Source organism: Canis aureus, chromosome 12 (genome assembly GCF_053574225.1).
Source record: "Canis aureus isolate CA01 chromosome 12, VMU_Caureus_v.1.0, whole genome shotgun sequence".
Taxonomy (NCBI): Eukaryota; Metazoa; Chordata; class Mammalia; order Carnivora; family Canidae; genus Canis; species Canis aureus.
Genome location: NC_135622.1, coordinates 53337788 through 53409876, shown reverse-complemented (window position 1 = coordinate 53409876; position 72089 = coordinate 53337788). Strand labels below are relative to the sequence as shown.

At 47.3% G+C, this 72089-nt stretch overlaps 1 long non-coding RNA gene and 1 pseudogene across 1 annotated transcript; one reads left to right on the top strand and one right to left on the bottom strand.

Annotated features, from left to right (window-relative positions):
- Nucleotides 1-36056: 36056 nt before the first annotated feature.
- Nucleotides 36057-37628, bottom strand: LOC144281214 (syntenin-1 pseudogene; annotated as a pseudogene).
- An 18621-nt stretch (nt 37629-56249) lies between these two features.
- On the top strand, nt 56250-67186 carry LOC144281213 (uncharacterized). Its single transcript, XR_013349720.1, has 4 exons — nt 56250-57368; nt 58945-59076; nt 61554-61918; nt 66819-67186. It is a non-coding gene; the product is annotated as an uncharacterized LOC144281213 (long non-coding RNA).
- The last annotated feature ends 4903 nt before the right edge of the window (nt 67187-72089 follow it).

Sequence of the window (72089 nt, the reverse complement as noted above, 5' to 3'; positions counted from 1 at the left end):
TAAGAACACTGAGGCCAAAAGAAAGTTTGCCTATGTTCACTTGGCCCATTCTAAGACGTATTTTGAGATGGGGTTGGATATGGAGAGGAGAGCCTCAACTCCGCCATTAACCTCCTGTGTGACCTTGAGCTGGGCACCCTCCATCTCTGGGCCTTAGTTTTCCATCTGTAAAATAGGAGGTGGTCACTATAATCCTAAAAGGTAAGTGAATCTAGATGTTATGCTTCACATGCAAAGATTAGGTCGTATGCAATATTATGCATCCATTTAATGAGCCATGATAATCCCCAGGAGGATGAATGGCCTTTTCTCTGATTATGTGATCTGGAAAGAGGAAAAGCTCTCCTTGTAATGGTGAGTTGAGTTCATGTAGGCTTTTCAAGGAGTCTATCGAAACACCTTGGGACACCACCGCGCCTGGTCAATGCAGGGCTCTCCATAAACGAGTGTTGAACGAATGAAAGGGAGCTTCACGTGTACGTTTTGCTGAGGCCTGTGTACAGATGGACATTGGCCACACATGTTGGATCAGCAGGAGCTGGTGAGTGAAGAAATGAGTGTTGGATGAGTGAGTGAATGAGTAGGTGTAATGTACGGGGGACACCCTGACTTCGGAGGCCCCTTTGGTGGTGTTCTCTCCAAGGAATACCTGGGGGCCACGCTCAGGGCAGCCCAAGGTAGACCAGCAAGCCAAGCCCTCTTGTCGCCCAAAGGGCCCCCTTTGCCTTCACCTGCTTCAGACCAGCCTCTGCCGCTGTGGTCCTTGGTCCTCGGAGAGCTCCCAGGGGACGTGCCCATCAGGGAATCCTGCTGGAACGTGAAGGTGGAACTTGAGCTGCCCAAACCCCCTGGTCCTCAGAGGGCATACTCACCTGGCCCCACTCCACCTTGTGCTTCTCTGGGCTCCCACAAAAAATCCTCCCATCCCTCTGCTGGATCCTCATCTTATTCTGCATGTGTGTGAATGGTGGTCTCCCTTGCCCCCCCACCCCCCCCTCCCCCCGGGGAGGCTGTGCGTCCTCTTCATCCCAGCACCTTCCCAGGCTTGGGGCCGGGCTGGGCTCGCAGTCATGCAAGGAGTGGACGAATGGACAATTCACTCTACCATGCCCGGCCGGTGGGTCCCTGAACCTCAGGGGACACGGAGAAAACGTGTGTGGCCCCTCCACTGTGGTTGACAATGTTTTTGCAAATGGGAATCATGGTGTATACGTTACACCACTGTTAGGACACAGGGTTTTTTTTTAAGATTTAATTAATTTATTTATTCATGACAGATACACAGGGAGAGGCAGAGAGAAAGACAGAGGGACGAGGGAGAAATAGGCTCCTCGCAGAGAGCCCGATGCGGGACTCAATCCCTGGACTGGGATCATGCCCTGAGCTGAAGGCAGGCACCCAACCACTGAGCCACCCAGGCGCCCCAGGACACAGGTTTTATATTTGAGTAGTAATACTTTCCTTGGCCAAAAAAACCTCCCTCTTCTTTGCATAATCCTTCTGGTTTTTAATGTTCTATCTCGATGTGCTCATTTTCATCCTCATAGTGTCTCTGGCAGGGAGCTGGGATGGGGATCACCATCTCACATTTGGGGAGGGAACTGAGGCTCATGGAAGTCAAGTGACTCGTCTAGGATTGCGCTGAGGGTCAGACTACACTAGGATCAGACCCAGCTTTCCTGGTTCCCAGCCCCGGGCTCTCCTCAAGTCACGATCTTCTATTTCTGCATGCCCCCGTGGCCATGTGTAAAAGCAACTAGGAGGCCAAAAAAAAAAAAAAAAAAAAAAAGGTTTGACCAAAGAATGTCTTAAAAGAATGATGTTCTTAATTAATAACAAAAGTAAACGCACGCTCTTAGTGGGTTCATAAACAGCAAGCTTTCACCTAATTGATGAAAATGCCCTGGCACCAAAATAACAATGACTTCAAAAACAGTGAAATCCAGCCAAGGCCGCAATAAAACCGTTTTACCCCTTTCTAATTATCTTTGTTGTTTTCAAATTTGCCCGAAACTCTTCCGTGTGTCTGGGCAGGTCACACCTGCCACTGTGACGAGAGCGGGAAGGCAGTGTGGAGGGGTGGAAGGAAGCCCACAGACACGGAGTTTCACCTCGACGCGTGCCAGCTCCGTGACCTGGAGCAAGTCACCCAACGACTGTAGCTGTCAGCTCCTACTCCTCTAACATGGGGAGGGCAACACCTGTCTTCTCCATTCAATGTGGAAAACGTAGGTCAAACAGCCAGCCTCGTGTGTGGCACATAGTAGGTGAACAATAAATGGATGTCCGCTTCCCCTTTCTGCGTACAGTCCAGGACGAGAGGTCACGCTGCCCAGCGGTAGAAGCCTGATGGCCACACTCCTACGGCCCATGTTACCCGTCTCCTGCAGGACGCTTGCAATCGGATCCTCTGTATGTGGTGTGACATGAGGCATGTCATGCAAGCTCTCCGAGCCTCAGTTTCTTCGTCTGCTAAACGGCCATCCTAATACCGAGGTCGGTGTGAAGGACCGAACGAGAATGTGTGCCCAGCCCTGCGGCCCCGTGGATGGTGCTGCGTGGACTACAAGGAAGGCTTGGGGGAAGGTGTCAGACAGCCAGGTTCAATCCCAACTCTCACTTAGCAAGCTTGCTGTGTCTGCTCCAGGGCCGTGTTTTCCTCGTCTCTAGAATAAGGAGGATGATTCCTGGCCCCGCCGACCCGCAGGGGCAGCTTCAGGGACCCGGGAGCCGATGGACGGTGTTGACCTTGGCTGCACGTTACAACCACCCAAGGAGCTTAAAAGCTGCTCAGCGCCAGGGACCCAACTACGTCTGGTCAACTCGGTCAGGAATTGGGAGGCTGGCACCCAGGCGGGTGTGTTTCTCCAATGTTCCGAAAGGTGAGTGTGATGTGGTGCCAGGTTGCGAGTCACTGGAATAAAGAAGCATCCCTGCGCACAGGTGGGCGTCAGGCAGGAGGGCTCCCCTCCAGGTCCTGCTCCTGGTGCCACGGAGAATTCTCGGGGTTGCCAGTCCTTCCTCCGCTGGGGTCGGGAGGCATGAGCTTCTTTGATTCCCTTTCAACACTTCCCAGGATCCTGTCCCATCTGAAGAGGAAAGCAGGGTGCTGGCGGTAACCGGGGCGTGCTGACTTTAACCTTTAAAAAAACAAGCTTTATTGTGAAGACCAAAAGGTCTTATAAACCTTAATGAGCGGCATATGTGAAACACATACGTGAATTGCTTGTTTGAAAAATATTTCCCAGCTAGACTTCAATAGCATAGCCTTATTATTCTAAACGGGGAGCTTGTCTTACCAGAGGACTGAACAAAACCCCAGTTGGAGATAATTATCTTAGCAGAATTCCCCGTGGGTCCCTGGAGAGGGGATGGGGGTGGAAGCCTCTGGAACACATGTGCTAACTTAGGCTGCCTTTGTATACACAACAAACACAAAAGCTGGGCTTTCGGCAGCGAGGAGAATTCAGGCTCTGAAATGATGACCTCAACGTTCGTTCCGAGGATGGCAACTGGGTTTGTTTCAAAGTTGGGGGGCTCGGGGGGAAGGCTGGAGGAGGGAAGGTGGGGAGGGAGGACACGTGCATGGCCAAACTCATGTTCCAGGGCAGGAGTGGGGAGGCGCAGAGAAAGAGATAATGGAGCCGGAACTTGAATGATCCAGGCCCTTCCAGCTAATTCAAGTTTGGGGATGTGACCTTGAGCAAGTGGCCACCCCCCTGTCTAGGTCTCAGTTTCTCCATGTGTAAAATGGGGTCACTGTGGTCATTCAGCAGGGGGACCACAGTGATTAGAATCTCTGTAATCCGATGGCCTGTGAAGGAAAGCCACCTCCCCATCAGCAAATCGAGGAGCCACAGCCTCACACACAACTGCCTTCACCCCAGCACAGCCGAGGCAGGGGACCCCGCCTGAAGCAAGAATTTCAGGTTCCCAGGGCTCCCCGCTTCGGGAGGCTGCTCAGCTGCCATTACCTGGAGGTTTGGGCTGTGGGCCTTCTGAGCCTGGCACCCAGATGTTCAGGGAAAGTGGGCCACTGGGCCTCAATTAGCTGGGTAATTGTTTCAATTCCCTACGGCTCCCTACCCCTTAATTATCTCCCTGCTGCCTCCCATTCCTGAGCCCAGGAATGCCACAATCCTGCCCCGTTCCCAGCCGGGAAGCCGCAAGAGGAAGCCACTTCAGTGGGGCTTGTCCCACGACTGCGGGCAGCCTGAGGAGAGGCAGGCAGGCCCCATCAGGCCCGAAGTCCCCTTTGATCCCCGTCTTCCCACCCCACACCTCCTCCAGTGGTTTAGGATAAACCTGGTTGTGTAGGTGTAAGTGGGGCAAGAGGTTGACTGAGCTGGACGACCTCTCAGGCCGTAGGGTGAAACGGACCAAACCGGAGACTTGGAGGAGCTACCCTGGGTGAATGATTTCGCTTTCTCCGCCCTCAGTGTTCTCATCTGTTAAATGGGGCTGAGATCTCTCCTGAAAAGTTGCAGTCATTAGGGTTGAGTGAATTCTGTAGCGGGCACGTGCAATGAACTCTGTGCCTGGTACATAGACACGCTCTCTTAAAAAGCCCCCTCTCCCTACTACTTGTTGACCCCTTCCATGGATGACAGCAGCTCTTTATGGCAGTGAGGCCACTAAGTGATGTGGGAAATGTGGCAGTGGGGAGGACCATGGGCAGGGATGCTTTGAGGCTTTGTGACCCATGTGACTCACATGTACCATGCTGCTCTCTAAGGGCGCTTGCACCTTGCAATGTTCTAGAAGGAGAGAGGAGAGAACCTCCTCCAGTCCCCCCAGATTCCACATCCCAGGTGCAGCCCTGCGTTGGCCTCCTCTCCTGGCCTCCAGCACACGCCCCCTGCATGTTTTCCCACCAGGGTAAACAGAGTCATTAACACTTGATCTTAATTGCCACTAATGATGGTAAATTTGCTTGATTACGTAAAACGGGGCTTTTCTGGTCTAATTTGTTTCCTAAGCTGAACTGGAACATTTAAAATTTCAACTAATTCCAGCTTTGCAGCTGAACCTAATTGGTCAATTGTGGGTTATTAATGGAGGATTTGACTTCTCCTAGGATAGGCTGCTGGGGACAAACACGGGGCAGCAGCAGGAAAGAACCAGCACCCAGATGAGGGCCGGCCTAGCGAGGCAAGAACTGCAGAATGCATTTTTCCTCCACAACTCCATGTGGTTCCTGCATCAGCCATGTTCATGGGTTTTATTTGGTGTTCGTGTCGTTTTTGTGTTCTTTTTTTCACATTTCATAAAGTGCTTTAAATCCATCAAATTGGCACTTTTATGGAATTTACTCAGTTCCGTATTGGTTTTACCATCTCTTCATCTTCTCACGTTCTATGTACAGATAGATAGATTGATTTTATATTAAATATTTCTTCCTCTGTTTTGTTAAACTGGAATTGTGTTTCGGGTTTTTGGATAATGCTCTCTGATTGTAATGCTTAACTTTTCCCATTTAAATCACTTCCTTAAAAAAAAAATAGCTTCCTTAAAAAAATTTTTTTCAATAAATTGCTTTGAGGCCCATGGCAGTGTCTGAATGACAAATGCATACATATGTCTGTTTTCTTCGACAGTCTAAAAGTTCACTTATCAGAACTTTAGAATCATTTATTCTGTGGTTGGGAACTTTAACTTAAAAAATTGTGACCATCCAGCTCCACTGCGAATTATGTAGCCACAGTGGAAGGACTGAAACAGTGTCCCAAACTTTCTGCTCCCCAGCGTACCCCTCCTTATGGAATTCTGGGAGCAGGGCTCCCTAAACATGTAAAGTCATTGCTAAAGGGTATTACTGTATATGCTCTTGACCAAGTGAATCTGATCCCTGTGAGTACGTTTGTAACCTACATTCACCTTTTCCTTCTCACTCTTTACGACTTTTCAGTTTATAAAACACTCTCAAGTCCATTTTTCCAGATGGTCCTACAACAGCTTTATGAGGTTGAGGCAGGTCACTGGTGGAAAACCCACTTTATAGATGAGTCCACTGAGGTTCACACTGATTTCCTGATGCCTTCACTCCTATAGACACAAATCCAGCTCTTTTGAGTCAGAATCATCATCAACTACTCTGCCACAGAGGAGGCTGTTAGGTTCGAGAAGACCAGAAAAGGAAGGCAGTAGTGGAGGGAAGGGCTCAGGTTGTCACCCCCTCCCCTTTAGGTCCCTGGTATCACTCCCTCAGTCTCTGGTTGCCCTTTGGAAAACGATGACCATGAGTTTATCCATGTGGGGCCTGTGATGGATTGAATTGTGTCCCACCTCAAATTCATGTGTGGAAGCCCTCACCCCTATGTGACTGTGTTTGGAGACAGGGCCTTTATTTTATTTTATTTTATTTTTTTTAAGATTTTATCTATTTATTCATGAGAGACACAGAGAGGCAGAGACATAGGCAGAAGGAGAAGCATGCTTCCTAGGGGGAGCCTGATGCAGGACTTGATCCCAGGACCCTGGAATCATGACCTGAGCCAAAGGCAGATGCTCAACCACTAGGCCACCCAGGCGCCCAAGACAGGGCCTTTAAAGAGGTGATTCAATGAGGCTGTAAAGGTGACCCTGATCCAATATGGTTGGTGTCCTTGTAAATATAGGAAGGGATACCAGGGACCCCAGCTCAGAGAGAAAAGGCCATGTGAGGACACAACAGGAAGACAACCTGTCTGCAAGCCAAGGAGAGAGGCCTCAGGAGAAACCAACCCTGCCCACACCTTGATCTTGAACTTCCAGCCTCTAGAACTTGTGAGAAATCAATTTCTATTGTTTAAACTCTCATCTGTGATATTTTGTTACAGTAGTCTGAGCAGACTGATACAGAGCCCACTAGAGTCACTTTGCTGGATAATGGAGGAAGGCGGAAGGTTCAGGTGGCTTAAGATGCTAAAAGCTTGCCATCCTTAGTGTGTTGTTTGTTGCTGCTGCCGAGAGCCTTCCCACTGCAGGAAATGGGGCTGCCCCTGGGGACCCTCTGCAAACAATTTTTGCTGGAGTCCTGTCTATATGAACAATTCTACTAAATAGTGAATTATGAAATTCATGGGTCCACCTGAGGTACAGTTGGGTCTTATACGCATGATAGTTATGTTTTACAATGTGACTGCAAACACCAAATTAGTGGACACTGAACTATTGCTCCTCGAGGAAACATGAGGATAGGTTCCCAAGAGTCTCTGGTCACATTTTTGTGACTTGATCAACACATAACCTTGTCTTACATGTTTCTGTTTAAAGACAACTTATTGGGGCGCCTGGGTGGTTCAGTGGTTGAGCATCTGGCTTTGGCTCAGGTCATGATCCTGGGATCCTAGGGTTGGGTCCTGCACCAGGCTCTCCATAGGGAACCCGCTTTTCCCTCTGCCTATGTCTCTGCCTCTCTCTCTGTGTCTCTCATGAATATATACAACGTATTTAATACATATTGTGGATTCATCAACATTGAACTTGTAGACAATGGCACTACAACTCAGGCCGGAACATGTGTCTTCTCTGTTAGGCACATCACAGCCTTCTCACATTCAGGAACATGAAGACATTTCAGCACCATGCTTGGGGCGGGGGTGGGGGTGGGGCATCTTAAATGGTGACATCACAAAGAAAAAGCAGAAGAAAATTTTTAAAAAGTGACACCGAGTGTCATTGAGAAAGACACTTTTTTACAGCACAAGAACCGAGACAAAGCAGAGCATTGTCTTTTCCAGCCTCAGCTGGGAATGTGCACATTGGGCCCAAGTTTGGGACCCAAGTTTTTACCACTCTGCACACACAAAAGACTGCAAGGACACCTGGAGTATTCCTTTGGAGGTTACCCTTAAATTCAGTGAAGCAGCAGATTTGCAATGATAGGATGTGTAAAATAATGAGGATCAACTGTGTAGTGGCTTCTTGGTGAAGATTTAGAATACACCAGGATCCCTGCGTGGAGCCTGCTTCTCCCTCTGCCTGTGTCTCTGCCTCTCTCTCTCTGTCTCTCATGAATAAATAAATAAAAAAAATCTTAAAATATTTAGAATGATGGTGAAAAAAAGGTTCTATGTTTGCTTATTGTCTAATCAGTGTCTCTGAGATTTCCTAATCAGTGTCCAAGCACCATCTCCGACTGCGCACATCAGGGGACCATTTTATTGGGGTCTTTATTGTCAGATGCTTGGTTCCTGGTCAGTTTCCTATCTTCCTCTTAGAGAAAAAAAGAAGAAATGCTATCAGTGCTCACAATGCCATGGCTCTTCAGAATCTGCTTGTATGGAAATAATATGGACCCTCTTGTCTCTGTGGTTCCCTGATACCATTTATTGAAGGCTGGTTCCATCACTCTCAATATAAGTCTCATGCAGGAAGATATGATTGATAATTCATTTTCTGGTCACGTTAAATTTACTGTTCAGAAATCTGGACCACAAATGTATGATGACACATGTTGAGCTCTGTAGGCCGTCATCACTGCATTCATAGAATGTAATCTCTTTCATTGTGACCTTGTCTTTCACACACAGCTAGCACTGGAGAAGATAGGCAAAGGACCTGTGGGCACAGGAAAAGAGCTTTGCACGAGAAACATCTGTTCTCATCTTTCACAGCTTAAGATTGCCTGGGGAGAACAACACATCTCCACACCAAGTGGAAGCAAGAAAGGACATTAATTGGAAGGTCCCATGTAGTCTGGGTAGCGACTGTCTCAGAAGCCCCAGGAGAAGACAAGAGCAGCCACCCACAGAGGATGGCATGGTGAATTGTGTGGAGCCTGTGGAGGCAGTGGACTGTTTCTTGGGGTCCCAATAGTTGAGGCACACGGAGTAAAGGTTGCCTGCTGCCCTCCACTGATACTTTTCTTAGATAGGGTAGATTGCAGGAGGCCCTGTGATGGGAATATGAGTGGGCAAGAGTGCGTGGTGCATGGTGCATGGACCGGTATGTGCAGTTCAAGCCCAAGGGTCAGGAAGGATAGCTCAAAATCCTGAAGTTGTCCTATGTCTACAGTGAGTCAGGATTACCCCAAATCAACATGTTGCCTCCATGTTGGCAGCCCATTCTCATGTGATTCCAGAAAAAAAATACCATGTTGGCAACAAGTATGATCTGGTCACCAGGCTGCCCTTTGGGGACTGGCAATAATCATAGGAATCCAAAACATCTCCATAGGTGCAAGATCTAGATTTCCTCAAGGCATCTGGTCAACCCCATGGGTAAGGTAGGGGGAAAAGAAGGATTAGAAGGTCTGAAAGCATTCCAAAGGGGAGAAATGAGCCCCAGTGCCCTATCTAGATGGCTTTGCCAGCCTCCAGCATCCCAGGCATGAAAGAGGGTAGGGCTCCGATAATTCTGAGAAGGCATTCCAAGTGCAAAAAGAGTGATCAGGGTGTAGCAGTAGTCCAGGCAAGAGCTTATGGAGGCCACGCATTTCTGGTAAGAGTGTAAATCCGTAGACCTCCTTTTGGAAAGCATGTCATAGTAACTACCAAAGCTACATATACATACCCTGTGGCCAGCAATTCCTCTCCTGGTTGTATATTCAATAAAAATAAGTGCTTGTGTTCTCTAAAGGACTTGTGCAAAAATATTCACAGCAGCACTATTTATAGTGGTGAAACCCGGAAAGGACTCGAATGCCCATCAACAGTGGATTGGGTAAATAAATTGTGGCATATTCACACAACGGTACACTATGTAACAGTGAAAAAAACCTACACGCAACAACATGGATTAATTTTCCAGACATTATGTCGAGCAAAGAACCCAGCACAAAAGAATACATACCGTATTGTTCCATTTATGTTCAAAACAGGCAAAACTAATATATTATGCTAGAGGTCAGATACAGGTTACCTTGGGGAGGTATGAATTGGGAAAGGGCACGAGGGAGTATTCTGAAAGTATTGGAAATGTTCTAAATCTTGATTTGTGTGGTGGTTTCATGGGGGTATTCGTACATTAAAGCTTATGGAGCTGTGCATTTCAGACTTTTACACCTTCTGTATGTAAGACATATGTCAATTAAAAATCCCAAAATGAGTGGGTATGTCTGTGTGTGTGAAGGGGAAAGGGGGATGGATCACATTAGTGGCAATGGGGATGGTGAGCCATGGACTAATTAATTGGAGAGATGTTTAGGTGCTAGAGCTTAATTTTAATCGTACAAAGTGTGTCTCACTATCCTCATAAAGGAGGAAATGAGGCTCAGACAAAGCAGGCAGCAAAGCAGGGATTTGAACTCCACTCTGCTTAATTCCAAGTCTGGGAGCATTCGCTCCTCCCTGTGGCCACATGCTCAGGGAATGTGATCCCATCTTCTGCTCTTGGGTGGCCACTGATCCCTGTAGGCTGGTCATGACAATCCTATCCTCCTTGCCAGAGAGTAGTTTAGGGGTTGGCAGGGGACCAAGATCTTCTCAATTAGATGTGAAGAGAAGTCCGCTGGGGGTTTCCAAGAAAGTTGTCCTTGTTCTTAAAAGGAGACACAAGGAATATGCACTTCTTTTCTATTTATGGGCATTGTTGTGTCTGGATGTGTTGGCTGGAAGTGCAGCTGACGTTTCTAGAGCACAAGGGGACTAGCTGAAGCCAAGGCTGATACCCTGAAGGGACCGAGTAAAGAGAGGGAACAAATTTGAGCACTCATGATACTTTTAGCTGCTACAGCAGCCATTCTCAACAACTCTATCTTAGGACCTTTCTAAGCCCTTTGGACTACAGTGAGCACTATGAAGAGTGCTCCTTGCCCCCTTGGGATCTAACATCCTGGCTGTTCCTGATGACATTTGTGCAAACCCTGAAGCAAGCCCCTGTGAAGGGTGGGCAAGGAGGATTTCAGGGTGTGGGTGTGGCTAGAGGGTGGCTATGAAGGATGCACATGATTGGGACAGGGGAGAGTGGCAGAGGGAAGGCCAGGAGGAAAAGGATTTTGCAGCATGGGACGTAGATAGGTGCTATGAGGGCCTTTTATTACATCCCCTTGATCTACTGTCAGTTCTGCTGCTGGAAAATTCCTGTGGTTACTGACTGCTTCCTATCTCAAGTACCTACTGCATCTGCTAGCTCTGCAACTATGAGCTCATTCATCTCAGGAGTAGGTACAGCCTAGAGGGGTGTGTGTGTGTGTGTGTGTGTGTGTGTGTGTGTGTGTTTGGAGGGGGTTAATGTGTAAAGACCAACCCTCATAGTAGGCAGCAGCCTCTAATATAGCTCCCAGGGACCTCTGCCTCCTTGTGTTGTGCCCCATGTTGTACCAGAGTTGATCAAGTGGCCAAAAGTGAGCCACCAAAGTAATAGTATGTCACTTTCAAGACTAGATGAAACAGCTGCAGATTCCATCTTCGGTGCTCATTCTCTCTTCCTCTCTCTTAGATCACTCTGGATGAAGCTGTGTTGTGAGCAGCCCTATGGAGAGGCCCAGAAGGCAAGGACCTGAGGTCTCCTGCCCACAGCTGTGTGAGGGTACCATCTTGGAAGTGGACCCTTCAGCCTCAGCCAAGCTTTCAGGGTCAGCAGCCCCAGCAGACAGCCTGACTGTGACCTCACGAGAGACCCAGAGCTGGAACCACCCAGCTGGGCCGCTCTCAGATTTCTCACCCAGAGACACTGCGAGATAATAAACGTATGTTGTCTTAAGTCAGTAAATTCTGGGATGCATAGCTATTACTCAGGAATAGATAATAAATATAATTCTTTTTTTTAAGGTTTTATTTATTTATTCATGAGAGACACAGAGAGAGAGAGAGGCAGAGACACAGGCAGAGGGAGAAGCAGGCTCCATGCAGGGAGCCCAACGTGGGACTCATTCCCGGATCTCCAGGATCACACCCTGGGCCGAAGGCAGGTGCCAAACTGCTGAGCCACCCTGGGATCCCCATAAATACAATTCTTAATCAATGTGAGACAGAAATACATGCCTTGGCCTTCCATCCTTTGGAGGAATAGTTCTGTATCATGATTCAGAGGGTTCCCGATGGGATTGGTCCCCAGTTGCCATGGTGAAACAACAACACACCTCTTTCTGACTTTCCCTCTGGTCCCATCTCTTCCTTACTCCAGCTTGCCCGGATCATTTCCCAAAGGAGCAAACTGCACGCAAATACTTGTCTCAGGCTCTGCGTCAAAAGGAACTCAAACTAAGACAAGGGAGTCCGTGTTCAAAGGCTTGGGGGCTAGAATCTGAAAACTCCATGAGGGGAGGGGGATGACAGGACTGGTTGGCATGAAAGTTCTGAGGAATATTAGTTCACAGCCAGAAGTTCAGGCTCATTCACTCTCCCGTGAAGACTAGACCAATTGTCTTCGCCTACTGGAAGGGGCTGCCTGCTGTGCCCCCACATCTTTGGCAGCAGGGTGGGAGAAGACTGGGAGGTGCATCTTGGTTCCCCTACCAGCTTGCTCTATTCAGAAGTTTGCTTGGTCTCCCTGGGACTTGTTCCCTAATCTTAAATAGGGCTGGTACAGCTCAGGGCTCTAGACACTGGGGAAGACCCAGGAGAGAAGGACCGTAGGCGGTGAGGGCGCCCGAGGTGGTCTAGAAGTCCCTGCCCTCAGATCCCCCAGGACCAGCATGTTCTCCCCACACCACGGGTTGCCTCCCCAGGGAGGTTGACCTGGTTTCTGAACCACATCAAAATCGTGGGGACTGGGAACGGGGCCGGCTGCGAACATTAAGATCTATCTGCTCATCCTTCTGCCATGTTTCTCAGAGATGGGACGGGAGGGGCAGATTTCTCACGTTGGGAAGTGACAGCATCATTTCCTAATTATCACATTTGGGGGAACAGATGGGGAAGCATGTGGAGGAATTATGGGCTTCTTTAAAAAGGGGGGGGCATGTTTTCTAAAGAAAGTTGCCACAGAACATTTCCACCCAGTCGTCCTGAAAGCATTTGGGGTTTACAAGGCACTTAGTAAATAGGATGCTTTTTTACAGATGAGGAAACAGAAGTGGGTGAGGGGAGGCAGGGCAAGCATTTATTGAACACCTGTGGTGTGCCGAGCATCGTGTGCTATGAATAGACTTAAGGTTTACAGCAACCCTGTGAGTGGAAGTCTTATGAGCTGCTTCAAGAACAGGAGAACAGAGGCTTAGCTATTGAGAAGCAGAGCTGGGATTTGAACCCCGGGGTTGTCTGACCCCCCCAAAGACCCCTTTAGGGTTTGCTGTGTGGAAATGAATGCAGCATGGGCTCCGCTGTCCTCATACTCATGGGTCGGTGAGCGGGTGGGCAGAAAAGGCCGTGGCACGGATCCTCAGAAAGGTAGACATAAAATTACCATAGGGCCCAGCAATTGCACATCTAGGGAGACGTGCCAGACAAGGACTCAAACGGATACTTGCACACCGATGCTCACAGCAGCATTGTTCACGAGAGCCAAAAGGAGGAAACAACCCAGGTGTCTGTCCATCAGCAGACGAATGGACAAACCAAATGTGGCATATGCCTACAATGAGGACTATCCAGCCGTGGAGAGGGGGCATCCTCACACCTGCCACAGCCCAGATGAACCTTGAAAAACTTATGCTAAGGAAAATAAGCCAGATGCAAAGGTACAAATATTGTACGGTTCCACTTATACATGGTACCTAGACCAGGCAAAGACATACAGACAGAAAAAAGGGGCTGGGTCGGGGGTGGGGGTGTTGAGGGGTTATTGTTTAACAGGTGCAGATTTTCTGTTTGGAATGAGGAAAATGTTCTGGGGCTAGATAGTGGACATGGTTGTACACATTGCGAATGTACTTAATGTTACGTTACTGAATTTACATTTAAAAAATGGTCAAGAGGGTAAAATGGATGTGATGTGTATTTTACCGCAGTTAGAAAACAAAAGCCCTGGAACAGGGCAGGGTTCTGCTCAGAGGCTCTTGGGAGCCCAGGCAGTGGGAGACGAACTCTGACAGGAATCATGTGAGATCTGGGAGGCCTCCTGGAAGAAGCAAGATTCGGCTGGGTCTTGACGGATATTGGATTTCATGAGACAGCAAGGCATGAGGATGGGCGAGAAGGATCGATGGGAGACGGGAGACTGGACGCAGTCCTGCGTGGCTGGAGAGATGCCTACGTGATGGATATGATGGGGACAAGGCTGGGAAGAGACAAGCTGGGGGACTTGGGAGGGCTCTGAAGGCCAAGAGGTGCCCACCTCCACCTGAGGCCGAGCCTGAGGGGTGATGGCAGCATTGTGTTACACAGACACCCCCTCCCCCCAGTGCAAACAGACGCCAAGAATGGCAGCCCAGAGCAATGCCATGTGACAGCTTGAACCTCCCACCATCTGTCACCACCACTGCCTGAGATAGGCTGGTCGTGCCTCTTCCTCCACGTCCTGTGGCCCCTGCTGCTGAGACCCGTCACGGTCCAACCACAAAGATACACGGGATGTTGGATTTTTCAGGTTTAGATTCACTGCCGTGGGCTGCACCCCTGAAAAGCACTAATAAACACATGGATTAGGGGAGAAGGATTTGCTCCTAATTGTGTAGGAGGGATATTTATTGGGGTTCTGGTCTGACAGTTTGTGTCTCTCCAAAGTTCAAATGTTGAAACCGATTCCCAAGGTGATGCTATCAGCAGGTGGGGGGCCCTTGGGGAGTGACCAGGGCGCGAAGGCAGGATCGTCACGGATGGCATTAGTGCCCTTAAGAAAATGGCTCGAGGGACGCCTGGGTGGCTCAGCAGTTGAGCATCTGCCTTTGGCTCGGGGCGTGATCCCTGTCCCGAGATTGAGTCCCACATCGGGCTCCCTGCAGGGAGCCTGCTTCTCCCTCTACCTATGTCTCTGCCTCTCTCTGTGTCTCTCATGAACACATAAATAAAATCTTAAAAAAAAAAAAAAGGAAGAAAACATCTTGAGAAAGCTCTCGAGCCTCTTTGGCCGTGTGAGGACACAACGAGAAGTCCTCGACCCAGAATAGGGCCCACCTGACTCTGCTGGCGCCTTGATCTCGTCGGACTTGCAGATTCCAGCGCTGGGAGAAGAACTTTCTGTTGTTTATAAGTTACCCGGCCTGTGGTGCTGTGTTCAAGCATCCCAGAGGGACCACGACAAGGGGCATGCAGGAATCCCTTCATTTAACTAGCTGTGGAAGGTTCCAGGGTGCAGGCACCGCACCCATGGCACCGCTCCTCGCATCTCCGTGGTACGTCGCGGTCACAGAGCTTTCACACCTTCCATCCTTGGATCCCATGACTACACGGCGAAGGACCTACTATTGTTCCTTGCTATGGATGTACAAAGTGGGGTCTTGAGCTTGTGTGACCCAACTGTCCTGATGTTCTACTTCCCTGCTCTTTCCACCATACAGACCCTCCGGACCTGGACCCAGCTCATGTCTCCAGCCTGGTGTCCTTCCGGGGCTCTAGGGGACAAGTGCATCCCCGGGCACAGCTCGTCTTTCTCACCTACACACCGTTGCTCCTGCCTTTCCAGCTGTCCCTGTCCCCATCCTGTCTTTCCACACTCGAGCTCAGCTCCCACCTGCACAGGGACTCAGCTGAGTAGTCCCCAAAGGAACAGGGCTTTGCCTTGCTGGTCACTTCCATGCTCCTCTTGTATGTCTCTGGCAGTTGCTGTGGCTTGGGGGGGAATGTTCTCCCCTCGCCCTGGTCCCGGTCAGAACTCCGCTGGGGTCTTGATTCCGACAGTCCCTGAGTGTGATCACGCTGAGCCACCTGCGTGATCGGAACCTCTCGTTTCCCCTCCGTGAAATGCAGCTGGGGACGATGCCTGGCCATCCTATGGTGAGTGTCAAGTCAAAATTAAATAATATATCGTGAATAAATAATATACCTACTAGAATGGCTAAAGAGAGAGAAAAAAAGCAGAGCTGACAAAGCCAAGTGCTGACAAGGATACAGAACAGCTCTCATGACACTTTGCTGGGGGGACGCAAAATGGTGCAGCCACTTTCAGCAAACAGCTGGACTGTTGCTTAGAAAGTGAAACCTATGCTTACTGTCTGACCCAATAATCCCCCTCCTAGGCTCTTACCCAAGGAGCTATTCATATCGCCATAAAAATGTATATGGGAATATTTATATGGGGTTTTATCTGTAATCTCCAAATATTAGAAGCCACTTAATGACCTCTGGCAGGTGAGAAGATAAACTGTCATAGATCCGTACAATGGGACATATGACATTCTGGAAGAGGTAAAACTGTAGGAACGGGGGACAGATCAGTGGAAGCCAGGGGCTGGAAGTGGGGAGAGTTATTGACAACAAAGCGACCCAGGAGAGACGGGGAGATGGAGCTGTTCTGTGTCTTGATTGTCAGGGGGTGTTTCATGACTGTGCATTTGCCAGAACTCATAGCTGTGTACGCAAAATAATATATATCATTTTTAAACTATATCGCGATTTCAAAAATGAATGAAAATTAACTAGAGGATGGACGGAACCACTGGGCAGACAGGAGTGATCCAGATCTGTCACCTTCCAGCCTCAGGACGTTATCAGCATACGTGGTACCATGATCTTAAACAGGGGTTAGGGCCTCTGTCTAAAAAGCAAAATTTCATCAATTGCCACCTGCTAACACTTTATCAATGGCTCCCCCACGGAAGCTTTTGTTTTTGTTCTAACACCCTCAGAGATTCCTGCCCGAGTCCTGGGTGGAGCCTAGGAGGCTCTCTGGGTGACCCCAAAGCATATCCAGGCTTGGGCATCATTAGCCTCTAGATTCCATGCTTGCTGTCCAGCCCCTGCCCCGAGTTCCCGGTCCAGAGCATTCCACCGACGTGGACTCCTACCAGGCATGGCCTCCCGAGCACACCGTGTGCTCCCACATCTGTGGAACTGGGGCGTGCTGCCCTGGGCTGGGCAACCCTCCCTGTTCCTTGACTCCCACAAGAGCGTCAAGATAGGGAGACCGGGCCTGGCTTGGTCTCTCTCCAGAACCCGGGTTACGCTGCCCTGTCTCCCTACTGTGGCCCTGAGCTCCTCCTGGTTAAGAACACAGCCTTTTTCTCTGCGCCCCAGCAAAGAGCCAGAACAGGGCAGGTATTCAGTAAATGTTTCTGTAAAAATACAGACTCCCCCAGCTTTCGGAGTTTTAAGCCTTTTTATTGGAGCATACCACACGCGGAGACACAACCCCTGAGTAAGGCCTGACCGACCAGCGCAGGAAGCAAGACCTCCCAGGCCCGCAGCCAGGCTCCACGTGCTCACTCCCCGTGGATGGTGACTGCCTCGGACTTCTAGAACCATCGTTGACTCTCACCTTGGATCCTTGCATGAATGGAATCATATGGTGTGTCCTCTTTGGTGCTCGCTTTTTCCCATCTTTATGGTTTTGAGACTCATCTGTGTTGTGAGGCTCAGCGACGGTGTGGGAAGTGCTGTTCATCCTCATTTCAACCTTCAGGTTGGAGAGCAGAGTGGGAAAAAGAGTTCTTGGTCTGAGTGGTCCTTCCTGGGGTCCTTCTGCTCCCCACTCTGCAGGGGTCCACCCGCCATGACCATTGCATGGTGAGCCCACCCCTCTCTGGCCTCACCCCCCACCCCTGAGTGTCTGTGGACGTGAGCTCGCAGTGACTTCTTGGGTCCCTTCTGCCCCCAGCTCCTCCTGCCTTATGCAGTGCTCCCCAACACCCCCCGCCCCCCCCCCCAGAGATGACCTCAGGCCAGGGGAATGCCAGGCTGGAGGCTGATTCGATTAAGGGGGAAAGAAGAGCCTTATGAAGCCACAGGGCAGGCGTGCCACCACACTGACCCCTCAGAGGCTGGTGGTAATGCGGCGCGGTGCCGGGAGGAGGCTGGGCCTGGCCCCAGCAAACCTGATTATGGGGTCTTCTGGCTGTATCCTGCCTGCATGTCTCAGAGAGAGCAGTTTTTATTCCCCCAGGCAGGACCCGGACAGGCAGGTTTAAATTGAATCAGGCCCTGGTCCCTGGCTCAGAATGGGCCATTCACTGGCCCTGCCGTCCCCTAGCAAAACAGACCCTGGGACCATATGGCGGTGTGGGGAAGCCGGGTGGCCGGGTGGCCGGCGGCCAGGCCTTGCAGCAGTCTGCACAGGCCAGCTCAGAAGGGCTGGCTCCAGGGTCCCTGGGCCCAAGTGGGGCTGGGGGACAGATGCCGGGCTGACAGCCATCGGGGATAGGGCAAGCCCAGAGAACAGGAGCCGAGGGAGAGGCAGGAGCCCTGGCTTGTTGTCCAGCATGCAACAGCGAGCAGAGGACCCACAGAAAGTGGCTCAGCCCCTAGTGTGTGGCCCCACGTGTGCTATGAGAACAGTGCTCAGGCTGCGGTGAGGACGACATGACATGAGGAACCTGCCCGGAAGACTGGGCCTATGCCAGGGCATCATGTTAATCTGAGGCCCCGTGAGCAACAGAGACCTGAGGCCCAGGCAGTCTGTCCTCTTTGCCAGCCCAGTGGGCACTCAGCCTGACATCGAGCTGTCTGTGTGGCTGGCCCATGGCCGGTCAGGTACTGGCTCCTGTGACATCTTCCTAGAGAGACCCAAGACACCGAGCCCAGCCTTATGGGTGGAGAAATAGCCCTTCAGAGAGGTTAAGTGATCTGCCCTGTGTTAGAGCCAAAGGAGAACTAGAATTCAGATCTCAGCCCCAAATATAAGAGCTTTGCGCTAATCGTCCTTTTATTTATTTATTTTTTTAGAGATTTTATTTACTCATGAGAGACAGATGAGAGAGAGAGAGAGGCAGAGACACAGGCAGAGGGAGAAGCAGGCTCCATGCAGGAAGCCTGACGTGGGACTCGATCCCAGGACCCCAAGATCAGGCCCTGGGCCAAAGGCAGGCACTAAACCACTGAGCCACCCAGGGATCCCCTAATCGTCCTTTTAGAGACAAGGAACTGGTGGCCAGAGAGGGAAAATGATTCCCTGAGTGCACTGTGAGCATCCATTGTAAGACCTGACCCAAGCCTGGCTGCCTGGCCCCCAGCATCCCCGGGACGGAGGGGTGCCCAGGCCTGTAGTAGCCAGATCAGCGCTCAGTGACTAGTTGCTTTAGGGGAGCCTCAGAGCCAAAGCATTGAAGGCCCAGGAAAAAAACGTAAAATTAAATCCCTAAATACAGGTTTGGCTGCCACAGCAAGTGTGCTAATCTCAGACCTGAAGGCTCAGCTCCCAGGCAGGCCGAGGAAGCTCTGACCCCCACCCCCTCCCCCACCCTCACCCCCACCCACACTGGGTCTGGCTTCGGGTCTCTCTCCCTTGGTGGAGCTGATTGAGGTCCCACCAGTGAGCACCCCAGAGCATCACCTTGCTGTGCTCAGCTTCAGATCAGACCTGCCTCCCTCCTCCTGTTTCCATGGGAACACCTCGGGACCCATTGATCAACTCTCACTTGAGGCTTTCATTAGCCCGAACGTTGGAATAAGTTTTGATTCAAACATGACACTTTTTAACGCAGTGAAAAACTCGTTTTGTACAAAACCCCATTATGTGGAACAGACACGCGGGTTGATGGCCAATTTAGTTAATAGAGCTTTGCTGCTGACATTGAATTAAATCTGCAGGAAGCAGCCTCCGTCTTCCCGGGCGGAGTCACGTGCAGATCTGCAGAGGGCTGTGGATGCGGAGGGAAGGCTTCCCCCCGCGCCCCCCCACCCCTGACTGCCCCCAGCACCACCCGGCTTCGGCCATTCCCTCCTCCCCAGCTCAGAAGGTGCAGAGGCTCCCTGCCCCAGCACCTCTTGGGCCTCTGTCACTCAAGGGGGAGCCCAGGATCTCTCATTGGGGTGGGGGTGGGGGACTCATGCCTTCCCCCAGAGGGTCAAAGCTTTCCACGCTCTCACCCTTCACCCCACACTGCTTGCCGGTGCTCGAAGACACAGTGCTGGGTCCAGCCTCCTGTATCTGCAGGTGCCGAGTGGTGTGCCCCCCAATATGAAGACACATTTCACATAAAGCGAACTATCTGTGCTTCTGTCTCTTCATTTTTAATTGTCTCAAGGCATTGCTAATTATTTCTGAGCCTCAGTCTTCTCCTCTGTAAAATGGGGATAGTAATACCTATTGTAAAAATATCTAGTGAACATCATGCTGCAAGACCGCACGAGTCTCTGTGCCCACTTTTTCTCATCTGTAAAAGGCGGGTAACAACAACGCTTCCCTCCCCGGATTGCCGGGAGGATTAGATGAGGTAATCCACAGAGTGTTCCTGGGCTAGTGACTCCATGTGGTGAGCACGCCATGGAGTGTGACCATCTGCTCCTTGGAATGGTGCCCCCAGCCCCGGGCCCTCATTCTTGATAACGAGAAGACCGTCTGCAGTGTTGGCCTGGGAGCAGCATCTGAGATACCCCGGCGGTCCCCCGGTGCGCGTGCCTGCACAAGCCAGAGCCCTTCCCTCCCCGGTGGGGGTCCCTGGGGGTCCGTGCGGCAGGCTGCGACAGGTCACCTCTGACTTGTGTTTATCATAAATGCCACCGCTGTCCCGACACCTGGGAGCAGGATGTCCAGGAAGGGGGCGCGCTCTGCTGAGGGCGATGCTGGAGGACAGCCACCCTGGCTCCCCACCCCCTGCCCATCCTGCGTTCTTGGGCCTCATCCCAGGGTCCTCACCTGCACCATAAGACACGCAGGAATGCATCCAGAGCCTTCCACCAATTTACTGCGCCACCTCAGATAGCCACGTCCCCCTTGGCAGCCTGTTTCTCCTCTTAGGCTTTTAGCTGGGGGGAAGGTGGGGGGTGCAGGAGCGCGCAGCCCACACGAGAGAAGCATGAACGGGATGATGACCTAAGGGCCTGAAGTGGGTGCTGTGGGCTGGCGTGGCCCCATCGTCCCTCTGGGTGTGGGGTGTTGAAGGCTGACAGCTCCGTGCTTGGCGACTGTGGGGTCCCATCCTCTTCCCAGGGCAGCCCTCCCCCGATGACTGGTCCTCCTTACCCAGATCTGCTCCCTTTGCCCCCTTATAAGTCCCCTGCATACTAATCTCTGAATCAGAGTCCACTTCCCAGAACCTGACCCGCAACGGTGCCTGTCCAGGCCTCCTACAACCGTCACGGTGCTTCGTAAGGGCCTCTGCACAGAGGGCGTGTGCCCGGCGCTGGGGATGCACAGATGTACGGGAAAGGGACACACAGGACAGAGGCCTCCATCCGGCTGGGGGCGGGCGACCCTTGGAGCATTCGTGTCCAGGAGAGGAGGCCGTGCTGAGCCTGGCTTGGAGGGGCCACGGGATGTGCTGGGCCCGGGGAGCAGGTGGCAGGAGTGGACAAGGCGGGCTTGCCCGTCACCCTGGACGGTTCTCTCCTCTGGGAAGCCAGAGGCTCTGCAAGGCCGAGGGGCGAGATGGGGTGCAGAGATGAGCACTCTCTGCCAGAAAGCATTTGCTGTTGTTTTCCACCCAAGCTCAGCCGTGGGGGAGAGCTGGTGCGGTGGCAGCCGGCCAGCCCGGGCGGGGGAAGCACGCCAGGCCTGCCACGCGGCGCGCTCCTCCAGCGCAGCCTGGACGGTAATTAGCCAACAGTTGTCCTGCTATAAAACGCTCTGGATCCCGAGGCGTTTACAACAAAACAGTGTGTCTGGGAGCCTCAGGCCCCGTCCCTCACCCGGGGGTGGGGGGGAGGCTCAGCCGGGCCCCGAAGCCGGGCCCCTGTCCCCCGGACCACGGCCGCACCCAGAGGCAGGCCGGCCCCACCCGCTGCCAGCACTGCCTGGGGTGTCAGGGTCCCCTGGAGCCTCCCGCCTCCGTCGAGGACTTGAGAGCAGCTCACGGGCCAGGACCGTGTGTACACAGCCGGCACTAGTGAGTCTACCACAAAAGCTGCCGCTGGTCCCCCCACCCGAGTCTGCTGTTCCGGGCTCTGCTCTGGGTCTCCAGTCCCTGCCCTGGAAACGGAGCCCATTCTGGTGGGAGAGAGAGTGATCAGCAGCAGCAGCAGGGACGAGGGCAGCGACAGAGGTCTCGAGGGGGTCCCAGCCACTCTTGGGAGTGCAGCAGAGAGCACGAACCCACTAATGGCAACCACTGGGGACGGTGTCTCAGAGGCCTTGAAGGTAGCATAGGAGTTCGCCGCTCAAGTTCCTGAGAGAAAGGAGCACCTGCAGATCTGGTGTCAGATGGGCTCCTGGGAGGTGACAGAGTCCAGGCAGCCAGAGCCCTGTGGGATGTGGCCTGGGAAGCCACAGAAGGGTTTTTAAGGCAGCCATCAAAATGCCTTCTCATGAAGATCACTTGAGTTTCCAGAGTGACGGTGGCTTTCACAGCTCGAAGCCCAAGCTGAGGAGCCTTGATCCGACCTAAAGAGAGCAAGGAACGATTCTTGAATCACTTAATGCCAAGTTCATGGTCTGATGTTATCATTCCTTCCTCCTGATCCATGGCTGAGCAGCACCTGGGGGGGCCTGAAATGCCAGGGAAATCCTTGAAGGGGGCCTCCGTGCATCCTGCCCCGCAGGAGAGCGATGGTGGGCCCGAGGAACAGAAGGTCCCCTCTCCAGGGAGAGCATGGCACCTGATTCCACGGAGTCCCAGGCATGGCTGTGACCCCAGCTCCTGATGCCAGAAATAATTTCTTCCCTTTTATTTTTGTTATTTCCTGTTAGAAATAGAAAAATCCTAGAGTGGCATTCTTCGTGAAGTTGAGGGGAGTCCTCAAGCATTTAAAAGGTGTTTTATCCTTTCTCTGACTAGATGAGTGGAACAGGAAAGAATGAGAGAGGAGAGAGAGAGAAGGATGGAGGGATGGGGAAGACAGGGAGGGATGGAGAAGACAGGGAGGGATGGAGGCATGAGGGAGTCAGGGAGGGATGAGGGGACAGGGAGGGATGGGGAGGGGGAGGGCAGGGAGGGACGGAGGAGACAGGGAGGGATGGAGGGATGGGGGAGACAGGGAGGGAGGAAGGGATGGGGGAAGAGGGAGAGAGGAAGTTCGAGCACCAGAAGAAAAGGTAAGATACTTATTTCTCTTAGAAGAAAGATTTAGCTCCCAAAGCTATGGGGTGGGGATGGGGGTGGGGGTGGGGGCATCTCAGACGCTGGGGCATCCCTAGCCACTGGCTGGGGGCATTTTTCACTGGGTTGAGACAAGCCGCAATCAGGGTCCAATCAAGAGACACAAATCATGCCAGTTTGTGACCCAGACAAGTTCATACAAAGAGTCATTAACTGGGTATAAAGCTGTGGACCAGGCGACGGGAGGAAGGAAAAAGAGCCCTGAGGCATCGCGGAGGCCGCAGTGGAAGAGGCGGCCTAGCACCCTGAGGGCCACGGCAGGAAGTGGAGAGTCTGGGTGCTTAAAGCATCCGAGGTCAGGTGGCGTCCTGCAGAGCTGAGCCCAGACGTCAGGTGGAGCGTGTTTGGCTGGGGTGTGTGTGTGCGTGTGTGTGCGTGTGTTCCGGAGGGTCTCTGAGCTAGAGGCAGGTTCTGGGAGCCTGAGGAAAGGGCCTGGATACTGGTGCTGGGGTCTCTGGGGTCTCGGGGGTGGACGGCAACGTCAGGCTGGTCCGCGGGGTTAGAGAAAAGGAAAACTGGAGTGGCTGGGACGGCAGGTGCAGAGGCAGGGGCGAATGTCGCTGGAGGAAGGGTGGGTCCGCGGGTCCGCAGGCCCTGCGGCTGCCCTGGGTCCCTATGGTAGGGACCCCTAAGGAGCCAGCTGGCAGTGCAGAGGGTCTGCAGAGCCCATCCCCAGGCCTGGGGGCTGACTCCAGTAGTGGGTCTGGAGCGCGAGGCAGTGTGGCTCACGGGGCTGTAGCTTAGCACCGGGAAGCAAGTGTGTGCGCGGGAGGACGGGCAAGGCCTGGGTTGGGAGGAGGAGCGCGAAGGGTCTCAGGACAGAACGTGGGGAAAATACAAGGGAAGAAAAGAAAGGAAATCATCCATAATTCTGCTCCCCCAAATGACCTCTGCGGACATTTTGCTGTGTTGCTTTCTAGTAATTTTTTCTGCATAGTCTTAAAACTACATATACAATTTTACATCCTAATTTTTTTATATATCGCATCACAATACGTTATGGGTTGAACCGAGTTGACCTCCCGTCCCCAACACACAAAAGATGTCAGAGTCCTAACCCCCAGTACCTGTGAACATAACCTATTTTGGGAATAAGGTGTTTGTGGAGGGTGCTGTTGGGATGAGGTGATGGGGAGTACGGTGGGCTCCTCATCCAGTATGACTGGTGTCCTTACAAAAAAAAAGGGATTTGGGGGCACAGATACACACATAGGGAGAATGCTGGGTGGAGATTGCCATTATGCTACTACAAACCAAGAACTGCCAGCAGCCACCTGCCCCTGGGACAGAGGCCTGGGACAGACTCTCCCTCCCAGCCCTTGGGAGGAACCAACCCAGCCTACGCCTCAACCTCAGACTCCTAGCCTCCCCAGCAGGAGACGAGCCACTCCTGTTGTTTAAACCACCAAGGGGCAGCCCGGGTGGCTCAGTGGTTTAGCACTGCCTTCAGCCCAGGACCTGATCCTGGAGACCCCGGATTGAGTCCCACGTCAGGCTCCATGCATGCAGCCTGCTTGTCCCTCTGCCTGTGTCTCTGCCTCTGTCTCTCATGAATAAATAAATAAAATCTTAAAAAATAAAAAAATAAACCATCAAGGGGTTTAAACTTTGTTACGTCCCCTCCTCTCCACCTGCAAACTAATAACAAAAGGAAAAGTACAAGCGAGTTCCCATGTTACTGGAAACACTTCCTAAACATGATTTTAATTACATATACTATGCCAGCAGGTGGATATTGCCTACTTACCAGGCTTCGGACATCTTCTGGCAGTTGTAAATAGCATAATGCATTATCTTTCTGGTCATCATTATCATCATCATTTCTTATTATTTCCTTTACATGGATTTCCTGATGTGGAATGATTGGGTCAAAAACTATATATTTCTTTAAGGTCTCAAACAAAACCTTTTTGGTAGCCATAGCATTAACACACTTATAGATAATTTGCAAAATAAAGGAAAAAAAACAATTATGACAAATCACATCACACCAGCCAGAGATGTTCCATACGATCTTAGCCTATTTTCTCACAATTATTTTTCAGGATCTCAGGACTTACTTCCAAATTGCTTTTCGTTCACTTATATTTCCACCAACACATGGTATACGATGAGAACGTCTGTCTTAACGTGTCCTCATCGGTAATGACTATTATTACCTTTTAAAACCTTTTTGGGGGCACCTGGCTGGTCGGTCGATGGAGCATGTGACTCTTGATCTCAGGGTTGTAAGCTCAAGCTCCACGTTGGGTGTAGAAATTGCTTAAAAATGAAATACTTAAAAAAAATGTTTTTTGAATTTGCTTGGTGAAAATCATGTCATAGTTTTGCTGGAGAATTTGGTTTTTAGGGGATTTAACATCATAAAGTGTTTTTCAGCCATTGTTTGCCCTCAGGTATATTGTCTAATAAAGTCCATTTTCCATTTTTTTAAAGATTTTATTTATTTATTCATGAGAGACACACAGAGAGAGGCAGAGACATAGGCAGAGGGAGAAGCAGGCTCCCTGTGGGGAGCCCGATGCAGGACTAGATCCCAGGACCCCAGGATCACTACCTGAGCTGAAGGCAGACACTCAAACACTGAGCCACTCAGGTGTCTCAATTTTCCAGTTTTTTCTCTTTAAATCAAAGTCTTAAGATGGTTTTCTTATGTATAACCTCCTTTTACACTACATCTTAACCTTTTATTACATTGGTTATGGGTTTTTCCTTTTTTTTAACCTTTCAATATTCATCATCTTTAATGCATACTTGATGTATTCCAATCTACTGATTTTTCTTTTTTTGTAATTTCTCCCACTACATTTAGCTGAGATCCTCATTCATAATGTAAAGCTATTTATATGTCCTACATTTCTTATGGTTTTGTATTTTTACATCTAATTCTTTAGCCCATCTGAAATTTATTTTGGAAATGAGAATCTAAAGTCTTAAGATTTTTTTTTTTTAACAACTTCACACTGTCCCCAAGTAATCTGCTGAATGGCCTTCCCCTTTGTGAGGCCCACTGCCCCAGACATTAAGTTCTTACGTATCCCGGAGCTGGTTTTGGCCCAACTCTTCTGTGTCATTGCTTCATATGTTCATATTGATGCTAGTACCTTGACTTTTAGCATTATGTTTTTGAAAGCAGTAGGGCTAGTTTTTCCTTTTCTGTCTCTGTCTCATTTGTTTGTTTTGTTTTTCCCTCAGCTACTTGCATCCCATGTGGCATCTGGGGTGGAGAGGCTTCCCCTTGGGCCCCATCTCCCAAAGTAGAGTTAGTTCCTCCTTCTGATAGAGAAGAAGCAGTGAGATTGTGAGGACTGAACCTCTGCTCATTTCAGCAGTGGAGAAATCTGAGTCCCTTGAGGCTTGAAAAACACAGCAAGGGCAAATCTTGGAGGAAAGGGAAGGATAGCGTGCACAACTCCCCCCACCACTCAGGACTGACGAGTGTGTCTACCTGGACCAAAGGGTGGCAGCATTTCCCAAGCCTGACAAGAATCATCCAGGGTTTGTCTCCATTCCTGGGTCCAACCCAGACCTGGGGAATTAGGATCTCCGAGGGAAGGGTTCAGGAGTCCATGTGCCTGGGAGATCCTTTGTATTAGAAAAGGCTGAAAAGCACAGTGCTAGAAGAAGAAGGCAGGTCAAAGACTAAAACCAGGAAGCCACCTTGGACTACCAAGATGGCAAAATGAGCACCAAGAACCCAATGGAGAGCAAACTCTGTGAAGGACTCCTAGAAGGGGCTGGATTCCAGATGGGCCAGAGACCTTGGAGATAGCATGAAATGGATGGAATGACAGCCATCATGGCAGAAAGGGGCAGGTGGGATTTTGTCAGGCCTGGGTGGAGCAAAAGGGACATGTTAGGAAACAGAGAAGATTCCAAATATCTTCAGCAAACATTTACAGACCCTTTGCAAGGTAGGAGGACACAGAGACAAATTGGGTGTAGCCGTGTCCATAAAGAGCTCAAAGACAGGTAAACAGGAGATTACAATAGAATGCGATAAGTGGCATGATAGAGGGATGTAAGAGGAGGTAGAAATCCATTCTGCCTAGAGCAGTGGAGAGAGACTTCAGACAGATGACCTTGCATTGGGCTAGAAGGATGCGTACTATACAACGTGGAGCCATGGTTGGGCTTGACAGGTGTGGAGAGAAAAGTTGGGGGAATTTTAAGGAGTTACAAACTGAGGAAGGCTGGAAAACTTGGTGTCTCGGAAGAATTGTAAGTGGTTCAGCCAAGAAGTGCCTAGTGTGTTTGCGCAGAAGCCAGGCTAAGAAACTTGGGCTTAACTCTGAATTTAATAGGGAACAAAACAGAGGGTTTAAATAGAACCAGAAGATGATCAGATTTGCCTTCTAAAGAGATCACTCTGGCTGCTGGGGATAGATGGAATTCAAGAGGGACAAAATCAAAAGTAGGAAGACTATTTAGGAGGTTCTTGTAAAAGGGTAGGAATGAGCTAAAGAAAGGAGAATGGGTGGGCCCAGGGGAGGGGTATGGATAGAGAGAGAGCAGATTTAGGTAGCTGGGGCTATAGGGTTGGTACTTCTCCCAAGCATTGCTCCATCTGCAGGATTTCCAGCTTTAGGGGATCCCCTGGATTTTATTCCAGAGTGGAGTGACTTTCTCCTCTTGCATCATTTATTCTTTCATGCTTGTCTGGAAGGTAAGATACCATGCTCAGCCTACTGAGGGCTCTATCTGGTACGCTTTAAACCTGGGAATAAACCAACATTTATTGAACCTTGTCCAAGGAACCTACATTTTCTTAACCATTAAAACAATTCTAGAAAGCTTATAAATTTGTTGTTACTTTGCAGATAAGAATTCTGACCTGGGGAGTCTAGAAAGATGCCCAAGTATCTAGAAATATAACGGATTTTTGTATATTGATCTTGTATCTTGCAACCTTGCAAAACTCACTTCCTAATCCTAGTAGCTTTTTGTGGGTGTGTGGATTTCATTGGCTTTTCTATTTAGGTAACCAGCCATCTGCAAATATGGTTTTGCTTCTTTCTTTCCAGTTGAATGCCTTTTTCTTTTCCTGCCTCATTACACTAGTATAAACTACAATATGTGATGTTGAAGAGAAGTAGTGAGAGGGGGACATCCTTGTCTTATTTCTGGTTTTAGGGGAAAAGCATCCAGTCTTTCACCATTCAGTATAATGTGAGCTGTAGGTGTTTCGTAGTTGCACTTTGTCAGATTGGAGAAGCTGCCTTCTATTCCTAGTTTCCTGAGAACACAGCTAGAGAGGGCAGGTGTAGGATTTGAACCCAGTCTCTTAGACACTAAAGCCTGTCTGCTCAGTTCTTATAGCAGCAAAAATGAGTATTTTTTCCCATTTCTTGCCAGCTCATTTTACAAAACGCCATTCCCCCACCCCCTGAAAATATTTTTTTAACTAGGCAATAGGGAGGAACAGATTTCTCAAAGGCTGTTTCATCAGAAACTTGATGAACGTTCTGTGTTGCTCTAATGTACAGGTTCTTATTTCTCATCAGCTAGACTCTTCATTAATTTCATGTAAGTGGTGTAATTAAAGTAACTGTTAATTGGTGTATTACTAAGGTGCCATTATGGTATGTGACAAGCCTTAATTAGCATGTGGTCTGGCACTCAATGTTCTCGACGAATCACTCAGAAACAGAGATCGTTCTCTCAAGAGCAGCACCTAATATGAACAGAAAGGTAGGGCCATTTTAAAGCAATGGGGAAAAAAGGGAGAAAAAATAACTTCCAGTGTGTTTTTTGTCATGAAAGTGATCTCTTGGCTGCCCCACTTAATAATACTCACCATGGTAAAACGGACAAGGCTAGACATCACGTGTTGGGCTCCACTAGCTGCAGAATGATGCACAGTGGAACCATCTCCCATTATCTCAGTAAACACAGACATCTTTTTAACCAATGTGACTGCTCCATAAAAGAGGTGACCTTTAAAAGTGCAGGGACCTCTGTACTTCCTCTACCTGGAATGTTCTGGAAAATTTCTACCCACTTGGAAATGTAGGAGTCACCCAACTTATTCTTTCTTATGTCAACTCATTCTGCATGTAATAAATATTTTCTGAGTACCCACCAAGTGCCTAAGGCTCCAAGGAGGCCAAAAGAGGAATGTGACATGGCCCCGCACTTGAGAAGATCCTGGACACTGGCTGCACACAGCATCCGCAATTCCTTCCACCGGCACTTGTCACACGGCACAGTTACTGGCTTTCTACCATCAGTATCCCTCCAGGATACAGCAGTCCTGGAGGGAGCTCTTACTTTACTTTGTATCCTTGGCCCTCAAACACCTATTACTATACCTGAAATATTAATTAACAGGCTGTTAATATGAATCATTCTGTTTTCTTTCATGGCACTAAGATGGATGGTGGGATGTAGTTGAAAGAATATTCTTTAGAATTTGAATACTTGCCAGCTGCATAAATCTAGATCTATCACTTTATCTTTTTGAGCTTCGATTTTGTTTTCAAAATGGGAATGAAAATAAGTCACATAGTATCAAGATTGATGTGTGGCTCAGATGATGTACTTTATGCAATGACGTGTTAAACTGAAAAGCGCCATTTAAGTTAGTTATTACTAAATTATTAGTTATTAATAAGAAATTGCACCCTGATTATCTTAAGATAATGCCCCAATCACTCAAAAAAAAAAAAACTATTAATTGCCTCATCTTCTGAAAATTTTCCAAAATAGTTGATTTCCACAATCCAAGCTCTTCTACTATCTAACAGCCTATGGATCAGAAAGAAAATCTCTTAGACAAGACTACAGCCAATTTACTAGAGATCTCTATTAAATGCAAACTCATGGATTGTGTTGTTTTTAACATAAACTCAAAACAGATAAATGAGCCATCATTTTGATTCATTGTGAGTCAGTCTATTATTTCTACTACAAAACCAGTATGAATAAGTCATAACCAATAATTACCTGGCTTACACAATTTCAATTTTAATTCAGTTAAAACAATATTATCTGAGGTTGTGCCAAGCACTGAGCTGAGGGTACAAAAGTAAATAGAATCATTTCTTGTTTATAAATTAGTTTGATTTTTAAATATACTCACCTACTACTAATAACGAAATATTGTAGCCAGTGATCACAAGCCTCACTTCCATAATGGTAAAATATTGAGCAACCAGTAAGTAATGGTAACTAAAAACTGAAAAAATATCTTCCAGGTAGGATGTATTCTGGAAAATTCTTTTTTCCACTTAGAACCACAGGTAACCATATAAAAGCTTGTGTGGAAGCAATGATGGAGGGTACAACTGGGCTTTCATATCCTCACAGATCTTGAGGTATTTAGAAGGTCCACAGACAAAGGAATGGGGGGCAAAAAAGAGTTGCTATACTCCTTTGTTTGGGTAAAACACATCTATTATTTAAAGATTAATCTTTGAACATTTGCAAATGGAAAGTCCGAGAGCACTCCACAGGGAGCTTATAAGCAGTGACACGGGAAAGCATTGGTTACAAAATGATGAAAAAGTAGTGTCCAAAGAGAGAGATATGAACCCAGGGCTGCCAAGTTGCACAACTTGAGCGAGCACCATTCACGTTACAGACTCCAGGGAGTGTCATTCATGCATACAGCATCTTGCACAGGCAATGACTGTGGCTCTCAGTAAGAATGTTCTTTACCCAGGCCCTACATTTTGGGATTAGTACCTAATTAACACCAGAACCATATCACAATTGTTCATATGTGTTATTTTATTTATAAGTTAGCATATTTGTGTGTGTATATAATACTCAGTTGTATTAGTAAACTTAGCTAATCTGTGCATAACTCAATCTGTAGACTAAATCAAGTTCTTGAGAACAAAGTCTTTGAGTGTGAAGTTAAACAGACCTACAGATACCATCAAAGATAGAAACCTGAACTGGGTAGACACAAGTGGATTTCCTGGTTGGGTAGGTCAATTACCAAGGTATCATTGAGTTGGTGAAACCATGTCTGGGTCAGCCAAGGTCTAGCCTGTGAAATTGTTGGGAAAAAAATTTCAATATCCTGCAATGTAATTTACAGACACTGCTGAATTTATAAATTAAGAGTTTGTGTATTAGAATGCTTGACACTTTGTCCAATAGCTTCAAAAAAAGCGTATAATTATGATCAAAGGGTTAATGCCTAAGAGTTTTATTCTGATATCAAATTATTCAAAGTCAAGACAAGAGAACTCTATAAATATATTTTGTTATGGCAGCCTCTCCCTGACTCTCAGAAACTTCTCTCGACGAATGTCATTATCCAAGGCTGCAATTTTCAGACTGTGCATGCACAGATAATGGCTATTCACTCACTGCATAACTCCCGGTGAGGAAACAGTCTCAAATCCTCTTTTGAAAAGCTCAACAGGCTAGAAAAAAAAAAAAAAAGATTGAAGACAATAGCTTTTAAGGTCTTTCTAAAAGGGCGTAATTTTCTGGAAGCATCTTCTTTAAACTTGTAAGAATCCCATGTTGCTTCTGCCCTGATAATTCTTTTGAATCCTTTTTGAGTAGGTAGCTGCTTCCACATTCTACTTTGGATGTCAATTGACAGAGTAAATATACATAGACTCAAAATAAATGTTCGGTTTAGCCTCTATTTTTCCACTGAGAAAGGCACATTGGACTTCATCCATTCTTGTAAAAAAATAGTTAATCATGCTTCCTAGGGACCAATGTTTTAGATGCTGAGGATCCGGCACTGAGCCAGGATACAAAGACCCTGCACTCATGAAATTCACGTTCTAGAGGGAAGAAAGGACTAACAACAAGCATATTTCAGGGTGCCTGGGGGGCTCGGTAAGTTAGGTGGAGGACTCTTGGTTTCAGCTGAGGTCATGACGTCGGGGTCCTGAGATCCAGCCCCGCGTTGGGTTCTGCACTCAGCAGGGAGTCTGCTTGAGACTCTCACTCTTTCCCTCTGTCCTTTCCTCCTGCTCATGCTTGCTGTTGCTTTCTCTCTCAAATAAATAAATCTTGGAGGGGGAGATGGGGAGGAAGCTCTTTTAAACAAGTGTATTTCAAAAAAAAAAAAAAAACAAGTGTATTTCAACATGTTAGATGATGAAGGGTTATTAAGAAAAACAGCCAGGGAAGTGGTAGTGGGAGAATGTCTTTAAAAGCATGGTTGTTGGTTTTTTCAAATGAAAGGACACGGGAAAAGTATTTGTAGTACATAAAACTAACAAAGGACCTACATCTAGAACCTATAAAGAAATTCAGAACCCAGTAGTAAGAAGTAGTAACAATCCAATTCAAAAACAAGCAAAAGACTCAACAGACATTTCAGAAAGAAGAGACACACATGGCCAATAAGCACATAAAAAAATATGTCCAGCATCTTTAGTCATCGGGGAAATGTAAATCCATGCTACAGTGAAATATTACTTCAAACCAAGTAACATGGGGAAACATTTTTGACGACTTACAATACCAGGTATTGGCAAGAGTGTGAAGCAGCAAAATTTCATTATTGCTCATTACAGAGTAAAATGGGACAAACTCTTTGGAAACCAGTTTGGCTATTTCTTGTAAAAAATTAAACATCAATTTACCCTATGACCCAGCAATTCCACTTTTAGGTAATTACTCAAGAGGAATGAAAACATCTGTCCAAAGAAAAGACTTGTGAGTGATGTTTATAACAGATTTTTTTCCACTATAATAAAAAACTGGAAAAAAAAAAAAAAAAAAAAAACCTCAGAAGTGTCCCTGAATAGGTAAACAGATAAAGGAACTGTGACTTATGCATACAAAGGAAAAGAACAACTATGATACTCGCAACAAGATAGATGAATCTTAAAATCATTCTGCTGAGGAGGAAGGAAGCCAGGTATAAGAGTCCATACTATCTGACGCTGTTGATCTGAAGTTCTAGAGCAGGTAACATGAATACATGGTGGTAGGAACAAGATCAGAGGTAGCCATGGTGGAGAGAGCGTGAGGGGCCGTGGTGGCTGGGAGTGACCGTGAAAAAGAAAGAAAGGAACATTTTGTGGGAGGGAAGACCCTGTGTGTGTGTGGGGGGGTGGTTTCTGGGGTTCTAGCTCTTGACCTGAGTGATGCGTACACAGGTATTCACTCTAAATGTATTTATGTTGCTCTACATTGATAGTTCTTTCCCCTCCTTTTTGTGTTTGTTATAGTCCACAATTTATTTTTCTTAAGATTTTATGTATTTATTCATGATACACACAGAGAGACAAGCAGAGACATAGGCAGAGGGAGAAGCAGGCTCCCTGTGGGGAGCCTGATGCAGGACTCGATCCCAGGACCCCAGAATCACGACCTGAGCTGAAGGAACCCTCAACCACTGAGCCACCCAGGTGCCCCTATATTCCACAATTTTAAAAAATTGACAAAAAGTTTAAATAGCTTTTTCAGGGTCAAAGAGCTAGTTCCTCACAGGTTCATACAGAGCAGTCTTTCACCAAAACCTCTTTAAGTCTGTGCTAGAGAAGTGTCTGTATTAGGTAATACTAACTAGTTAATACAGAGACCTCTGAGTTAATGCTTATGTTATTCTACCTGTTACTCTTTCTACCGCCTGCTAAATGACTTTCACTCAGGTGTCAGTCTCTCCATTGTTATCTGTCCAAATTCGTTTAAAATAATAAAAGGGATTACATTTTTGCTTTGCAAGAGCCTAGTTTGAAAGTAATAAGCAAAGCAATAGGTATGGTTTCTTCCTCTTTGCATTATTGCTGGGATGGCCCTAAACTCCCAAACAGCTGGATGCTCGTGTCTACTAAAAGGAGCCCAGGTGGCAGAGGAGTCTGCAAAAAAGAAAAACCCAGAGATTTTATCTCACCACATATATTGTTGCCCAATGAAGGAATCTGTTTCAACTTGGATGCTGATCCAGAAGAGACTCATCCAGACAATGGGAACTGGAGTTTAGCAACAGGACTCCTGTCATCAGAACATGAGCAGGACAGGGAGACAGCGAAGTAGATCCCTCCACCCTCAGACTGGAATGAGATAGGATTAAAGAAAGAATTGACACACAAAACTGAAAGAAAAGCCATTCCCTGTTAATTAGAACAAACAAACAACAAACAAGGACTAGCTCCAGGTAGAGTAGACACTGCACAGCCTTCTCAGCAATAGGATGGATGGATTACCTGTGAAAAAATAAATAAGAAGAGAGGTCCTTATATCAAAAGCAATATCCTCCCCCCTGCCCCCAGCCCAAAGGAGTCTAGGACAAGAACAGTGTGGAACTCTAAGAAGAGGAACAGCAGGGGGTAGAAATCATATGGCCCTGGTCACAGAGCCAAGAAGGGTCTTGAATCCAGGGCTTTAAACTCCCAAACCAGCATTCTTCCTCCAGCTCTGACTGCCGCCAAGGTCGTAACAGGACTGGCTGGGATATGGCGGGAGACATGAGCACTACAACATCTCAATGGGCTCTGCAAACAAGGAGCAAAGGCCAGGTTGCTGCCCAGCAGGCGAGATGGTCCAAATGTAGGACAGGTATCTCATGGTGAGTGATGGGGATCACAGGCTGCTAGTGAAGCTTGGAAGCCTCTTAAAGGTAGCTGGGAGTTGGGGAGTGAAGGGATTCACACATGCCACCGCAGAATACATCATCTTGGCATATGGTTATTTTGACCTAAAGGTATTTGAGAAACAGCAGAAATTGAGAGGGTTCTCTGACCTCCCCCTTTCTACCTTACTGCAGGTCCTAAGATTTCCCATGAGAAAAGTGCCTTCCCTCTACTAGGAAGAGAAGAACATTCTTATCACTGGAGACTGGCGTCAATGCCAAAATGGACCTGTACAAACAAACCAACTGAAATGGCCCATATCTTCTATTAGCTTCCTGTATACATTTCCCAGTCACTGTCACACAATTTACTGTCCTCAGTCCAAGCCCTTTTGTCTTTTACATCTCCATGATTTATTATTCTTTGTGGAAAAAAGTATATAAGCCTTTGGCCTAATGCTTCTTCAGGTCTTTGTTTTCCTCTTGAAGATTCCCATGTAATCATACAAATATTAAATAAAACTTGTGTACTTTCCTCCTGTTAATCTCTTATCCATTTAATTTGTAGGCCCAGTCACAGAACCTGAGAGGGTGGAAGGAAGATTTTTCTCCCCTACAGGAACAACTATCCCATGATAACCAATCTTTCTGGTTCTTTCCTGCACAGCTTGGTGCCCAGGAACAATCTCTGGCAGATTATTTCAGTGAGCTAAGCATGTGTATGCAATTAAGATGAAAAACAAGTGCATGTAAAGCCTTCATGGTGTCAGTGAAACTAGAAAATCCTTCTTTTTTTAAAAAAAAAAAAAAGATTTTATTTATGAGAGAGAGGCAGAAACACAGGCAGAGGGAGAAGCAAGCTCCATGCAAGGAGCCTCATGTGGGACTCGATTCCGGGCCTCCAGGATCACACCCTGGGCAGAAGGCGGCACTAAACCGCTGAGCCACCCAGGCTGCCCTAGAAAATCCTTCTTAAAGAGAATGGGACTGGGGACTCCTAGGCGGCTCAGTGGTTGAGCACCTGCTTTCGGCTCAGATTGTGATCCCAGGGTCCTGGGATGGAGTTGGGCTCCTTGCGGGAGCGTGCTTCTCCCTCTGCCTATGTCTCTGACTCTGTTGCTCATGAATAAATAAATAAAATCTTTAAAAAACAAAAACTAAAAAATAATTATTTTTTATTTATATGTATTTAATTAAAATGGAATAGACATAAACCAAAAAGAAAAAAATCAGGATAAAGTGTCACTGCCATTTTGTTTGTAGGGAGGGGTTAGGAAATGGAACAGATTACCTGGGAAACATCCTAAGACAATCTCAAAGAGGGTAGGTTACAGAATTTAAGAGTAAATGACAAAATTAGGTATTATTCCGCTTAACCTACAAATGAATAAAGGAAGTCAAAATAGTTATCCTATTTGGTACAAGAATTTTTACATTTAATACATAGTGATTCATTTCTCAGAAACCAATACCGGTAACTTTTAGAAGAAAGAAATTTCCATTCCACAATGACTAGAAAATCTCAAATGCAACTAAGCAGCTATGCTATATAGCTCAGTATGTATCATTACACAGTTCTGGGCTAGCGTACATTATAGAACTGCATTTTGGGTTTTAGAAAGGCAGCAATAGTTCTATTTTGGCTTTTATTCTAGATGCTTAACACAGTTAAGGCGACAGTTCAAGCATATTAAGTGAAGGTAGTTACAATTTAATGATGACCAACACAATCTCTTACAACCTACATACACTGTATAATGCTTACATGGAATGAAACCAGTGTACTTGGTGTTTCACACACATGCGCACACGCACACCCACAGAACTAAAAAAGCATCAAAAGCAGTCATTCTACATGTATTATGGCAACACATTAAAAACGCAATTATACCACAGAACTAAAGTAATATGAACAGCACTACTTGATATGTAAGATAAAGGTGATTGGTTCTAACACAGAGCCAAGACTGTATCAGTCACTCTAATCATAATGGCTTATAAAAGCATCAGGTTTCCAGTAGAGAAAATCAGTAAATCAGTCCAAAGTTTCACATCTGTAAAACCCGGATAAGGCTACGACAATCTTGAAGTGTGAACAAGATATCCAATCAAAACAGTGAGATTCCCAGCCATAATGTAAGATAGAAAGGTCTTCATCATGCCGCATATGCGCTCTGGCTCCTGGAAAGCATCATGTGCATAATATAAAGTTAAGTTGCCCAAGTAAACTGGAGAAGTTCGGTGAAGTTTCCATTGTGCCATGACTTTTAAACCTCAGGAATGGTGTGATCCATCAGGCTCTTCATAATGCTTGGTGCCATCCGTTTAATAATATGTTCAAAGATAAAAGCAGGCCTGATTGTAATAGTAACTACAGTCTCAGATGTTGACAGTATGTCTGCAATTTGAGAGTCCTTCAGCCCAATGACATTCTGCCCATTGACTTCACAGATGTTAAGTTCTGTGAGAAGACCATTTCTGGCTGCAGAACTATCTTTCACTATGGATGTTATCTTTCCATTTTTAAAGATAAAACCAACATGTCCAGTACTATCCTTACGCATGGTAACTGTCCGTTCAAAGGGCCTGTCACGAACAGTCATAGTAGTCTTCTCTCCAAAAGCCTGTTTGAGCACCTTGTGAGCTTTATCAGAGCTCCAGCCTGCACAGTTTTCCCCATTGATCTGGAGTACTTGGTCCCCAAATCTCAGACCAACCAACGAGGCTGGAGAATTTGCCTGGACCAGCTGAACAAATATACCATTATCTATTGATTTAAGCCTGAGTCCAATTTTTCCATCTTGATCCTTGCACAAAATGACTTCACGAATCCCTTGCTTAATTTCTGCTCTACGAATTCCAACATCATTACCAGTTACAGGAGCTACCATATAGTTCATACTGGAAGGTCTTGCTACCAACTGCCCCTGAACTGATGCTCCAGGGGCCAAGGCCATATTTGCACGGATTTCTTCATCATTTAAACTCAGGCCCATGTACTGGGACAGCTCCAGATATAGTTTAGGATAGAGATTTCCATCTTGAGAGATGGGAGCAGAAGCTTCAGACAAAATTGCTGGGTTGGCAGGGTTTGCAGAAAAGGCAGTTTGAGCCTGAAGAACTTTGTCTACCTTCAGGTCTTCAAGAGATGGGTAGAGAGACATTTTTGCAGGATTTTTCTCGGTTGCAGGACCCGCTGCCACCTCCCTAAAAAAATAATTATAAAAAAGGACTGTTGACGTTCTCTAAGTTTGTATTTGGTGAGCTCTTCAGGGTCAGTTATCACTTATCTGAGGACTATGCAGTCACAACCATAACTGCTTGGTTATCCCAGAGGGATGAATGCAAACTGTCATACGAATTGCACTTTGCAGGGTTCTCACATCTCCTCTCTCACTCCCATCATTGTGGTTTTTTGGGAAGAATCAGACTGTCACACCATTGATAATGGGAACAGACCCAGGCAGCAAGAGCAAGGTGACTCCACCAGCTGATTCTCCAATCGTTTACCAAGTACCTATTCATTATGGAAGACTTCACACACATCATTTGGTTCAACCCTCACAACACCCTAAGAAGTAGAAACTACCCTCATTTTAGAATTACACTTCAGTCTAAAATGTATATGCAGAAGCACAGGCCAAGAATATCCCAGACAATTTTGAAGATGATGAACAAAGTGAGGGAGATGGCAAATCTTATCAGATAGAGACATATATTAACCATGCTAATAAAGACAATGTAGTGTCCATTCAAAAATAGTTAGGCTGATTTTTGAGCAGACAAGAGTAGACTGATGAGCCAGGACCAGACCCACACAGACAAAGAACTGGACTGATGACAGAGCAGGCATTGCAAGCCAAAGGAGAAAGGATGGAATTATAATAAATGGTGTTGGGATGATTGATTGATTACCTGTATGGCAAATATGATATTAGACCCCTTACCTCACACCATACACAAATTCAATTCCAAGTGAAGTAAAGATATAACTAGCAATGATAAATCTATAAAATATTTAGAAGGGAAGTTCAAGAGAGTATATTTTTTATCTAAAAAAAGGAAAGAAAGGCTCATCTGGCTGGCTCAGTCAGGAGAGCACATGACTCTTGGTCTTGGAGTTGTAAGTTTGAATGCCACACGGTGTGTAAAAATTACTAAGAAATAAAATCTTTAAAAAAGTAAATAAAAATAAAAAGGAAAGAATTTCTTTGAACAAACCACAAGATATACATATAACAAAATGTGCAAATCATAAAGAAAAAGGTAAATCAATCTGATTATATAAGGTGTAAAATTTCTATTCAAAGGACACCGTAAAGAGAAAACAAAGACTCTCAAAACTTAGGGGAAAATGCCACAAACTTGGAGAATTCATTTCTAACAGATAAAGCATTAATTATTATCTCCACAATAAAATAAACCCCATTGAAAATTTGGCAAAAGACTTCGAGGCACCTTACCTACCAAGACTCTTCTATAATCAATAAAGATACCAAAAGATGCTCAGTTTGATTACCAGTTAGGAAAAGCAATTCTCAATCATAATGAAATACTTTTCACACCTGCCAGAGCAGCAGAAATTAAAGTCTGAAAATATCAATTGTTGGGGAAGTTGGAGCAGCCAGGATATTTATGTGCTGATGGTGGGGGGATGAACTGGTCCAATCACATTGGAAAGTAACTTGGCATCCCATGACAAGTGTCTTCATAGACTCCCATGGTTCTTTTAGGTGAATACCCTAAAAAAACTCTTCCAGCTGTGCGCATAGAGACACTAAAATGAGTGGTCAGGGCAGCATTGTTTGTAGTAGCAAAACCGGAAGCAATCCAAAGTCTGTCAATAAGGACTAGTTAAATTCATGACGTACTAGTACAACAGAGTAGCGTGCATGGTGCATGTTTCTGTTTACATAAAGTTCTAAGTCATGGAAGCAAGGTATTGTGTAAGGACACAAACATATGTGGCAAAACTCCAAAGAAAATCAAGACAGCGCCGAAACGAACATTTGGAGGGGAAGGAAACTCTGAGGTGGGAGGAAATGGGGCCAGACTGTGGACCGGCACACAGGGTTCTTCAAAAACACTGATCCAGGTGTGAGGTGGGCAAGGCTGTATACTGTGGTGGTGTTCGTAATAGCAAAAGAAGAGAAATCACCTGAAAGGAATGAATTAAATGAATTATGATATATCCCTACAATGAAATAATATATAATCATAAAAAAAGAATAAAGGAGTTTATTCTATGAGCCCATATGGAAAAATCTCAGCTCCAAATGGGTGACAAATTAGGAACATGCAGCAAGTATACTGGGTGGGATGTACAAGAGCCAGATGACACTGGTCACATCTGGGAAGGAAGGAGGTGAGTGAAAAGCTTATGCTTTAGGCCAAATGAATAAAATATCTAATTCTAAACTTAAAAATTTTAAGTGCTACATAATTTATGTGAAATTATACGTTATTCAGAACTTACTTGCAAACACTCCGGCAAGTTGAAAAATAAGAGTCTAAACAGATGAGAGAAGATGAGCACAATGTTGATAATGTTGAAGTGAGGTCGTGGATGAATGAAGGGATGTGTGTCTTTGAAATGTTCTATAACAAAAATTATGTAAAGAGACCTGCAGAGTTCGGGTCAGAGCTCCAACTGAGCCCACATGTTGAAATCCTCTCCATCTCCAGATCCCACAAAAATAACATGAAATGCATTTTGAAGCTATATTCACAACGTAGCTTGTCATTTAAAATTCAGTCAGCAACAGCAAAGCCAGAATCAACCTACAGAGATGGTCTTACACGTTCTCGCATCGCCACCCGAAGTGAAGTTATGCAGCAGGAGCCCAGAATCCAAAGCTAGACGACCCTTAGGAGGGATTTATTACATTTGGGGACCAAGGCTGGTTGGTTAAGCACTTCCATTTGGTCTCCTCCACTTGCAGATGGAAGAGGTAGGGTGGGGTGAGGGAAGGACGCATGGGTTCCACCTGTCCTGGTCTGAGATCAGGTGTCTCTTTCTCAGGGGTGACTTGACTGAATTCTGAGGGCTGAGGAAGTATACATATTCTGGAAGAGAGGCCACCTGTCCAAATTGAGATAGATCACATCTTTAATACCCGAAGACTTGAAATGATCCATAATTCCAGAGGTAGGGGAATAACTGAATGAGCTCTGATCTATCCGTGCAGTGGAGTGTTATGGGATGGAATAAGAAGTATCAACACTGACATAGAGACCTCTCTAGAATATGTTACTGAGTGAAAAGCCAAATGAAGAAAAGTACATGGTGCTATTACTTATCAGGGGATGGAGTGAGTGCTTCGAGCGTAGATACTAATTCACTGGCCCATGGTTTGTTTGTTTGTTTGTTTGTGTTTTTAAATGGAAGAAATAATATAAAAGAGATGAAAATGGCTACCTGTTGGGGCAGGAGGAAGTGGGGAGGGAACTCTGAGGAGGGTGACACTGAGGGAAGGTACACTTCTCTGGACAGACCTCGTTTTGCCCCAACTACCTGGTGCCCATCTTCACCACCTTCCTCCACCCTCTTTGCCCAGGGCTGGCTTCCAGATTCTGCTCCTGGCTCCTGGAACTCTGCCTCTCTGTGAGGAATTTGGCTTTGCTGACTTTCTTGATTGCATGGCCTTGATCACTGCTGCATTGTCCCCGGCCCCCCAAGCCACTACCCCCAATTCCCACAGGGATGGTGGTCTCATTCCAGCCCCATCTCCCATGCTGACCTACAAATGAAGCAAACTCAGATGTTGCTGACCATCCCAGCTGTTGACCTGAGTGCAACCAATATGCACAGAACAGCTTCATGGGCCAGAAAAACTGGGTCCCATCACTGGGTGGTGTGTGGCTCTGAGGTGGTCCCAAGATCCTTGCCAGGCCTTTTATAGTTGAATTTGTCTCTTCTAGGAAGAGTGTACCAGCATGCTTATGGCCAGCTCCACTCATTAGGGAGCAACTGGTTGGCATTTAGGGCTCAGAGGGAGGAGGCCAGGAAGGTCAGAGTGCACTGGGTCACCAGGCCTAGGGCTCAGACAATTAGAGTGCAGGAAATGCGTGCATGCGTATGCGTGCATGGGTGTGTGTGCGTGTGCAACAGAAGCAGAGAAAAATTGTTCAAAAGCTTTAAAGAAAGCTTCCTCTTCCCCACCATAAAGAGCAAAAGATACTCAGAATTACAATTGTGGCAGAGACTGCATTTCTCAGACGCCTTGCCTCTAGATGGGGCCACATGACAGTGCTCACCAGTGGAACGTGCATGAGGGATGTGGGTCACCTCTGGGCCAAGGAGGCTAAGGGCAGGGATCTCTTCTTATTCCCCTTTGCCTTCCAGGGCCGGACGCCTACGAGCATGTTGGAAGCCACATATTACAGGTCCTGAAGATAGAGCCTGACTGTTGAATGGGCACTTGCAGGAAAACCACCAGGAACACCCATTTTAGACCTGACATGGGTGAGAAGCAAAACAAAACAAGACAAAACGCTCTACTTGATTTGAGTCATTGTACGTTTTTCGGTTGATTTGTCATAGCAGCTGGCTTCACCTAAGGTAATACACACAGATTTCCCAGCAGAGACACATTCAAAATCTGAACCCCAAAAGAAGAGTGTGGGTTTCCCCCAGTGAGTCCCTTTATCAGCCAACAGCAGACGGTGTGCACAGGGCTTGGTGGCTCACGTGTCACCTTGCCTTCCATCTCCCCATTTTACTCTCCCAGTAACATGGGGGCAAGGCAGGGCAGCGGGTACTGTTCCTGTTTTTCAGAGCACAAAACACTGAAGCTCACATGGGTGAAGTGTCCTGTCCTCCCTCTTTTCCCTGGGCCAGAAAGCAGCAGCCACACAGTTGTGCTAACCCCAAAGGGCTCACGAGTGCCCCAGTAATCAGTGTGCGCTTTCTCGAAACCACGCTTCGTGAGAAAGTGGAGCTGGCTCTTCGGATGGGACGGGACTTCATGACTCGGCTTGGAGATTGGGCCTCATCATCCACGGGCACAGGAGAAGCCGCCTGGGGGATGGCAGGGTGTCTGTGGGAGGAAATCACGGAAACCTCCCAGAACCCAACGTCTGTTTTCACACCAGCTGCAAAGTGCAAAATGATATTAAATTGTCAACATCTCTCCCCTGGTCTAAAGAATCTGAAATCCAATCTGTGCCTGTCTGTCATCAGATCTGCTGTGTGGCCGGGGGGTCATAACCCAGAATCTCATGCGCCTAGAGCTGACTCCACTGTGTCCAGGCTTTGGAACCTGTCATGTCCCCCCCCCCCCACTTGTCATGACCCTCGGCTTTCTCCCGTGTAGAGCTGACACTTCAGGCCTGGGAGGTTTGCACCCACGATTTTAAAATATCGGTGTAAAACTGTTTTGTAAGCTGTGACGGATGCTTATTCCTACCACGATTATTACTATAGTGGCCCCAGACTGCTCCCACTGTGTGAAATCTCAGAGGATGTTGGTGCCTCTTCTCATCCTATATGATTGCTTATCATCTCCCGATGGCCAATTGCCCTTCCCAAAACTAGCCATGTTTTCAGTCCCCCATAGCCTTCTGGAATTTTGCCACTCCCAGTCAAGTGGTCGAATTTATTTCACCTTGAAGGTGAGTGGGGTGCTGTGACTGTCCTTGCTGAGTAGAACGTCGCAGAAGCAATGCCATAGGATTTTGGAGCTGGTAAGAGGCAGTGTGGTGTCTCCTAGGACCCCTGGTGATGCCTGTCTTTGAAATCAGCTGTGATGAGATGAGCACTGGGTGTTATGCTATATGTTGGCAAATTGAACTCCAATATAAATAAATAAATAAATAAAATAAAATAAAATAAAATAAAATAAAATAATCAGCTGTGAGGGAGCCCGAAGTAGCCCACAGAGGAGTCCACCTGAAGAAGCCCATGGAAGGGGACAGAGCCCCCCCGCCCCCCCCTCCCCCCCCCCCCCCCGCCGACAATAACCAGCATCAACCACCAGACAGGTAAGGGAACAAATCTTTTCGATGATCCCAGACCCTGGACTTTGAGTCTCCCAGTTGACACTTCACTGAGCAGAGACAAGTTGTCCTTGTCTCAACTCTCAACCTACAGAATCAATGAGCGTGATCGATGGTTGCTTTGCACTGCCAAGTTTTGGAGGAGTATTTGGAGGAGCCATTGTACCCGGGAGCTTTCCCCACTAGACCACAGACCTCTTCGGGAGGGAGACTGTCTCATGTGCTTCCTCTTTAGCAAGCTGAGCCGAGGACTCAGTAAATCGTGGTAGACGGTTCCTTCTTTAAGGACGCTTCCACCTTTTCCATCATTGTGGAAAGTCTCTGTGCTCCATGAGGCCAGGACCTCTGAGGTGTGCACAGGTGTTTATTCGCTCGCTGAATATGTAATGGGCCAGAGGGCCGTGCTGGAGATAAGGCAGTGAGCACACCAGACACGGCCATGGCCCACACGGGGCTTCCAGTGTGGTTGGGAGCGGAAGGGGACAGGATATAAGCAAAAGGGGATACGCAATTATTCTAAGTTGTGATGCATGCTACAGAAGGAAACACACAGAGGGAAAGTGGTGAATGGCCCCAAAAGGAGGGACCTGCTTGGTTGAGACAGGGGAGGATGGTGAGCAAATGCCTCTCTGAAGATGGGCATGGGTGATGGGAAGAACATTCTAGGTGGAGGGAACAATGCATGCAAAGTCCTCCACGCGGGGGAGAGCCAGGAATGTTGGGGGAAATGCAAGACGAGTGTGATGGGGTGTGGAAGCCGGCGAGGAGAGACAGGCAGGCCTCGGAAAGCTACCTGGGCTTTCCTCTAGAGGGCATGGGTCAGGTCCCCGGGGAGGACAGCCCTCAGGTATGCAATGAACTCCAGCATCAGGCTAGGGCGCCAGTGCGTGCGTCCTTGGGCTCCGAGCTACTGGGGTAGTGGCCGGTTTGTGACTCTCTCTGTCTCTCTCTCTCTGTCTCTCTCTCTCACATGCACACACACAGAGCACACCCACACAATATCAGCCAAAACCAGATAAATAAGAATTAACGAGCTCCTGAACAACCCTTTACTGTTCAAAACTCCTCTTGGCCTCACCGAGCCCACTCTTACCTGGCCCCCAGTTCTGGCAGCCCTGGTTCTCCGCTTGCTGAGCTGTTAGCAGCAGCAGACTAGGAGGGATTCCTGGAGGCAGCCACGAGCGGCCCAGGCTCACCTGCCCTGAGTAAGAGAGGAAGCCAAGAGGTTGGGGCAGGGTGGTGGGAGCAAGCAGCCCGACCCCCGGGTGCCTGTCTCTGCCAGCACCCGGACATGCTCTTGGTTTCATTAGCCCCGTGTCCCTGGGTTAAGAAAGAAAGGCCATTTGCAGCATTCTAATATTTTTCAATAAAAATCTTTTACGAGAGCATGTATAACCAACATACGGTGTCCAACATACTGTAGAATCATTTCTATTAAATATTCAGAATACAATTTTAGTGTTTAAAGGGACATTAGGGACGCCTGGGTGGCTCAGCGGTTGAGCACCTGCCCCTGGCTCAGGGCATGATCTATGGTCTCAGGATTGAGTCCCACATCAGGCCTGGAGCCTGCTTCTCCCTGGAGCCTGGAGCCTGCTTCTCCCTCTGCCTATGTCTCTAGCCTTTCTCTCTGTGTCTTTCATGAATAAATAAATAAAATCTTAAATAAAATAAATAAAATAAAGGGACATTAACGATGATGACGGGCGTTTGTGTCTTACGCCAGCTGCGGTTTGCCAGGCACCCTGGTTACCCATTCAATCTTCATGACGGACACTAGCTTTCTAGACATGTCGCCCACGTGACACCATCACCCCTCTTTCGCAGCACGCATCCTCCACAGTCTGCCCGCTGTTCCAAGGCTCGTGGCCAGAGCTTCCAGGTAAGTGCCCTCGCGGATGTACGCCACTGTTTGCTTCTTACCCATCATGAACCCACCGAGTAAAATCCACATTGTGCATCAGCAGGAGCAGGGAGCAGCTGCATGAGACCCAAGACAGGGCGGCCCACCGTGACCCGGAGCTGCAGGGGAAGTCGGGAGTGGGAAAGGCAGGGTGGTCAAGTGGCCCCAGGCTGGCAGGAGTAGGGGCCCGGGCTCTGCCCTTCATAGGCTGTGTGGCAGTCCGTCGGCTGTCTCCTGAGTGTGGTCCCCTTCCCATCTGTTGCTGCCTGGATTGTGTTTTCCCACGCCCAGGCCTGCCCAAGTTGTCACCAGCTGTGACCAGCTGGCAGCCAGTTGTTAGCCGTCGGCTGCTCTCCCTGCACGTGACCGCAGCCCCTTCGTCCGCCAGAGCCCAGAAGAGCTTTGCAACAGGCAGCCTGGGGGACCGACGGCATCCCAGACCTGAGCACCCCGCAGGCAGGGGGAGACCCAGGTGAGAGACAGACACACAGCCAGAGAGATGCCACCCAGACAAACAGGAACAGAGTCGGAGGGTGGGAATCCAGAGTCGGAGGGTGGCCACAAGGGAGGAGCAGGGAGATGGTTACTAGAAAGCAGGGACACACACACGATGGGCAGACAAAGAAGAATCGTTTCCAGCCACTGACCATGGTTCCCGGGAGGCAGAAGCTCCAGGAGCGTCGCTGGGGCCTCCTCAGCCAGCTGCCCAGAGTGCGTCCATGCCCAGACCAGGAGCCTCGACCTCCCCACGAGCAGTGGGACCAGCAGAGTCCCCGGCCCAGCCCAGGCCCACCCACCCATCGGACTGCGCATTTCTTTTTCTTTTTTTTTTTTTTTTTAAGATTTTATTTATTTATTCATGATACTCACAGAGAGAGAGAGAGAGAGAGAGAGGCAGAGACACAGGCAGAGGGAGAAGCAGGCTCCATGCACCGGGAGCCCGATGTGGGATTCGATCCTGGGTCTCCAGGATCGCGCCCTGGGCCAAAGGCAGGCGCCAAACCGCTGCGCCACCCAGGGATCCCCGCACTGTGCATTTCGACAAGAGTCCCGGGTGACCTGTGTGCACGTGAGGCATGAGAAGTGTAGCTGTGACTCGCTGCGCGGGCGTCTCAGTGGCAGGAAGTTTGGGGCTGACAGGCCAGTGTGCCCGTCCACTCATGTGCTGCGAGCCGAGTTTGGGAGGACGGGAGGAGCAGCAGGGAGCACCTGTCCTCGGGAAGAGGGCCCTGCGGCCTGCGCACAGCCGGCTCAGCCGCCCACCCTGGCCCAGGTCTCGGCCTTCGCCCCTGCCGGCCCCTCCACCTCCTAGGCCGCTCCTCCCTCTGCCAGGTGGTCCCACATGTCGCCTCCTTCAAGGCCTGTCTCAGGTAGGAGATCTTGGGGACACCTCCTCCCCTCACCCCTCCTAAGCAGAGCCAGAATAGCGACAGCCGCCAACCCTCTGGACATTCCCATACTCCCCGGCTGTCTGGCTGATTGCTCTCCCTTGACTCAGTAGAGCTGAGTTGAGTGCTTTTATCACACCCACCTCGCAGGTGGAAACGGTGAGCTTAGAGGGCTACCTGTCTTCATTCAACATGCTTAGAGGACACCAAGTGCCATATGTGCCTAGGTGGGCCACCGGCTGGTCTACGAGGCCCTGCATCGTTGGGCTTCTGGGCCTGGATGGTGACCCCCGGAGGGGGAGGCAAGCCAAGCCCAGAGGAGGGAGCAGGAGCCCACAAAATCTCAGCTGCCTCACCAGAGATAAGGGTGCTTTGTGCTCCAGGCTATTTCCAAAACCAAGGAATTCCATTCAGGCCTATAGGCAGATGGCTGCCTCCCCGGGCGCTGCACAGTTGCCTCCGAAACATCAAGAATGACTATTATTACTTATTAATGAACTCAGGATCTGCTTGTTCCACAAACAGGGGTCTTCCTTCTGTCCAGCTCCCAGCCCCCAGCCCCCCAAGGGCCCTCCCTGGCCATAGCCTGTCACAACAACATTGGACAGGGCGTGGGGAGGTCCCCCACTGGAGGCTGTGAGGGTGGCTCTGGACAGGGGCAGGAAAGAGGGGCCATCCAGGGACACCCCCAGCTCTGGGGCCCCCAGACCTGGCGTGGAGAGAGAAGATACCACCTTATCCACCTATCAGCTGGGTCTCCCGGGGCAACTGACCTCACCACTCTGGAAGTCAGTTTTTGGACTGTAAATCGGGACAATGGTCCCTACGCTGCCTATCTAGAGGATTGGGGGAATCTGAAGAATGTGCAGGTTCCATAAAGTGCTACAGAGATGGCGGGACAGCTACCCTTCCAGTGATCAGGGCAGGAACAGCCCCTGCTAGAGAAAACCACTTCTGGCTTTTATTTTGGAGATTTTATTTTGGAGACTAAGCTATTGCTCAGGGAGCACAATTTGCAGTATGCCGATCACTGTTCCCATTTAAAAAAAAAAAATCTTGTTGGTTGTAGAAGTCTGTACTTTCTTGTTATAAAGAACAGGTGACAAAGGAGTAAGGGCACGCAGTGGTGATAGTAAAATGAAGTCGCTGGCTCGCCAGACCGCTGGAATGGAACACAAGGATTGCTTGAGAGCTATAAATATTTGATAGTGGAAGACTTTTTCTTACTGATGTTTCTGTGGGAAAAAGAACTATTTTTGCTGGTCTGAAACCCTCATGAAAATAATTCCTTTTAGCACATGGCTTCTGAGATTTCATATGAATGTAATGGTCATGCTCCAGCAGGATGGCCTGCTTGGAATCCTTACCAAGCGCTAAGCTTTTCTCTTCTATTTTATCCTTTCAACTGTGGCATGACATCATGATCATCTCCATTTTCCAGGTAAGAAAACTGAGGCCCAGGGAGGAGAAGTCGCTTAGCTAAGGTTGCATAGTTGGTAGCAAGGAAGGAATATGAAGACAGGGCTTTGGGTCTCCAAAGTCTTATTTTTTCTGCTGCAATCCTCGACCCGTCTTCCTCAATGTGAGAGGTTCCCTACGTGGCTCGGGCCCATAACCACCAGATGACTAGGACTTGCAGAGGCGAGAGCCTCTTGTAAACTGTGAAGCCCTACACATAGGTCAGAACGTCTTACATCAAAGCTCTAATTTATTACAAGTAATTTAGAGTTTGTTATTTCCTCCAACGAAGCTTTGCTTTTACAGAAGGAACCACCACAGGGATCCTGGAATAATGAGCATTTAAAATATTACTAAACACAACTTTCCAGGAGCACAATCTGCTGAAGGGAAGCGAGGCACACTTCTGGCTGGGAGGTGAAATCTCTGGAGCTGTAGGATTTTGCAAGGGCAAGAGGAGCTCAGCTGAGGCCTCTTCACGAGGACAAATGCTTTTTGGTCAGACCAACTTGTTCACAGCCCTGGAGCAACCAACTAATTTTTTTTTTTAACCAACATTATTATTTATCATCATTATGCATATAGTGACTTACGTTTATGATAGAGCCTGAGACAGTTATTATTTCCAATGAGGCTCAAAAAGGCTTAATAACCTGTCCAGGGTGATAAAACAAGCATCACTCGATAGTAATGCACAGCCATACGGTCCAGCAACCCCACCTCCGGGTATAGCCACAAAAGAATTGAAAGCTGGAACTTAAACAAATACTTGCATACCCATGTTCATAGCAGCATCATTCATGATAGCCAAGTGGTAGGGAAAACCCCCCAAATATCCATCCAGAAATGAATAGATAAACAAAATATGGTATGTACATTACGATGAAATATCGGTCAGCCTCGAAAAGTTCAGAAATTCTCAGGACGCCCGGGTGGCTCAATGGTTGAGCATCTGCCTTCAGCTCAGGGCGTGATCCTGGAGACCCAGGATTGAGTCCCGCGTCGGGCTCCATGCATGGAGCCTGCTTCTCTCTATGCCTATGTCTCTGCCTCTCTCCCTCTGTGTCTCTCATGAATAAATAAATAAATAAATCTTTTAAAAAAAAAGGTTAAGAAATTCTCACACAGGCTACCACCTGAACAAATGTTGAAGATGGTCTGCTAAGTAAAAATAAGCCGGACATGAAAGAACGAATATTGTGTGACTCTACTTAGATGAGGTTCCTAGAGTCATCAAATTCAGAGGGACTTAAAGTAAAATGTTGGTTGCCAGGGGCTGGGGGAAGGAGGTAAAAATGGGACATGAATGTTTAACGAATATGGAGTTTCTATTTGTAGTAATGAAGGGTTTGGGAGACGGAGGGCAGTGATGGTTGCCCAACAAGGTGAATGCACTTAATGCCACTGCACTGTATACACTTAATGCCAAAAATGGCTCAAATGGAGCATCCTGTTTACATTTTAGGTTATATGTATTTTACTACAATTAAAAAGCAGAATCAATGCACAAACGAAGTAACAACGATGGTTGCCATTTATTGAGTACCCGATACATAGCAATACAACCTCAGGAAATAGTTATTACCCTTCCAATTCTAAGATGAAGAAATTGAAGTTCCGAGCACTTTGGGACTACCCTCAAAGTCATAAAGCAGAGAAATACAGCTGGGATTTAAAACCAGGTTTTGTAATGATCTCTCTCTCTGGCTTCTCTGTGCTGTCTCCTGTCCTCTGAAAACGTTAGCACCCTCTGTGTGGCCTTTGATAAAAAGATTTTTTTTTTTCACAGAAAACTATCAGCAAAAGGTATTTAGGCTCGGATGATTGTTAGGAGCTGCCTCTGGCACCAATGCGTGTAGGTTGGGGTTCATTCCTTTCCATGCTGCACCTCACCTTCCCCATCAGGCAAACTGGTGGCTGGCCCGCAAGGGCACATCCAAGACCTTCATTCCCACCCACACTCTCTCACACCACACAGCCTCTCAGACGGTCATGTCTTTAAAAAGAAGCCAAATCTGTAGGTTGACCAGAAGTCCCATTTTGCTCCAGACAGTTCTGGTTTCTGATTGTTGTCTTTCAAAAGTAGCCTGGTTTGGATGATATGCTCACCCTGCAAATATACTAGCTGGTTTTGTTTGGGCAACAGTTGGCTTCAGACCTCACAGGCAGAGTTGCCTTTTGTAAATTCTTATAACTGTTTGATTTGAAGCCTATGAGGTAAAACCATCCAAAGGCTGTCAAGATTAATACTGCAGGCTTTGTTTTGAAGTCACTTGATGGGGACAGTTATATGCCTCTCTGTTCAAAATTTGCAAGCCAAGATCCCTAATGATTTGTTTCTGTTTCAAAGCTTTAAAAGTCTTTTATTTATTATCTGATAGGGATTTTTCTCTGATTTAAAAAGAAAAAAACAAAAAACAAAAAAAAACACAGGGTACCTGGGTGGCTTAGTGGTTGAGTGTCTGCCTTTGGCTCAGGTCATGATCCCAGGATCCTGGGATCAAGTCCCGAATCATGATCCCTGAAGGTAGGGACTCCTGGGTGGCTCAGCAGTTAAGTGTCTGCCTTCAGCCCAGGGCGTGACCCTGGAGTCCTGAGATTGAGTCCCACGTCGGGCTCCCTGGATGGAGCCTGCTTCTCCCTCTGCCTGTGTCTCTGCCTCTCTCTGTGTGTCTCTCATGAATAAATAAATGAAATCTAAAATAAAATAAAATTTTTTATTTAAAAATTTTTTAAATAAAAATAAAAATTGATCATAAACAAGGTGTCTGGCCTTCTGGACCTAAGTTCCTCCATTCGTGAAACAAGGGGTCCAGCCAGAAAATTATGAAAAGTCCTGCCTGTTCTTACATTGGAAATGAAAGGAAATTGATGGGAATGCTGTAAAATATTAACATGAAAAAATTTAAAATTTTTTAAATAAAAAAATTTTAAATGAAATCTAAAATAAAATTAAAAAATTAAAAAATAATTGAGCACAATTATTGTTTTTTTTAGATCTAAGTTTAGGGCCAGTGCATACAAAATGTCTGACCAAGCAGGATTAGTTGGAAGAGTAACTATTATGAGGTGTTTATGAGTTGATACTGAGAAGAACCACACTTTTATATAAGCAGAGCAAGTCAAAAATTGTGCAGTTAATATTCTTTGGCAATTTGTTGTCACTCTTCAAAATTTTTTAAAATTTCATTGAAAAGCAATATACACTCCTTTTAGATAATGTGAAAAATATAGAAAAATATAAAAAGACAATAATCCCAATACCCAAGACCCCTACTATTACACTTTAACATATATTTCTAGTTATTTTTGTATTCATGGTTGTATCATCTATCCAAAAATAGCACACACCCTACATTCTCTTCTATAACATACTTTTTTCATTTATATGAGAAACTTTCTTTTCTATTTTGTTAAACATATTCTATAAAAATCACTTCGGTAGCTATGTGGTTGTGGTTATCCATTATATGGATGTGTCAAAATTTACTCAATTCTGCCCCTACTGTTGAGTGTTTCTTTCCAATTTTTTTGGTTTTGAAAACCCCAAAAAAACCGAGAATCATTCTTTTGGCTAGAATTTTGTGCACATCTAAATTATTTTTGGGGAATAAATTTTTGGAAATGCATCTACTAGGGAAAAGGGTATGCAGTTCTAAGGCTCTTAATACATATTTCTATCATAGTCACTGGGGAAATTCTAAAACTTCCAAAATAAACCCACACAAAAAACAAGAGGCGTTGAAGGGATAGACATTCTAGATCTCTTCCCCATAATCTACTTCCTCTGTGCCTCATTAATAGTTCCAAACCCAACTGGCCACCCTTTTCTAGTGCCCTCAGTGTCCCAAGATGATTGGTTGAGCTACAGAGGGAAAAATCCAAGACAAGGAGATTGGACACCTGGCTTCTGATCCTGGTTTAATTGTACTGCACCAGTTTTGATCATAAACAAGGTGTCTGGCCTTCTGGACCTAAGTTCCTCCATTCATGAAACAAGGGGTCCAGCCAGAAAATTATGAAAAGTCCTTCCTGTTCTTACATTGGAAATGAGAGGAAATTGATGGAAATGCTGTAAAATATTAACATGAACTTCTAACTGATCTTAGCTGGGCCTGCTTCCTTTCCCCTTCATTTCGACCTCCCCGTGTCTCACATCTTCCCCGTGCTTGGCTGCATTTTACCTTCTCTTATTTTACCTTCTCTTATTTTACCCTAAAACTCACCCTTGGACAGGCTTCAGCTGGGTGGCCAACGATGACCAAGCCCTTTTGAGTTGTTAGGAATTAGAAGTAATCTTTCCCCAATGTACTTTTTTTGCCATGGTTTAGAGCCTTTGAAATGCAAATCATTCCAACCTGCAGCTAAGGAAACTGGGCTCCATAGGGCCTCCAACTGACCTCACAGCCCATTCTAAGTCCCAAGTAGGCAGGACTCGGTGGCCTGCTTCCGAAGATCAAAGGGGCATTGTTCATCTAAAGTTCACCACCAGAAAACCTAGATTAGCGAGTAGTCCCACCCCCCTCCCCACATCGACTTTAATATCAAACTTCTGTTAACATAGGCAGGACACAAGGGCTCCGGCCATTGGGTTGGGAGCAGCTCAAGGAGAGAAGCGACTGTGACCTCTCAAAAGGTAACAGGTAATGTTGCCTCTCTGATCTCTCTTGATATAGAGCAAATCAAAGTGGTTAGGAGTGGAGATCCTAGAGTCGGCTGGCCTGTATTTACACAGAAGAGGTGCCAACACATGCACATGGAATAAAAGAAACGAATTCCTACCACCAGGCCTAGGTGATGGGGGATTCGAGTATTTTCAGTGGTGTATCGGCAGCCTCTGCCTTGCTCCTCCTTGAGCTAGTTCTGACCGGTCAATGGAGCGAGTTCTGGCCAGCAGGGTGGATTCTGATCCGCTTGACCGCCGCAGGTTCCCACACTTCCCAGGCTGGTTGTCTGGACCCCTGTCCTCTCTTTCCTGTGCATGCCCCGTGGACACACACATTATCTCCACTCCCTCCTGGAATCCCACTAAAATGATAGTAAAGGAATGCAAAAGGCACAGACCACAAGGACAGAGAGAACAGGAGAAGAGACTACAGCAAACAAGAGATATCCATGAAATTTTAGAAGCTGGAAAACAGAGGGCTTAGTGGTGACTGACTGGCAGATAGAAGAATAATCTGACTTTCTTCAGCAGGTTGAGTATACTAGAGAGCAGACAATAGCAAACAAGACATGTCAACAAATTCCTGACAACGCAGAAACAGATGGACTCATGGTATCTAACTGAGAAGAGAGAAGAAAAGTGAAGCTAACTTCCTTCAGTAGACTGGCTAGAAATAAGCTGACATGAACCCAAAAACTCTGGAAAGGCTCCAAACTGGAGGTCCTAAATTTCTCTGGAGGTGAGGATTCAAAAATGAGGCTAAAAACGAGAGTAGTAGCAAAAAGCCTTCATCAGAGCAACTAGATGCCCAGTTGCCCACCCATCCCCCATGTGCCCATTTTGGCACAATGCTGAAAGTTTACTCCCTAAAGAAGTTGGTTCACAGAGGATATCATGGAGATGCCAGGCACAGCTGAAAATAGGATACTGTTTGGTCTTGAAAGCAAGGGGACAAAGTAAAAAATATATACACTATAAAGTGATAACACCACCTGCTCCGGGGCTTCTATCTCTGCCTGACTCTCCAAATGGTGGCACGCAGCTTTCACCACATCTGCCTCTGTACATTTTGGCAAGAGAAATGGAGAAATTGTCATGGCAGAAATTGATTGATGAAAACAAGAAAGAGAATCTATTAAGTATTGGCATTTGAAAGTTTACCCATAGGCCCAGTCAGGTCCCCTGGTGATCACGTTATAATAAAGCCTATTTGTTAGCAAACTTCATACGTGTGCACAAAGCTACATAAGACCTCAGTCTTAAATAAGGATGTGCAGCCAAAGATCATACCATTTTTGTAGGAAGCTTCTAATATGACACAGGAGCCAGAACAATTTGAAAAAGGGAACCCAGACCAATCAGAAGACACTTATTTAAATTTTAGAAAGTCCAGAGTCCATTTTCAGAGGAAGCACAAAAGAAAATTTCTCAGAATTAAAGGATTTAATTTTTTTTTTAATAGAAAGGGTCCTTCAAGGGCCCAACACAATGTATGAAAAAAGACATGGGGCACGTGGGTGGCTCCATTGGTTAAACATCTGACTTCAGCTCAGATCATGATCCTAGGGTCCTGGGATCAAGCCCCAAGTCAGGCTCTACGGTAAGCAGGGAGTCTGCTTGTCCTCTGTCCTTCCCTCTGCTTGTGCTTTCTCTCTCTCAAACAAATAAATAAAAATCTTTTTTAAAAAAGGCACGTTATTATACACCTTAATAATAGGAGTGTAAAAAGGATATACCAAAAGTTTTAGGGGGAAAAAAAGACAATCAGAAAATTAGAAACTAAAGCACATGAAAACAGTTTGTTAAAAATTCTGAGGGAAAGCATTTTCTTTTTTTTTTTTAATATTTCATTCATTCATTTATTTATTTTGGTTTTAAGATGTTATTTACTTATTTATGAGAGGCACAGAGAGAGAGAGAGGCAGAGACACAGGCAGAGGGAGAGGCAGACTCCACGCAAGGAGCCCGATGTGGGACTTGATCCAGGGACTCCAGGACCACACCCTGGGCCGAAGGCAGACACTTAACCGCTGAGCCACCCAGGTGCCCCTGGGAAAGTGTTTTCTAAATGCAGAAATTTAATTCTTTTCAAAATTATCTATCAGATCTAAGCTGAGAAAAAAATTCAGACTTGAAAGATCTAAAAAACTCATCTCCCATGAACCCTCCATCAAGAAAGTTGCTGCAGAATGTTATCCACCAAAATGAGAGAGTTAGGGATGTGATAGACATGGACGATGGCAAAGATGGAGGAATGGGGGCCAGATTTACAGTCTCCTCTGAAACAAACAAAGAACGAGACAAAATATAGGAAACAATGGCTCCCAGGATATTGGACACCCAGGTAACGAAGGCCAGCAATCCCTGAGAAATCGGAGATGTGGTATAGTGCAGGGAGACTGAAGCAGGTGACACCCCAAGATGGGAGTGGGAAGTCTGGGGAAACCAAAGCAGGTGGTATTCACAGGGCAGATGCTTGAGTAAAGAGAGCTTTGCAGAAGGAGAATCCTAGAGAGTGAAGAAGGTCCCCGCCAGTGTTAAGCTGTGCACATGTACGAGAAAATCAGCCAGGATCAGGGGAAGAGCCATGACGGGGGTAGAGGGAAGAGAGCTGGGCATCCTGTCTGTTTCCAGCAGTCAAACTACACTGTCTCATGATTCAGAAGGCATCCACCAGTGAACTAAACAAGCATTTGCCCCAGTGGTGGGGAAAAATGAACCCTAGACCTACTATTGCTTTGTTCCAGCCTAACAAAGATTGGAAACAAAAATTAAAAGGATTGTTTCCATGTAATTTAACCTCAACCTAGAATAGAATTTGAGAATGCTTTTAGGAATGCAGAAATATCCAGCACTCAGCTAAATAAAATTTATGGATACATATGCAAAATATTATCATCAAAATGTCTTTAAAAAATGTCTTTAAAAGATAAAATTACCGTAAAAATATTCAGATGTATTATGAAGTTGATAATACATATAGAAGTAAAATGTATGAGTATATCATCACCAAGTCCTAGAGGGAAGACTGGAAATACATTATTGTAAGGTTCTTATATGTGAAGTCGTGTAATATCATTTGAAGGTAGCTGTAGAAAGTCCAAGATGTACACCACAATGAAGACTTATAATTAATAAATCAATGAAGGGATTAGAAGGGAATAACAAAAAAATACTCAATGGATTCAAAAGAGTGCAGAAAAAGGGGGAAGCAGAACCAAGAACACGTGAGGGGAAATAGAAAACAAAGAGTAGGATCGTATATTTGAACCCAACCAGCTCAATAATCACATTAAATATAACTGGTATGAACACCGTGTGATAGCCAGCCTCCAAGATAGCGGCCATGGACACTTGCCTGGTATTCACATCACCATACAAGCCGTTCGTTCCCATTAATGGTGGGCTGGGCTTTGTGACTTACTGAAGACCTACTACAGACAAGATAAGGCAGATGGGATGGTGTGATTGCAGATGAGGTCATAAAAGGCAAGGTGACATTTCTTTCTTTCTCTCTCTCCCCCCAGTATCAGTGGCTCCGGGGAAAGCCATATTGCTAGCAGTCCTGTGGAGAGGTCCATATGGTGATGAAGGGCAGCCTCCTGTGAACAGTCTTGGTGGTGAGCTCAGAAGTGCATTCTCCATTTCTGCCAAAGCTTCAGAGCCTGCAGCCCCCTCAGACAGCTTGATTGGAACCTTATCAGAGACCCTGAGCCAGAATGGCCCACCTAAGCTGTTGCAGGATTTCTGACCCTCTGAACCTAGTGATAAAAAGTCTCAGCAAACTAAGAATCCAGAGGAACTTCTCCAATCAGATTGGGGACATCTACAAGACTCTTAAAATTAACATTACACAGAGACTGAACGCTTCTCTCCTAAGATCAGGTTGGAAGTCATGATGTCCCCTCTCCGCATTTCTAGGCAGCATTATATTGGAGGTTTTAGCCCTCGCACAAAGGCAAGAAGAAGAATTAAAGGGCATCAGATTGCAAAGGAAGAAATAAAACTGTTTTTATGGGTAGATGACATGATCCCCTACACACAACATTCTCTTGAATTCACAATAAAGCCCCTGCACAACTACTGAGTTTAGCAGACTTGCAGGATACAAGATCAACACACAAAAATCAATGTCTTTGTATAGACGAGCAACAAAGAATCAGAAGTTAAAATTTAAAAATCAATATGATTTACAACAACATCAAAAATATTAACTGCCTCGGGATAAATCTGACGAAAGGTGTACAAGATCTATGCTCCAAAGACTGCAAAATATCGCTGAGAGAAATGAAAGTAGACCGGAACACATGCAGAGGTATGTGTGTCCATGGATCCAATGACTCAATACTCTGAAGAGTCCAGTTCGTACTGAATTGCTCCAGATTCAACATCCCTCCAAACAAAATCCCAGCAAGGTTTTTTGTAGGAATTGAATGCTGATGCTAAAATGTATATGGCAATATTAAAAAAGATCGAAACTCAGAGCTACATGCAGAAAGAGCATCGCATCGAATAGGAAATAAATGAAGGTAAAATTAAAATGTTTGTATTTCTTAACCTTGATTGATTTAACAGATAACAGTTTATTTAAAATAATATGGGCAATGTATTTGGTTATATATATACCTATACATATATATATATATATATATACACACACACATACACATGTATATACTTATGCACACTTATATATAAATGAAATGAGTGACAGAAATTAATTATTCAAGGGACAAGAAGGAGGCTTTCAGATTATTTTGTTATTAATAAGGTACACTACCTGGGAAGTGGTGTAGAGTCATTTGCAAGTAGACTTGAATTAGTTAGAAGAGCGCATCGTAAATTCTAGGACATTGGCTAAAAATAGTTAAAAAAGAAAAGTATAGCTGATATGGTAAGAAAGGAGAGAAAATAGAATCATATAAAATGCTCCATTAAAACCACAAAAGGCAGAAAAATAGTAGAGGCGAAGAAAGAGAAGAACATAGAACCAAGGGCAACAAATAGAAAACAGTAGCAAATATGGTAGATATGAATCCAGTTCCATCAGTCACCACTTTGAAAGGCAATGGTCTAAATGCACCAATTAAAGACAGTAAATCAAAAAACGGGACCCACTTATATGTTGCCTACAAGAAATTAAAACCACAGTGAGATACCAGTAAACACATAACAGAATGTGTAAAACTAAAATGCCTGATTGTATCAACTATTGGCAAGAATGCGGAACAATAGAAGCCTTGTAACACTGCTGGTGGGAACGTAATAAGGTTCACACCTTTTGGAAAACAATTTAGCAGTTTGTTAAAAAAAAAAAAAATGAAAACTAGGGACACCTGGGTGGCTCAGCGGTTAAGCATCTGCCTTTGGCTCAGGGCATGATCCTGGAGTCTCGAGATCGAGTCCCGTGTCGGGCTCCCTAAGTGGAGCCTGCTTCTCCCTCTGCCGGTGTCTCTGCCTCTCTGTGTGTGTGTGTGTGTCTCTCATGAATAAATAAAAAAAATCTTAAAAAAAAAAAAACGAAAACGAAACCAGACAAAACAATACCATCTACATGGACCCAATCCTTTGCCTCTTTGCTATCTACCCAAGAGAAATGAAAACCTATGTCCATATGATAATTTTCACATGAATGTTCACTCAACTTTATTTTTAAATAACCATTGAATAGAAATAACACAAATGAAAAAAAAAAGAAATAACACAAATGTCCTCCATCTATATAATGGGATAGTACTCAAAAAAAAAAAAAAATCAATGAGCTGCTGAGACAGACTACACCATGAATAAACCTCCAAATAATTATGCTGAGCAGCTAAAGCCAGTTAAAAACAAATATGCACTAAATGAACCCATTTATAATAAATCCTAGGAAATGCCAGCTACTGTACAGTGAGAGAAAGTAGATCAGTGGTTGCCTAGGGACAGGAAAGAGGCAGAGGAGAGGGATTACAAAGAGACACAAGGGAATTTTAGGAGGTGATGGATATATTCATTACCTTGATTGTGGTGATGTCAAAATTCACATACGTCAGTGTATCAAATTATCAAATTATACATTTTAACATGTGAAGTTTACTGTCTGTTAATTATACTTCAATACAGCTGTTAAAAAGAAAAAGAGCATCAAGCCCTTTTGGAGAAGACCTGGAATATAGGATTTGGGGGAATCCAACCCAAGAGATAGGAGGAGATGGGAATGCCTGGCAATGGGTAGACAGAAGGCCTAGGACCCAGGTGAGTAAGAGACAATTGTCCATCAGATGGGAACAGGAGGACAGACGGCTCTAGAAACAGAGGAAAGACATACTTGGAGTGTCTGAATGTGCCAATCGAAACACTGAGGAAATCCAGGTCTACCGGAGAGTTTGAGCATGAGTTAGATACAGAAAACAAGGTAAACAAAAGTAAACAAAAGGAGGCAATTATTAATTGCAGTAGAACCAGAAAGTTGCGTGAAGTAGGAAATCCGATGGAAGTAAAAAAAAAAAGGCTCTATTCTAAACACACTTACATAGGCGTGAAGGTGTAAGATTATTTAGCCAAATTCATATACTGGGAGAAATGGAAGGACAGAGGTAGGAACTGGTGTGCAGCCCAGTCGCTGGGGGAGGGTGTGCAAGAGGCCCCAGATCCCCAGCCCCTACCAAGAAGTCAAAAGGCAGAAGTGTCAAAGCGATGCACGGGGAAAGACTGTAACTAGGCGCGGCCACAGGTATGGCAAGTCCTCCTAACAGGGTCGCGGCTTCACAGCACGGACGAGTCTCATCGGCCTCCCGCGGACACAGTGTCCCACGTCCTGCGTGTCCCTGGGGCCGGGGAGCGCCTCCAGCGGGCAGGGACCCCAGGGGCCCCTGGGCAGAGTGAACTCGGCATCGGAAAAAGGACGGAAGGGACCGGGACGGCAGGTCCCCGCAGATGTGCACTGGCCGGGTGGGTGTCCCAGGCCGTGTGTTACCTTCGGCCAAAAGCGAGGACAGGGAGCCCTTCAGGGTGGGAGGACGAACCACCTCGCCCTCCACGCACCGACACCTGCCCAGCGCCAGCGCCACGTGCACGCACACGCCACCGCCAGCACACACTTGTGCACACACCACTGCCAGCATGCACACACCACTGCCAGCACGCATGCACACAAGCACACTCCACTGCCAGCACACACACGCACATGCACACATACACCAATGGCAGCACACACACGCACAGACACACACCACCACTGCCAGTACACACACGCGCACACACATACACACACACCATTGTCAGTGCACAGACACACCACCACTGCCAGTGCACACACGCATGCACACATATCACTGCCAGCACAGACACACACCATTGCCAGCACACACACATACCCACACATACACACACATACACCACTGCCAGTACGCGCACACATGCACGTGACCACTGCCAACACACACACACCACCCCACCACTGTCAACACACATGCACACATATCACTACCAACACACAACCACACCATCCCACCACCACTGCCATCACACATACACACCACACCACCAACAACACTACAAACACATACGCACATACATACCACCACCACCACCGCAAACACACACACACCACTGCCAACACACACCACCATTGCCAATACACACACACATCCATAAAACACATACACACACCACATAACACCCCAAGGATACTACACACACACCACCACCACACAGGCACACACACACCAAGAACAACATACACACAATACACACACACGCCCCACCATCACTGCCAACACACATACAAAAACAGACCCCGCACCACCTACACACACATCATAGCAACAACACACACAGACATCAAAGGCTGATGTAAGGTTCCTGACATTGCTAATAGGCTACCTTCTTGTGCCTACGACTAAACCTCAAAAACATCTCCTCTTTGGAAACTTCCAATTTTCTAGATATTTCCCCTTCAGAAAGAAGTAAGGAGTGGAAGAGGACAGAGTGGTGAGAAGGGAAACGAGAAGGAGTCGAGTGCTCCTAAAGAGAACATTCTAAAAGTTTCCAGGGGAAAGGCTAGAAAATGAGGTCCTTCCCACACACTAGCTCGTTGAATTCCAAGAAGAATTCACATCCCCTTTTAACAGAAACAGAATCAAAAGCCAAGAGAGGCCAAAGACTCTTTCTGAGCTCACAAAAGTCAGAATTTGAACCCAGGACTCTTCCATCCTTCCTTGTCCTCACTTCTCCTTCTCTCCCTCCTCCGTTGTTTTTTCTTCCTTTCCAAAACCCTTAGCTGGCACCCAGCCGCGACGCTCAGCCCTGGGCCGGGTCTCCGTGAGCTGGCCCTCGAGGGAGCGACCTGAGAAGCAAAATAAATGAGGGAATAGTTTCAGGGGCTCGTTCGACTGTGCACCCCGCCAAACAAGGCACCGCGAGGGCCAACCGGGCTCGGGGGGAGCGGGTGGGCAGGGAGGCCTCTGGGGCCGCGATGTTGGAGCTGAGCCCTGAATGACAAGCCGGGGAAAGACAGGGGAGCAGAGCCCCCCCGGCCTGGGGACAGCAGGTATAGGGGGGGCTCCCTGGGAAGGTGACCCCGATGGTGCGGGAAGACTAGTGGCCAGGGCACCTGTGCCGAGGGGTGGCCGCAGATGGGGAGGAGGGGGTGCTTGTCCCATTGCGGCTGAGAATTCAGTCACCTGTGGAGCTCCGCTACCTTATAATTAAGTCCTGAACCCGATCCTCAGCCTTTCCTGCCTTCGGATTACGGGAGAGGATTGTCTCTTCATCTGCTACCAGGGGAGTCCCTGGACGGTCACACTTGACCTTCGTGATCAATCGCCCCGAACTTTCCACTGTCTTTCTCCAACATCGCTGCTCCGCCCCCTGCCAGCCTGTCCAAGACCTGAGACCCTGCACTCCCGGGGCCTTGCGTCAGTGGAGATTCCATCCACGTTCATCAGGGGGCTTGGAACGATTGCACAGCACGCCCGGGGCGATCGGGGCTCCGCCACAGAGACGGGGTCCTCGTGGCCACCGGCCAGTCAGTGATCGAACTCCAACACCCAGAGCAGAGTCGCCTTCCTCCAACCACATGCCATGTGGCTTATTGGTGAGTGGTCTGGACCAGCTCCTGGGGAGGGGCGGGGGGGCAGTAAAGGAAGTTAGCCCGAGGAGTTGCACTCCAGCTCCTGGGGAGGTCCCAGGCCAAAGCAGGGGGACTGGTCTTTGGTACCTCCGCATCAACCAGTCGTTGGCTTGGGCTGCCTCTTGGGAGAGGGCCACAACTTCCAATGAGACAATGACCTTCAGGCAAGGGTGGCGTGTGCAGGGGGGTGCTCAGCTGGGAACTGGCGGATGAGCGCTTTGGTCCCGAAGGGGTGCTGGGGACGGCCACCACAGCCCCACTTTGGACACTTCTAATGTGAAAAACAATTAGCTTCCTTTCCTGAGGCATCCGCAGAGTCAACATCTGGAGGCTGAGAGCCTGAGGCCCCAATTACAAGTAGCAAAAGAATTTGGACAGGATGCATTTAATCTTGAGTTAATGGTACAATGCTCCGCCAAGATAAACTTCTCAACCTCAACATATTTTATTTTGAAAAAAAAAAATAATGTTATTGTCAGGTACAAGGGAAATTCGTCCTCACTCAGGCGGCTGTGCCAGATGACATAATCACTGGATGGGGCCGCTTGTTTGGCGTGTTATCCTTTTCATCTGAGTGGATCTCTCCCCCACAGACCCATCTCCCAAAAAGCTGGCCACGGTGACTAAGAAATTCCAGCCCCTGACAGCTGCAGGAAAGGAAAGCCGTGTGACTTGAAAACAGACATTTTTGGATGTCACATTTCTAAACATCAGATATGTTGGGTTTTCCCTCCGCTCCTGGCTCTGAGTGGAATTCAAATGGGAATTAAAAGGATACTTGGACCTTATTTTTTGTTCCTTACATTTTTAGTGAGCACCTATTACGTGGCCAATGTGGTGGTAGTTACTCATAATGATGACCATCCTTCTTCACTGCCTATCACGGGCCAGGCACGGTGCACACATTACTTTACAACATGTGTAAGGACCGCAGGCAGGAGGCAGCTGGGGGCCAAAATTATCCCAGGCGTCTAGAAGGGGCCGGCGAGGCTCGTCTAGATTGAGCAACCTAATCAGGTGAAGTTCAAGGGCTTTCCATCACTCAGAGTCTAGTAAAGCGAAGGAACTCCATAAATAAGTTCCCTGGCAGTCCTGCACCTACAGGGTGTACTACAGTGTGACACGCACATCTGCTTCTCAGGAAGGTCCTGGCACTCTTGGCCAACTCTAGAGCTCTAGAACATTCGAGACTGGCACCGGTGGTCCAGGCCTGGGCAGATTCTCTGCCGGCAGGACAGGCCTCTCACACCCATGGATGGGTTCCCTCTCAGCTCTCTGCCCTGGGAAAGCTGTGTGTGGCTGGTGTGTTTACCACCCCCACAGAAGCAGGAGGTCTGGGTGCCCCTTCTATGGGCTTGGTTGCTTTCAGCTCCACCCTTGGGGCTTTGTGTTAGGGCTGGGATAGAGCTAAAGGTAGGATAGGATGGGGGTGCCTGGGTGGCTCAGTCGGTTGAGCGTCCTACTCTTGATTTCGGCTCAGATGGTGATCTCAGGGTCATGAGATCAAGCCCTGAGTTGGGCTCTGTGCTGAGCTGGGAGCCTGCCTGAGATTCTCTCCCTCTTCCTCAGCCCCTTTCCCTGCTCACTCTTTCTCTAAAATAAATAAATAAATAAAATATTTTAAAAAAAAGGATAGGATAGGCTAGGATGGGGGACAGAGGGAGAGTCTTACAGCCCCCCTTCACTACTGAGTTTAAGAGCACACGATGAAGGGCTGGAGATAAATCCCCTCTTTGTTTGGGGCATCGTTGAACGTCAAACCCTAGATGGACGGTCACTTAGCCAACCAAAGTTTTCAGAGACATTTTTCTCCCCAGCAGAGTCGGCAGGGCTGGGATCACCAGGCCCATTCTGAATAAAGGAAGTGAGACTCAGAAAAGCTACCTGACTTGCCCAGGATCACCTTCAAACGCCAGGATGAAGGCCTCCTGCAGGACCATGGCTTTTTTTGTCTCCCACCTCCTTGGAGTCCGAGCCAGAATTCTGGGAGGGCACCGTGTAACCCAGGAGAGAGAAGACAGGCTTTGGAGTCAGGAGAGCTAGGTTTGAATCCTGGGTCACCAGCTGGGTGACCGTGGGTACGTTAACTTAGCTTTCCCGGCCTCAGTTTCCACATCTGTAAAATGGAGCGAGTAATCCTTACATCATGTTGTTTGGGGGATTAAAGGATATCACAGTATAAAGAAGCTAGCCTGGGCTGCCTGAATTAAGTCCTACATCTCTTTTCCCTTTCTCAAAGATGTACAATCATTCTTACACAGACGTGTGATCATTTTTAAACAGTTACATTCCCCAGTCTTCTTCTAAAAATAATTTGAGGCAGCTGATGCAATGATAAGCCAAAGTAGCCAGGTCCTTGTCCTGCCCTTGTCTCCCAGACGGGCAGGGGAAGAGAAAGATGTACAAGGTGTCATGGGACTGGCTCGGGGCCAGGCGAAGAACAAGGTGAGCGGAGCGCGGCCCCAGGATATTGCTTCTCTCCAGGATCCTATCTCGCTCTGCCTTCTTTTCCCTCCACGCTGAACTTCTGTCCAGACCGTGACAGGCTTACCTCTGAGCATCTTCAGTGCTCTTCCCTCTGCCAGGAACACACTCCACCAGGCTGAACAGGCTCAGCTTAGATACCGCTTTACTCATCCATTCATTGACTCCATGCTTACCGAGCACCCACTAGATTCTAAACGGGGTGCCGCTACATGCTAGCAGGGAGACAGTCAAGAAACGGGGGCCCGCATATATCATCCCTGTTGCTGGCAAGGCCTATGGAGAACAGAGCAGGGCAAAGGAACTGGGTGGCAGGACGCTGTCTGAGATGCGATGCTTGAGGAACCCATGCCTCAGAGAGCAGTCCAGAGGGAGGTGAAGGATGGGACCACCTGGGGGACCTGGGCAACATGGTGGGAGGAAATCCTTGCTGGGAATTAACTGGGAGTGTGTGCAGAAAGCAGGAGACAGGGCCTGGGCACCCCCCATCCCTTCCTGGGCCAGGAATCTGGGTTGCCAGTAAGGGGGTGAACTTCATCGCCTTTGTGAATGTGCTCAAGCTGTGGGCAGGGAGTCAAAGATTCCAGGGGCCCAGGGCCCACTGGGGCAGAGAAGAGGGTTTTAGGACACACGGGTGTTGTACTTGGCCGCGGCAGGCCTGCGCTCTGCTCCCCCGTACAGGCCGCCTGTCCAGAGCCAGATGGAGGAGCCCCAGTGGGACTGTGGTGTGTCAGGCAACCCGAGCACTGCCAGCTTGGCCCAGAGGTGGAAGTGCAGCCCATGCCCTGGGACAGAGGCCCCTGGGATCACTGCACTCACCTGCCCACCCAAGGCATACTCTTTCTGTCTGAGTTTCCCAGGGCTGCCATAACCAAGTACCAAAAAATGGGTGGCTTAAAGCAACGGCAAGGCGCGCTCTCAGAGTTCTGGTGGCCAGGAGTCTGAAATCATGGTGTTGGCAAGGCCCCGTCCTCTCTGAAAGCTGTGGAGGAGAATCCTTCCTCGCCTCTTCTAGCTTCTGCTGGTTTTCTGGAAACATCTGGGACTTCTTGGCTTACAACAGCACAAATCCAATCTTTGCTTTTGCTTTCACACGGCGCTCTCCCCGTGCGTGACTGTCCTGCCATGGCCGTCTTCTTAGAGGGACATCAGTCATTTTGGGTTAGGGCCTCACCCTGCTCCACTATGACTTCATCCTAACTAATTACATCTGCAACAACCCTGTCTCTGAATAAAGTTGCATGCTGAGGTACTGGTGGTTAGGGCTTGAGCCTGTCTTTTTTTTGGAAGGTAGGAAGGGGCATAATTTAGCCCACGACACCTCACCTGCCACCGCCAGCAAGGGGCCTCTCAGGCTCGGACGGGCACTTGCATTGATGGGAACGCTTGGCCTTCGATGTATTGGGCTCAGTTGCTGGAGATTTTCCACCTCTGCTTCCCGCCCACAAATATTTATCAAGGGATTAATGTTTTCCAGGAATGGTGCCAAGTCCTGGGTGCCCGACAGTAAACAAAACAGATGGTGGAGAGCCTGTCATTACATCATCCTTGCCCATGGGTCCTGGGTCCCCTCTGAGGCCACACAGAACACCCTGGCCACGCCCCACATGTGGCCCTGCAGATATCTGAAGATAGGGATGCTTTCCCCCAGAACTCCTTTGGATTGGACAACTTTCATCTCCCTTACTTCTTCCTCACAATGGGGTGACTATATAGTTTATGGACCAAACAAGGACATTTCTGAGAGTGAGAGTGAGCGCTATTAATAATCACACCGAGACAACATGTGTAAACCAGCGATGTCCTGGGCTGACCGCAACATATGGTCACCTCATGGGGCACGGGTTTCCAGGTCCTTCCTCACCCCTGGCTGCTCTCTTCTGGGTGTTTTGTAGTCTGTCTCCTTTTCAATCACTGCTCCCAGAAGTAACTGCCATATGTGTCTGGCATGGTGGAAAAAAACAAATAGGCAGGGAGATCATTTTAATAAATGTGCGGAACACCGTAACAGGCGAGAGGCGGGTATTTGAGGAATCCAGAGGAACAAACAATTAACTGTTTCTGACAAAGCTCGAGAAGGCTTCCCAGAGGAGCCCATATCTGAAATGGGTCTTCAAGCGTGAGTAGAAGTTTCCCATTAGGAGAGTGTTGGGGGTCTTGGGAAAGGCATCTTCGTCATGCCTCAAGATACAGGAAGAGCGGGGTTCCTTGCTCACCTGTTGCCATTTGAGAATCGTGTTATTCTTCCTACAGCCTTGTGAGGTCTTATCTGATGAAGCTCTGCTTTGGGCTAAACATGGAATATAATGGGAAGGATGCACTTGTCCTGGATGCCACTAGTTCAGTCCTACTTCTTCTTCTTTTTTTTTTTTTTTTCCAGTCCTACTTCTGATCTTCTGGTTTATTTTAAGGAAGAACAGCCAAAATACAAGCGGAATTTGGCAAATGAAGCATGAACAACGTGGTCCGGGATCCACTGCACTTCTAAACCCCAGTAGAAGGGAGTCGTTTACAAGCATTTGCTGAGAAGCTGCATTGATGGGTCGAGCTGGGCTCTGGGGAGGCAAAGGTCACACATGGTCACTGCTCTCAAAGAGGGCCTTCTAATGGACAGCCTGGGTGGCTCAGCGGTTTGGTGCTGCCTTTGGCCCAGGGCGTGATTCCAGAGTCCCGGGATCCAGTCCCACGTCAGGTTCCCTGCATGGAGCCTGCTTCTCTCTCTGCCTGTGTCTCTGCCTCTCTCTCTCTGTCTCTCATGAATAAATAAATAAAATCTTAAAAAAAAAAAAAAAAAAAGAGGGCCTTCTAGTGAGCTAGACACCTGCATGCAATGAACTGTAAGTCATTACAAAATATCTAACAACTGTCACGTGCCTTTATGAATTTGCTGTGTGTTTTGAGAGCACAGGGAAAGTTTTGAATAATTCCAACTGGTGGAACACAGTTGACTTTCACTGAGGAACTTTGAGGGCTTTGATGGCCAAGTGAAACTTCAGAACTGGAGAAGGGGAGGCCCAGAGGGGTGAGAACACAGGAAACGTGTGGAGCAGGAACAGCCTTTGGGCGTGGGGAGAGGGAGAGGTCAGGGATGCTGCCTCAGGATGCAACAACCAAGAGCTGCTGGAGTAGTTGGCCACCATGATGCTGGCCAACCATCCACACACCTGCCTTCCCTCTGGCCAAGGTCTAACCGCCAGTCTGCTGACTGTCCTGGGCAGAAGGGAGGGCTGTGAGAAACAAGGCCATAGCACACCCCAGCATAGAGGCCTAAGCTCTTCCCACCCCTCACCAGGTGACGGTTTAGCAGCTGCTGTGGACCGCTCCTCCAAGGCGGGAAGTGACAGTTCTCTAGAGTGATGGCTCACCATGGAGTTGGCCTCCATCCAGATCCAAACACTCTCCACAACCCAGGTGGTTCACCACCATCAAATCCTCGTCAGCCCTCCATATTCTTGGCCTGCCAAAGGAGCTCACCTTGGACCGACCCTGGGGCCAGAGGTATGGACACATGAAGTCACTGAGGGAGAAGTTCAACCACCAAAATGGTCCCCAGTCTGTGCCTTCCTGTCTGCGCGGAGAGGGAAGCTTAGCTGGGAAGCCGAGGTGGGTGTCTCCTGGAGCTCAGACCTCACCTCTGTGGAGAGGCTTCTCCTCAACTCGCTTGTGTGGAGTGGGGCCTCCGTCTCCTGGGAGCTCTCAGGCTTCTGTCAGAACGCCTACCTCACGGGACCACAGTTGGTCACCCACTTCGTCCCCTCTGGACTGTGAACAGGCTGAGGGCAGGGAGGTCTTGCTCATTTCCAAATTCCCAGAACGGGCACCCAGTGGCTGGTCAGCAAACGTGGATGGCAGCAAAGTGAGGCAAAGAGGAAGGAAGGCACAAAGAAAGGCATGATAAAGTAAAATCCCACATCCGTGGAGATGAGAGATGCGTGGAAAGAGCAAGAACGGGGCTGCGATCTGAGTTTGCTTTTGTTCTTGTAGGCCCCACCCGTTAAAAACACTTACAAATTATCTTTTATGGCTATGCTGGTAGAAAGACAAATGTCAGCCAGGCACAACTCATTATTATATATTCATTATTATTATCTTCAGGGTTTTTTCCTTCTGATTTTGAAAGACATCAAACGGGGGTGTCTGGGTGGCTCAGGATGTTGAGCGTCCAACTCCTGGTTTCAGCTCAGGTCATGGTCTCGGGGTCCTGGGATCGAGCCCCACGTCAGAGTCTGCACTCAGCAGAGTCTGCTTAAGACTCTTCCTCTGCCCCTCCCCGCTCTAAAATAAATGAATAAATACGTCTTAAAAATAAAATAAAGATAAAAGACACTAAATATAAGACATTTTTGTGGGCCCCTGAAAGTACAGTGGGGCTTCGGCCCTGGGCTTACCCTAGTAGGTAAGCCATTCACGAGCCATGAGCATGGTGGTCAAATACTGATAAATGGTCCCATTGAGGCACTAGTCAATCAAAACCCATCTTTTGCAGGCTCATGTTCCTGCCGGCCCCTTGCGGTGCCAGACATTAATCCCTTGGTGGCTAGATCTTGGGAAGGCCCAGAGGCTCCCCGGGGGGAGGGGAGTCGCATTGTGACTCCTTACCAACTGGTATGAAAGGACTGAACTACCAGCATCCAGGACAGGTACGTTCTTCCCATTATGTTCCAGGGTTAGCCCAAAGCAGAGCTAGCATCAGATAAGGCATGGACATTCTGGTGCCTTCCATAAGCCCCGGGTGGAAGTAGTAATAATAAAATATGGTCACTGTAAAAATGCAAGATAAAGAAAGAGGAGGAGATGAGCCTGGCTGCCAGGCTTCTGATCTGGGTCACAAGTGGTACCATCACTGAAGGAGGGAATCCAGCAGGAGGAGTAGGCTGGAGGGGAAAGATAAGGAGCTCAGTCTGGAACACGCTGACTGTGGTGCATCTCTGGGATTCCAGGAGGCAATGCCTGTGAGCGTCAAATAGATGGGTGTAGTTTTTTTTTTTTAGAACATAAGGTAGGGATGCCAAGAGAGATCTGGAAGTTTCAGTGGGTGCATAGTAAGCCCTCAATAAATCTGTCTTGGGCTGAGTGAGAACCTCACCCCACCCCACCCCCCTTATTTCAGCCCCAGGCTCAGGGGATGATCCAAAGGACCCCACGCAGTCTGATATTCAGGGAAAACACAGAACATCCTTTGTCTGATTATGATCGGAGCAGACAACTGCGGGGCATTTTTCAGCTCAGAGTACCCAAGGTGTGGGGCCTCTGGGGGCTCACCACTGTCAGAAGCCAGCGTGAGGGGCCAGCGAGAGCTTGTCTTGTTGTCTTGTACCTTGAAGATCTGGGAGGCATAAGAAGAAATTGCATTTTCCAAACCCTGAAGCAATACTTATTTTCCCTTCACATCTATTTTCCTGGGTGTATTTTTTTTTCCCACTCTGTTGATAGATATTATATAATCACATTGTTTAAATATTTGAGATGGTGATTACACCACCATTCAATTTTAATTGCTACTTCTGTTAACATGTCAGATGTTCTCAAGCAAAATTAATTAGGACCAAATAATTGATTGATGGTCTTGAAAATCCTAACCTTCAGAAACGAACCAGTTTCATAACCCAACGCTACAACTGCACAGGGAATCTGAACAAGAGAATGGGTCACCTCAGGGATGTCCTCCCCTAAGGCTCTGTGTTGGTCTTATCAACGGTGAATAAAAATGCAAAGCATAGAGTTGAGAATCACAGAATTCATTTTTATGCAAAAACCCCTTCTATGGAAGGTCTGATGCTTCAACTCCTTTCTTTTTGAATCCTGTGACAGTCATCTCAATACCTACCAAGCCTGTTCTAATGGTTGCCAAATTCTTCCTTCGGTCACACTGGAAAGGAGTCCCTGGTTACTTCCTCCCGTGGCTTCTACGTTTCACACTCTGAAACAAAACACAGAACTCCACTTCTGGGGTGCCTTCGTGGCTCCTGACCCAGGTCATGGTCTCGGGGTCCTGAGATGGAGTCTCTGCTCGAGATCCTCTCTTCCTCTGCCCCTCCTGCTCTTTCTCTCTCTGTCTCTCTCTCAAATAAAGTAATCTTTAAAAAAGATAGAGGAAAGAAAATTTCACTTCTAATCTGAGGATTCCATCGAGAACGGAGTCCTATAGGGAAATACACAGACCCACTAGATACCACATTCTGCCCTCGGTGATGACAGGAGGGTGGAGCTCTCAGGAGTTCTGTACCGGACTTCTTTTCACATTGTGCTGTTAGAAGTCTTCAGACTTATGGGATTTGAGAAATCTTTGAGAAGGCGTTCTGAACAGATTAGTAAATTGCCATCCCTTCACTTAGATGTCGTTTTTTAGGGGCACCTGACTGCCTCAATCGGTGGAACATGGGGCTCTTGATCTCAAGGTTGTCAGTTTGAGCCCCATATTGAAGGTAGAGGTTACCTAAAAAAATAAAATCTTTAGAAAAGAAAAGAAAAAACATTTTAATTACATATATGAGGTTTTATGTGATCCTTCAGATGACATCCGGGAACCTGCAGAGAAGTCCATTTATAAACAAATGTGCACTTTGGTCAGATTGAGTCAGATTGTGCTGGTTTAGAATTCCAGCTCTGCCACTTATTAACAGCGTGACCTTAGGCCTTAGCTTCTTCAGATGGAAAATGGGTATGAAAATAATTAACCTTGCTGGGCACCTGGGTGACTCAATGGTTGAGCATCTGCCTTTGGGTCAGGTTGTAATCCCGGGGTCCTGGGATTGGGTCCCTCACTGGGCTCCCTTCAAGGAGCCTGCTTCTCCCTCTGCCTATGTTTCTGCTTCTCTCTCTGTGTCTCTCATGAATAAATAAATAAAATCTTTAAAAAAAAAAAAAAGAAAAGAATTAACCTTGCAAAGTTAGAGTGTGGATTAAGTAAGAAAAATCTATCAAGTGCCTGGCACTCAGCTTGGGTTGTTCAGATGCTCAATAAATGGAATGATTAGGATTGTGGGTTCCAATTTTAAATATGAAAAAGAATGTTCATTTAACAGATTTAGAAAATTAAATAGTGAGAACAGACATATGCAACCCATTAAAATCTATTTTAAGGCCATATACTTCAAGTGGCTGCTGATGTTTAAAATTTCATTAATGTAAAAAGTAATATTAAAACATTTTTAATTAAAAAAATTTTTAAATACAGAATCACCAATCATGGTTAAAAAAAAAATCCAAGTACCAGAAAAATGAATGAAAAGTCCCTCACCACCTTTCCACGTCAATCTGGAATCTCAGCGCCCAGTAATCTCACCAAACAGCCCAGCGTGTGACCTTTCATATATGCAGATATAAGCACATTTGTAAGTACGACATTATTGCTTCAAGAATGAGCTCATGTTTTGGCCCCTGGGTGGCTCGGTTGGTTGGATGTGCAACTCTTGGTTTCAGCTCAGGTTATGATCTCAGGGTCCTGGGATGGAGCCCGGGGTGGGGCTCCATGCTTAGTGGGGAGTCTGCTGAGGATTCTTGCTCTCTCTCTCCCTCACCCCACTCACACACACTCTCTCTCTCTCTCTTCCTCCTTCTCTCTCAAATAAATCAATAAATCTTAAGAAAAAAAAAAAAGAAGAACCGAGCTCATGTTATACATTGTTCTGCAGCTTCTTTTTCCATCTCC